This window comes from Equus caballus, chromosome 2 (genome assembly GCF_041296265.1).
Source record: "Equus caballus isolate H_3958 breed thoroughbred chromosome 2, TB-T2T, whole genome shotgun sequence".
NCBI classification, from domain to species: domain Eukaryota; kingdom Metazoa; phylum Chordata; class Mammalia; order Perissodactyla; family Equidae; genus Equus; species Equus caballus.
Window position 1 is genome coordinate 4,185,830 of NC_091685.1, and position 72,089 is coordinate 4,257,918.

The window sequence follows — 72,089 nt, forward strand, 5'->3', positions numbered from 1 at the left end:
TTCTCCTCTTTCATTTCTGATTTTATTTATTTGAGCCATATCTCTATTTTTTTTAGTGAATCTGGCTAAGGGTGTATCAATTTTGTTTGTCTTTTCAAAGAACTAGCTCTTAGTTTCATTGATCCTATTTCTTTTTAGTGTCTATTTCATTTATTTCTGCTCTGATTCTTATTATTTCAAGAATTTGGGCTTTGTTTGTTCTTCTTTTTCTGGTTCTTTTAAGTATATTGAAAGATTGTTTATTTGAGAAGTTTTCTTGCTGCTTGATATATGCCTGTATTACTATAAACTTTCCTCTTAGTACTGCTTTTGCGGCATCCCATAAGTTTTGGTATGTTGTGTTTTAATTTTCATTTATCTCCAGCTGTTTTTTAATTTCTCCTTTGATTTTCATTGATCCAATAGTTTTCAGTAGCATGTGGAATATATAGAATATTCCAACCAAAAATAGCAGAATACACACTCTTCTCAACTGCACATGGAACATTCTCAAAGAGAGACCATATGTTGGGAAACCAAGCAAGCCTCAATAAATTTAAGAATATTGAAATCATATCAAGCACATTTTCTGACCACAATGGTATGAAACTAGAAATCAACTATAAGAAAAAAGCTGGAAAAATCACAAATATGTGGAAACTATACCATATTTCTCTCTTAAGTTTGCTTTATTTAGACAAGGTAAGCAACAGATGCAGAGGTGCCAAAGATATAGCATGTTCCTACTCTCCTTTACTTGCCTACTTGCCCCAGTCTCGGAAATATTGGTTAGAGACAGTTCTCAATTCTCCAACTGCCCTGATCAGACCCTTATTACATCAGCTTTTCCCATAATTGTTTATAGTCTTATTTCTATAGTTACACCTTTATTCCATAATAGTCACAATGGTTCTGCTTCTGTGATTGAACCCTGCCTGATCCAGTGGGGAAATATTTGTCATTTTATGTAGGATCTCTGTAACAGGGTTACTTCTTGTCCCCAAATATCCATTCTATCCTGATTCCTATTAATTATAAGGTCCCAACCCTATAAGTTTCAGCTGGTCTCATGGCTGTGCAGCTAGAGACTCCAGTTCCAAGGCTTTCTTGCAGCTAGGACTGATTATACAACAAAGTTCTGGCCAATAAGACATGAGAAGAAGTGATGTGTGAAACTTCTGGTCATGCTCTGAAAAGGAAGCGGCTTGCTTCCTTTTTCCCCCTTCTTTCCCCCTTCCAGCTTACTGACATGTAGACGTGCTAGATAAGAGCTAACTACAGCTGGAGAGACCCAACCAACTCCCTAGGGGATAGTGAAGCCCCAGAGGACTCATGGAGCAGAGCTGCCTTTCCTCCCTGGACCATCTGCCAGTCTAAACTTTTATATGACAGAAATAACCTCCCATCTCATTTAAGTCACTGTCACTTTGGGCTAATTTAAAGAAGCTAACCAAATATCCTATTATTCCTCCCGTGTGGCCATCTTCATCTGATTCGTTCAGGACAAAGCAGGGTATGATCCTTGTGGAGTTCATGACGTGCCAGAACAAGGAGCTAGATGTTGGCCAGAGGCTCCTCAGACTCTCTTCTTTGGGAGTCATCAAACCCATCTGGGAATTCCTTCGTCCTCTGCCTCTTATCTCCAAGGGAACAGGGTGAAATTGCACCAGAGACTCCCTCTATTGCCCTCCTCACCAATTTTTCCCTTTTTCTACCAAAACAGAAAGGTTTAAGCTCTTCTTATGCAAGACGACAAGCATCATCCCTGGATGCTTAGTCGTCTAAGGCACAAACTTCATGCTCTCAGCTGGTCAGGTCTTTGTCTTCTGTACAGACTGCTACGAGGAGCTTCAAGTGCCTACTTAGAAATCCTAAAGCTGACTTTTTAAAATCAGTGTTTCTGCCCTAACAACCATGCCCCATGAGCAGGGAGTCTAGAACATGCCTGCTGCTACCTGAAAGGAATAGGGGACGGCAATTGCTACTTGACAGCGTCATCTCCAAAATCTGCGAGATGCAGACTGTCATGGTAGGCACCGTTCCTGTCCTCTACAACCCAACCCTGAGGACTGATTTCCTCATTTATGAAATTGACATAATGAGACCCAGACCAGCAGAGTGGCTTGCCCAGACTCACACAGGGAGGAAGTTATGGAACAGAACTGGACCTCAGATTCATGCTTTCTCAGCTACACATCTTTGCGTAGACTGGGGGCTGGTGGCAGATGTGGAAGGAACTTTGGGCAAAGGCCAGGTGACAAGTAACCTCAGAGTCAGGCTAAGCAAAATGGACTTTGGTTTCTCTTTCTATTTTTTTTTTTTACATTTTATTTGCTGGGTGTTGTAGAATTTTGATGATTGATCTTCTTTCGTTTTGTTCTCAAAGGGGCTTAAATTCATGTTTAAAACAATCTTTTAATGTTTAATCTTTTATTTATTAGGTGGGAATCTGTTAAAAAACACAAACATTAAAATCGTGATCCCTTTCAGAATAATTAAAGATTAAAACAGAAGCATAGAGAGCTTTTTAAAAGAGTTTTTTAATATTCTTTGGGTTTCTAAACCAGTATTTACTGTATCACATTGATAATTTTGATGATTTAACTATAAACATTGGAATATTTTCCCCTATATACTAAATAAACCTCAAAAAAAGAATCTTGCCTTTGAAAACCTGTGATTTCTACAATTATATGTAAATTTTTGGAATATTTTTCTGTCGAACTCGAGTTCTAGTCATCTTCCCCAATACCTCCAGCATGACTTATTTTCCTTCTGCAGATTTAAGGTGAGAGTAGGAGGCAGTCCTTGGAGCAGGCTGCATTCGTTTCCTGTTGCTGCTGTAACCAACTGCCACAAAGTTAGTGCCGTAAAACACATATTTATTCTTTTGCGATTCTGGATCCAAACTCAGTCTCATCGGGCTAAAGTGAAGGTGTCGGCAGGGCTGGATCTCTCTGGAGGCTCCGAGAGGACAAGTCGTCTTACATTTTTCAGCTTCTAGAAGCCACATGTGTTTCTCGAGTAGCGGCCCCTTTCTCCGTCCCGAAAGTGCATCACCCCCATCTCTGTTCTGTCATCACACTGCCGTCCCCTTTGACTCTAACTCCTCTTGGATCCCTCTTAGAAGGACTGCTGTGATTACATCCGGTCCACATGATCATCCAGCATAATCTCCCCATGTCAGGATTCTTAATTTAATCCCATCTGCAAAATCCCTTTTATAATGTCAGGTAACATACTTGCAGGTTCTGGGGATAGGACGTGAACAGCTTTGGGGACCATTACTCAGCCTGCCATAGTGGCGAGGCTGGTTCGGAGGCTGAAGTTGTGGGGATGGATGGAGACCGAGCATGTGTGTGGGTTGTGATGTGCAGGTGATAAGGAAAGAGCAGAGGTCTGGGGACCAGAGGGAGCGGCTCAAGACTGGCTGCATAATTTGCAGGGCCCAGTGCAAAGTGCAAATGCAAGACCACTTGTTCAAAAGGTTCAGAATTTCAAGAAGGCAACAGCAGAGCATTAAAACAAGCACAGTGCCCTTCTGAGTACGCAAGTTGCATCCCCTGAAGCCACCCTAGAATGGGGTTAGAATCCAATCTGGGGCACTTGCTAATTCTGTGACCTTGGGCAAAGTCATAAGGCCTTCTCGAGCTCAGTTTTCTCATCTGTAAAATAAAAACTTCTGTATTACAAGTGTAACAAATTATCGAAAATTTGCTGGCTTAAAACAGCAGAAGTTTATCCTCTCACAATTCTGGAGGCCAAAACTCCGAAATCAACATATTGGCAGAGTTGGTTCCCTCTGGAGACTCTGAGGGAAAATCCTTTCCATGCCGGTATGCCAGCTTCTGGTGACTCTTGGCAAGCCTTGGCATTCCTTGGCCTGTGGACGCCTTGTTCCATCTCCGTCTCCGTCCTCACATGGTCTTCTCTTCGTCTCTTTGTTAAATCTCCCTGTCCTTTCTCTCGTAAGGACTCCAGTCAATGGACTGAGAGCCCACTCTAGATCCAGGATAATCTCCTCCCCTAATGTGTAACTTAATCACATCTGCAAAGACCTTATTTCCAAGTAAGGGGACAGTCACAGTTATCGAGAGTTGGAATTTGGACACTGCTTTCGGGGGACACTATTCAATCCTCTACAATAGGGTCCTTGTGAGTATTCAAGACGTTGCACGTGAAGTACTCAACAGAGCACCTGGCACATAGGAAGCCCTAAAACTTACATCTAGTATTGTTATCATTATTACTCTCTAATGTATTAAAAGTGAAACTGGAGTGTGTATTTGATAACGACTTAACGTCTTAGAATGGAGATCCAGAGAGGAAAAACGACTTGCCCCATGAGTACCAGAAGGGGAACTGAGCAGCTTGTTTATTCCTAAGACAGGCCAAACATGGGGGAAGCTCTGGAATCCAGACCTGCCACAAAGCCAATGAGTTCTCCGAGGAGCAGGCTAGACAGAGGGGGAGGAAGCCTGAAGTGCAGGCAAAATTGGGCACGGGGAGGCCCCGTGGGAAGAAAGGGGTGCCTGGCAGGCAGGCAGATGGTGCCCTCATGTGTCCATTCAGTTGTCAATCATTTATTGCACACCTGCTGGAATCGGGTACTAGGGATACCTAAAGCAGAGTAAGAATGCTGCATTTTAGAAAGATCTCTATTTTTCTTCGCAACACGCTTTTAAAGTGTGTTTCCTTTTATCATGAAATTAATTGAGGGTTATTGGAAAACATTAGAAGGAAACAGAAGACCTGAGGAGACAGTTGTGGTGCGGAGAAGACAATAGGCTTTAAAACCAGACAGACTAGGTTTGAACCCACACACTGGCTGCAGGACCTTGTCATGTAAACTCTCTGAACCTCAGTTTCCTTATCTGTAAAGTGGGGATAATAACGCTCCTCACATCCCCACGTGAAGCACGTGGAACAAGGACAGAAACAGGACGGTTTGCAACAGATACTCCCTCTCCCCTTCGGATCCGTGTTTTAGAAGGAAGCTTCCAAATATCCTTGTACCCGTTCGCCATATAATATGACGCTTATATTCCCTAAGTCAACTTTCACCAGAGGCTAACGGGCTATTTTCTTGCAGTTCAAGCAAGGTATTTTCCTGGCTGTGTTATCGCTGGAAAGAAAAGCAAGAAATATAGAATATAGTGAACTTGGGAAATCTTTCCTGTAAAAACCCCAGCAGATTTATCACAGATGTCTGGCCCACTTGTGGCCTTCTCCTGAATTCTATTAAGAATAATAACAAACAATCAAGAAACTGAACCCCGAAGCCCAGAAAACAGTGTTCTGGGTCTCTGGCAAAGTGGGGTCATGTACACACACCAGAGACTGAAGCCCTGCAGGCACGGCTGGGATGCTGGGACAAGGAAGTCAACAATTACTGAGCCCCCTGCACATGGCCCTGCGCCGGACCCTTTCACATGCATAAGCTCTTTTCGATCCTTGCAAAGAGCCCTGGGTCCCAGTGGCCCCCACTTTTCAGATAAGAAACCCTGGAGCTGAGAGAAGGGGAGCTGTTTGTACGGAGGTTCTCAAGCATGGAAACACATCAGGATCACTTAGGGAGCTTGTTGAGAACACAAAGGCTCTGATTCAGCAGGTCTGAGGTGGGGCTCTGGCACGGGTGTTTTTTTAAAGTATCAGAGGCAATTCCAATGTATGCATTCTGCTGACTGAGAACCACTGTGGCACAAGCTCCGAGTCTGCCAGATTTGGACAGGAGGCCCTCTCTGCCAAAACCTGACAAGGCTGCGCTGGGCAAGGTGCTTAACCTCTCTGAGCCTCAGTTTCTACTTCTATCAAATGGGGATGATTAAATTCAACCCATAAGGCTGTTTTAACCGGGATCAAAGATGATAATGTAGACAAAGCATTTCCATTGGTGGCTAACACACAGTCAGTGCTCAATAAATCACAGCTAGAAGTACAATTATTGATTAGTCGTGTGGCCTCGAGCATGTTACTTAAGTCAGACTTCATGTCCTCTTCTGTAAAATGAGGAACACTTAGCATAAAACCTTCGGGAAACATTTTGCCCAACTTAGTCTTGAATGGGCCCCTATCAATATATCCCTCCTCCAATGAGGAGGGACCTCATTTTCTGCATAAAAGATGAACCAATTCTGGGCAAAGAGAATGAGGAGTTGAACAAGAAAGCAATGATCATTCCAGGCCAGTGTGTTTTTGTTCTGTCTTCTGGAGGGCTGGGCCATCCCCTGCAGGCTGCACAGGCAGCAGCGCTTGCTGACAGCTCCACAAATGACTCCCACCTTGCTCTTCCAGAAGCTTCTCCTTGCGCTGCCCAGAGTTACAGCACAGACCATGTGCAGCTGTGGGGGCAGGCCTGAGGGTGAGATCACAGTGGGGGGGGTGGCCCAGGGCTGGGTTTGGGCCTCCAGGTTGCAGTCATGGGAGAATAAATGTAGGACCCAGCCATCCATTCCTCCCTCAATATTTATTGGGCACCCATTATGTGCCAGACACTGTGCTGGGTGCTGAATCAAGACCCAAGGCTGGCCTTCATGCTCACGGTCCAAGGAGGGGAGACCAGTTGTGAAATGGGGTCAGTGTTATGACCTGAGGAAGAACAGATGCCTAAGGTACAGCAAGGGGGACCTCACCGCCAGGGCCCAGGTCTGTTTTACTCACGGATTCCTTCCTTCATAAGCACCTGTTGTGCGCCAGGCTCCGGGCTAGGCACTGGCTTTCTGCGTCATCGTCAGATCCGGCCTCAGGGTTTGAGCTGCTCACGCTCAGGTCACTGGGCTCTCATCTACCCACGTGCAGGCCACAGCACTCTCCCAGAAGTAGAGCCCTGGACCTCTATAGCTCCATGCCGCTGTAGGTCTGGCCCTTCCCAGGGAGAGAGCTCTAACCAAAAGCTGAGGGCGCACAGAGGAGGGGTGACTGCTCCACAGATGTGGCGCCCGTCATCCTGAGCCTGAGAGAGGCATAGAAGAGGGTGGCGAGATGTGGGAGGGCCTACCAGCCATCGACGAGGACAGCAGGGAGCTAGGCGACTCCAGGCACCCTAAGAGAAGGACAGAAGGTCAGTTTCCTTCTGTCAGACAGACCCTCGAGTACTGTTGTGAAGGGCACTCTAAGGAACTGAGACACGGCCCCACCCAAGGAGTTCACTCTAGGCCTGGCCAGGGGCAGTGGCAGGGCTGGAACCTACAACCTCTCTCAGAGGGGTCAGGAGGGTCCTTGGCCTCGGCCCACAGGTCCAGAGGGCACATTAGATGGTCCACCTGGGTTCCACAGGAGGGGATATATCCAGCCCCAGACACACACACCAGCAGGATTAGAAGGGGTTGATGGTGGTCGAACTTTAAACACACCCTCTTTCATAATGCTGTTTGGCTTTTTTTTCATTTTTTATTATAGAAGCATCTCCAACAATGGCAATGGCCAAAGCCTCTTCCAGTCTCTGCCAAATTCCACCTGCAAGAAGCTCTCCATGTCGTCTGAGTCCCCCAGGAGCTGCCCACCCAGCCACGACACTGAGGAGAAGGAGCAGGCAGAGGCAAACGAGGCTCGCGGTGGGTCGTGACTTGCGCACGGCCACACAGCTGCCGAGAACAAGACAGGGCGAACCAGGAAGTCAGACAGCAGGCTGTCTACGCAGAACCTCTTCATCAGTATGGCATGCTGCCCTCTAACATGCTGCCGACAACGTCTAGCTTCGTCTTAGCACACAGGAGGCCCATGAAGCAACCTTCTCATTAATCTCTCCACTCTCTCGTCCAACAGGGAAAAGTGAGGCCCATTTCAGGGAGTAGAGAGGTTTCAGATGATGACTGACAGAATTTTAGAGTCAGCCTGGCCCGGGAGAAATTGCAAAGTCTCTAGAGTCCGGCAGTCATCCACACCTCAGCCCACCTACTTTCTGTGGGGGAGTCAGTTGTGAGGTCTTAATAAGAGACCAATGTATGCAAAGCACCTGACACATAGTAGGTATTAAATAATAGCAATAGCAATAACCACATTTATACAGGGCTGTTGATGTGCCAGGCAGCATTCTGAGCCCATCCTTAATGTTAACTCCTAATCCTCACATTGACTCTAAGAGGCAATAGCAATATTCTCCCATTCGACAGATGAGGAAACTGAGGCACAAAAATGATTAAGAAACTTGCATAGTGTCACACAGTAGGGGGTGGGGTGGCTAGGATTTGAACCCTAACCCAGAGACAGGGCCCTAAACCAGTGTATTATATTGCGCCCTTTTGCAAGCTGTTCCCCAGCCCTCACCCCCCCGTAAAACAGAACTATAGTCACGCGCCGCAGAAGGATACTTCAGTCAATGGCAGACCACACGGACAACGGTGGTCCTCTAATATCAGTACCATGCAAGCTGGTGTGCAGTGGGCTACACCATCTAGGTTTGTGTAAGTACACTCTTGTGTTCACACAACGATGAAATCGCCTAACGACGCATTTCTCAGACTGTGTCCCCATGGTTGAGCGGCGCGTGACTGTGACTGCCTTTTATTTCCCCTAAAACCAACTTTAGTGAATTTCAGAAAGGACCCTGGGCCTAGCATCACCTAAGAAATGTATTCCTACCTTCCCCTCCCAGCCTCACCTCCCCTGGCTGAGGACCTCCTGGTGGCCCGTCCCTGCCCCACCTCCCCAGCCACACAGACAATTCTCGGGTCCGTGGCCTGCGTTCCATTTAGACGCTCTTCTCAGCCGCAGCTGGTGCAGATGCTTCACTGAGTGAGAAGCAGGGACAAGTTTACCTCGAACGTCAAAGGACAAGACGGATGGGTGCCCCTCAAGGTTCTCTCGTGCCCCCCAGCAACTGGCCACCCACCAGCCGCCGGCCGCCCCAACCCCTGTGGGCTCCGCCAGGCTGCTGACTCTCTCACTCCCCTGGTCATCACTTTCTCATTTCTCACCCTGGGAGGGGAGAAAGTTCGCGTTGGGTGGGGGATAAACTTCCACACTGATGTCTCCGTCAGTCAAGGCCTGTGCCCACCCCGAGGACCGGGGAAGTTCAAATTTGTTGAGTGTCTTCTGAGAGAAGATGCTGGGTGTGGTCTGCTGCACTCCGAGTTCCCATCCACAGCATGGGGATGCCTAGCGAACAGTGATGTTGGGAATGAGACCAAATAGAGAGGTTTTATGAAGAAGGGACAGCCTTTGTCCCGCCTCTCCTCAGATAATAAGCTTCTCATTGTGCCTTTTTTAGGACTGACCCTACATCAGAGCTCCAAACATCAAAACCAAGTGTAAAGAAAGCCTGGGGGACCCTCTCCAGGGCAGCACGATGCGTTGGAAAGAGGCCTGGCCTGGACCTGTCCCAGCTCAGCCTGCCACTTGCCGTGTAACTGGGCAAGGCCCCGCTCTACCTGTAAATATGACAGCACTAATAATAACAGTAGCGAAGGCTTCTGCAGCTCTTGCTATGTGCTAGGCACTGTTCCAAGGGCTTTCATATTTTAACTCATTAAATAAAATAAATAAAAGAGGGTGAAGCCCGGATCTTCGCATTTCCTCCCAGCTCTGCCTGTTGGGGACTAGCAGCCCTGCTTCGGGGTTCTGTAATTAAGAAAGGTGGTAATGGCTCTTATCTGGCCCCAGATCATCGGTACAATGGAGTCCAGCTCTCTGTTGTCAGCGCCAGGCACTGGGGTCTCGGCAGCTGCGTGGTGGGCCTCTCTCCGTGAGCCTTGGGTGATTGATGAGGTGTGGGGGCAGCGACTGGATGAGGAACAGAGGAGAGCGCATGGGGCGGGCTGACTCAACAGAGGCAAGGAGAGCACCCGCCAGCCTCTGATGCTCCTCCCAAGACCCTCGCGGGAGGCCTTCCAGACCTGACACACGCTCGTCCCCGAGCCACCAGCCAGCTCGGTCCTTTCAATGCCAACCTGGTTCAAATGGGAAACACTTTCCAGTGTTTCTTCTCATTTACAGATTAGAAGGAGACGATGGTCTTTCTAAGGGGAAAGATAGAGGTGGCTTCATGTTTTAAATCAGGCCCAGTTGCCAGCTGCCCGCTACCTCCGTCCCGTTCTCTCTGCTGCCACTCGAGACCACTTACCCCCTAGAGGAGCTGCAGGCCTCGTGCCTGCAAACCTTCGTCAAGGCTGGTGCTTCTCCCCGAGCACTCTTCTCCTCTCCACCTGGCCACCAGCTCCTTGTTCTTCAGGACTCCAGACAAAGGTCAGCTTGTCATCCTCCTAGAAGGTTCCAGCCCCTCCTCCGCAGGCTCGCTGAGCCATGGACTTAGGCTAAATCGTAATTCTCTTCATACTGTGTCCTAATCACCTGGGCACATGTTAGAAGGCAAAAAGCTCTGTCAGCCATCAGAGACCAGGGTTCAGGTTCTGGTTCCGTGCTCACTGCCTGCATGACCTTGGGCAGACTGGGTAACCTTCTTAGCCTCAGTTCCTCGCCCGTAAAATGGGGATCACAACGCACGCCTTGGCCAGCTGGAACGAGGAGTAACTGAGACCATGCAGGTGGTGATGGGCTGCAGCATGCAGCTCAGCTCAGTGTCACCTAATTAAATGACCTTTGACCTTCCCCAGGCTGCGAAAGGAGAGCGGTTTGACGATCTTAATTTAGGAGATCTGGCTTTGGGAGGGACACCCGCCCATTTCTTTAGAATAATTTTTTTTGCTCTCTTAGTAGTGAATTTTGGCTGCCAAATTCTGTTTTCTCTCAGACTCGGCCTTTGCAGAAGACTGTGCTGAACAGGTAAGAGCGGCCTGCCTGGACTTAGGGACCCTCAAGTACCAGTGGGTGAGGTGGGGCACATGCCCGTAATGTGTCAGTCACGGAGCCAGGCGCTTCCCATGCCTTTTGTCTCACCTAGAAGTCAGCATCCTCATTTGATAGATGACAAAGCAGAGGAGAGGGTGGCCTGGTTGCTGTTTCCTGCTCGGTGGCCACAAGGCCCGGGAAAAGCTCCTTAACTCTCAGAGCTTCTGTCTCTCGCCTGGAAAGTGGGGATGACAACGGTGCTGGCTCACGAGAGGATCGGATGAGAGAACGCAGGTGGTGGGCGAGGGAAGACGCATGGTGGGGGGCCGCCCGAGGTGCATGCAAGCTGCAGCTGTCGCTGCTAAGGCCTAAAGCTGCCCTTACAGACGTCAGTCTCTCTCCTCCCACCCTAACCCCAAGCCAGCTGGAACGAATCCAGGTTCCTTAAATTCGGAGAACAGATTGGTGGTTACCAGAGGGGAAGCAGGTCGGGAGGACACAAGGAGTAAAGGAGTGCATGTACCGTTACGGTGGCAACTAGACTTTGAGGGGTGAACACGATGCAGTCCATACAGAAGTCGAAATATAAGGATGCACACCTGAAATTTATATAACCTTACAAACCAATGTGACTTCAATAAAATAGAAAAATAAAAACTACCTCTCTCTAACAACAATGACAAAAAGGTCCCCGCCCTCTCTTGCCTTAAGCTCTTCACAGGTGCTGTTCCCTTTGCCTGAAGAACTCCTCCACTCCCCACTGGTCGCCAACTCCAACTAATGTTAGGCCTCAGACTAAATGTCACCTCCTCCAGGGGCCTTCCCTGTTAGCTCAGACTGGGTTATGTGCTCTTCCTGTGGGCAGCCTACACTTTCCCTATCAATTGACTTCAGAGGCAATCAGATCGTTTTTCTACATGGTTCAAAAATCAAAACGACATAAACTGGTGTACTGTGAAAAGCTGGCTTCTAACCCTACCCCATCCAACCCACCTTCCCTCTCCCCTACAGCTCACCACGTTTCTTAGTTTCTTGTGCGTCCTTCTGGAGATCCTTCAGGCAAATAAAAATATGTATTCTTACTATCCCCCTTTCTAAGATATGAGTAAAACACTGCATCCTCAGTCCTCACCTCGCTCCGGCCACGTCACACCCTACCCGGGAGACCGTTCCTCATGAGTGTAGACAGCACTTCCTTGTTCTTTCCTCAGTAGCCCAGCATTCTGTGGCATGGGATTCATTTAACTGCTGCCCACTGGTGAAAGCACAGATTGTGAATCTGCTGTGTCAGAGGTGTGCAGGTCCGTCTATAGGACAAATTCCCAGAAGTGAGGAAAAGGCAGTGTAATACCTTCCCCGACTCAAATGTAAGCCCCATGAGGGCTAAGACCTTGGTCTTCATCAAGCACAGCGCAAAGGGCTGAGCCCTCGGCTGGCACCCTGCACCCTCCAACCACACAGCCCCACTGCGAGAGGAGCGCCAATGCCAAAGCTCTCCTCTTGTTAACCCCTCCCCGTGAGCAGTACTCAGTGAACCTTCTTACTGCACTCCCCTAAAAACGAGGCCTGCAATACCCAGAGGCAACTCAAAACTCCAGGAAATGACTTATTTGAATGCTCGTGTCAGGTTGCCAAATACTAACCCGTCAAGATACAGGAAATTGAATTTCCAACGAGCCAGTGAGGATGAGTGACCTTGGAGGCTGGCCTGGTTCCCTGCCATTTGCCCACCCCTCCCAGATCCACTCGCAACCGTTCAACTTTCCAAGGCTTAGGGAAAATTCTGTGGTGGTGCTTCTAGCTCTGGGAAGAGCGGTGTCGTTTATTAGTCACCATGTTGACACAAATAATCAATAATCAATTCATAATCAAAATTGGGGTAAGTTTATTATATGAGCCAGTCTGAGGACTATATAACCCAGGAGAATGACCTTCCCCAAGGAAGGAAGCACTCTGAAGACGCGAGGTGCACAGTGTGGGTACAGACCATTTTAGAACAAGGAACATACGTCAAATATGATGGAATCTCTCTTTTTACTGCAGTCACAAGCTGTTTTGCTAGCATAGCAGGTCAGCGGTCGCCAGATGTACACGGCAGGTCAGTTTGACCCTTAGTTTCTGGGAAGGAATGCTTATCTTTGAAGAAATGCTGATGTGGGAAGGGGTCATCGATCCCTATCTTTAAAGGCAGCACGCCTTGCTTTGGGATCCTGTAAATGTTTAAAGCAGATGCACAATGCATGCCGGACAGGCCACGTGAGGCCATTCTGGAAAAACAAGGTCAGGCCAAATTAGTTTTAAACCAAATGGCTTCCTCATATACCTCGATATATTAACTTTTCTTATTGCTTTTCATTTATTCATCAACCATTTCTAGCCAGACTTCAGGACAATTCATCCTCTCTCCTCTTTTCCACTCCTCCGTATCATCAGTCATCAGATCCTATCAATTATACCTCAGAAAAATCTCTAGTGTGTCTTAGCTGCTCCATCTCCACGGTCTTTCTCTCTCTTCTGGACTGCTCCAACAGCCTTATCCTGAATCCCTTCCCTGGTAAAGTACAGTGTAATATTCAGAAAGTTAAAATAAAGATGACTGTCATACTAATATGATGTTAACATGTGTTAAAGATTTATTTGACTCATTAACAAGAGAACCAGCCAGATAGTAAGGCTGCTTTGGCGGGTGTTTGAGGAGCTGAGTATTGATATTGTATAAGTGATGCAGAGAGAATATTGGAATAAGATTTCTTGTTAGATACAAAACTAGTTAAATGTCCTTCAGAACAATCAAAGCAGAACCTTTGGAATTACTTTTTTCTATCAGATAGAAATTTTTTCATCTCTGTCAGATGAAAATTTATAAATCAATGTGGAATTTCACAGAGCCTGGGCTCTAATCAACAGAAAGCAGTATGTCCAACAAGAGTACAATCTCATTGAGCAAGAATGGCAGCCACCTCTTGTTTCTGTAAATAAAGTTTTATTTATACCATCCATGCTCATTCATTTGCATCTTATCTTTGGTTGCTTCCATGGTACAATGGCATTGTTGAGAAACTGCAATGGAGACCATATGGACCAAAAGACTGAAATATTTACTATCTCCCCTTTACAGAATATGTTGTCAACCCTGCCACAGAGAATGAAATAATCCTCGGGCGGACCTGCTAGACACTGCTCTAGCCTAACAATGAGAGAACATGGAGACCTCTTCGCCTTATCTCCATCTAGGGGATGATTTTTCTTACATCTCTTCTACTGCCCATTCTCCAGACTGTTACCAGAGCAATCCTTCAAATCACTTCTTGGGGCAGCCCAGTGGCGGAGCTAAGTTCTCACGTTCCACTTCGGCGGCCTGGGATTCAGATTCAGATCCTGGGTGCGGACCTAAGCACCACTTGTCAAGCCATGCTGTGGCTGGTGTCCCACATATAAAGTGGTGGAAGATGGGCACAGATGTTATCTCAGGGCCAGTCTTCCTCAGCCAAAGACGAGGAGGATAGGCGGCAGATGTTAGCTCAGGGCTGATCTTCCTCAGAAAACAAAATCACGCTTCTTACATTGTCGCTTCTCTGCCTAACATCTTTCCGAGTCCCCAACACTCACTGTGTACTAATCCCCCCAACCCCTCGGACCCCAGTCACTTTTACCTGTGTGAGGCCACTAGGACGGTCATGTGGAAGTCCTGTGGCCAGCAAGGCGGTCACAAAGGTCTGTAACTGCATCTGTGATCAGCAGGAGTAGTTTGCCCCACATCTTGGGGCACCAGGCCGACTTGGAGCATTCTTGGTTGGAGGGAACTGGCGCTGAAAAAGGATTAATACCAACTGCCCCTGAAGCTTCTGGGGAGAATTAAAGGAGAAACTTGTTTATAGGGCTTGGCACCTGGTAAAGAGCTCAATAAATGTGAGCTTATTTTCTTACCATCCACTTCCCTCGTGTTGATCTGAAATGAGGATTATGCTTCTGGAGGGAGAAGAGGTGGAGAGGAGGAGAGGGGAGCTGGGGTAGAAGGGAAAATAAGGGCGGGACGACATCTGCTTCCTATTCCCCAGACTCAGGGGCCCAGGCCGCCTTCCTGGTGTAACGTTTCTTCGTTCCGTATAAACAGAAAAGATGATTCTCGTAATCTCGGCAACAAAATACGCAGGCATAAAAATGGGTCATATTTTACTTTAATGAGAGAAATGAGGGCCTGTTTCCTTCACACAGAGAAGCCTGGGTTGCTGTAATTAACACCAAATGGGCCTGAGGCTGATCGCTGGAATGATGAAGAGGTTGTTGGGATTGGAAGAAACCTGGGGCCTCAGGAGCTGCTAAAACCTTGCCAGCCCTCCATTACTCCTCCCCAACTCCTCCTCACCACTCCGTCCAGCCAGCCGCCAGCTCCTGAAAAACAGGGAGGAGGATGAACTTTCCTTACGTGCTTACTAGGTGCTTTATGCACATACACAGGCATACGAGTGCATGAACACATACACAGGCAATCAGGAAGGGCCTTTCAGCTCCGTTTTCCGGATCAAAAGACGAAGGTTCAGAGAGGTGGAGTAACTTGCCTAGGATCTCACAGCTTAGAAGTCGTGGATCTTCTAGCATCTGGCATTGACCTGTCTTTCAAATCTCATCTCTCCCTATAACAACCTCCTGTGTAGTTTCTGATTCAATCACGTGAGACCACTTCCTGTTTCCATTTACACCTGACTCCCTACCTGCTCAGGTGCTGATGTCCCAAACTGACTACCTTCCCTTTCCTTCTTTGCTATTGAAATGTTGGCTCACCTTTCAAAGGTCAACTCCAAGTTGAACACGGTGTAGATTAGAGGCACAGAGCATGCATATGGACTCTGGAATCATGCAGACCATATTCACATCCCAATCCTGCCATCGAACCCCCTCTTCTCTCTGAGCCCCAAGTGCCCATTTGTAAAATGAGGATAACAACACAGAGGTGTGGCAAGGAGTGAACAAGTGAACCTATAGAAAACGCCCTGCACAGAGCTTGGCACACAGTACCTGCCATTTATACCTCTTGGTTCAAAACATTGCCAGTCGTCAAAAAAGAAACGTCAACAACAAAGGCATTTCAAAGGTACCCTCTGATGATGAGACCACGACTACCACAAACAGCTGTTACACGTCCCAACCTGCTCCCCCAGAGAAACGTCCTCCCGCTGTGCCTGTGCCTACCTGTCCATTTCTGTTTGTTTGAGGGACTTGCTGCCAGAGCTAGTCCTCGACTGCTGACGCTAGACTTACGACAGATGATTGTCAATGCCAGAAAGGGTATCCAACCTACAGGAAAGCAAAAGCACAATGACAGCGACAAATTCAAATTATTGTTCCTCCTTTTGTAAAACTTCTTTGGTGGGAACAAGCTGACATGCCAATATGAATAAAGAAGGGAATAAGGGGGGGCTCAGGAAGATAAGAAGATGGGAGAGGCACTTTAATTGCCAGGATTTGAGGGGAAATCCTTGAGAGATTCTACAAAATACTGACCTGAATATGTGCTCAGGGTCCTCGCACTGTCCCAACTCCCTAGGACAAATCAATCACCAAAATAACCTTACTTGGTTGTAGTAGCCTAGAGGAGAAGCAGATATGGCTGACACCTCGAATACTAGGAAAGAAGACATAGGATGAGGGATTCACGTATTGTAATACCAAGGGAAGGACCCAAACTGCCACCTGAAAAGACAACTGCCTTCCTAGAAGAATCTGCAGTGAAGACCTCATTTATGAGGTCATGAGAAGAAAGCCTGATGAACCCTCTAGGATCAGGGAGGGGAGCCACCCCTCCAACTAGCTCTGTGCAGCAAGAGGGGAGCCCAGCTATTCTCAAAGGTGGCTGTGTCAGGGGGAGTGGCAACGTGGGGCTGAGGACTCCTCATTTCCACTGGGATGTCAGAACAGACGCCTCCCTTTCTCATCCCATCTTAACAAATCTGTTGTCAGCAACCTACTGGAGAAGAAACTTCTCCCTCCTCCACTGCCTGTCAATCTCCCTGGCCCCAAAGACCCCAATGCCTCGTGTCATACCCTCCAAAACAAGCAATTACAGAGCAGATATTATTAAAAGATCAGAAGCCATTGAAGGAGGGGGACCAGTCCCAGTAACCGGAGCATGTAGGTTTTAAGGAGGCGAGATGTAGGTAGAACTCTTTATAAGATATTGTGAAAGCACACACACAACAAACAGCTTTTGGTACTTTACACATGATTTCTGAGTTTTAAAATTCGAGATAAAAATTTTTAAACTAAATGTTAATTTCCAAAAGCTATAGCATTTCAGATATTAAATACAATGAGAAACAACACCCAATACAGAGCAAAAACTACATAAATTGAAAATCGTAAGTGAAAAGGTAAGGGACGTCGAAGACACAGGCAGAGGATGTATTACATAAGTAAGAGTCCCAAAAGGGGAACAAGAAACAGATGGAGGAGAATTGACAATGGGAGAGAGAACTAAAGAAAATTTCCCTGAAGGAAAGGCATGAAACTTCATACGGAATTTGTCTTGAATAGGAATAATTTTTAAGTGACACGCACGTAGGCATCCCCTGATGAAATTACCAAACTCAAAGAAAGAAGAAAGAAAAAATATTTATAAGCTTCTTGTGGCAGCCATGAAGATGTGCCCCTCGGATCTCCTGCTGCAGGAAACCTAAGCAACTGGCGGCCCCATCTGCAGCTCCCTGAACCTACCACCAGGTTCACCCTGAGGCCGTGCTTCCTGCACACTGCTCCCAGCCAAGGACTAAGCATGCAGGGGTCCGAGGGCAGGCCAATTCCTGAGAGATGTGGGACTCCTCCCAGGGACAACTTTGGCTCAACGACTCCCCATAGGCCCGGCCAAACCTTTCTTGGAGCTGTGCTGCAGTCAGAGACAACTCCTACCTCGATCTTCCTTCTTTTCCATTCTCCTTTTGCAGGTTTCAGACCTCCATCATGGTCTGAAGGTTGTCCCAGCCTTCTCCTGCTTCTGTCCCAATAAATCTCTTAAATATCTAACCCTATCTTGTGTCATCTTGGCAGACCTCATCTAACACAGATCTACAGATAGGTGGTAGGCAGGCAGGTAGGTAGACAGACAGATAGATAGACAGACAGACAAAACTAAAAATCTGACTTTCGCTATACAATATTAGTAATAGAACACACTGAATCATAATTTTTAGGTCGTTGAGAGAAAAAAAATGCAACTCAAGCATCCTATATTCTGCCGAGACATCAATTGTAAGTGAAGCCTGAGTTAGATACTGGTGGCGATCACAAATATCTTCAGTCCTCTGCCTTCCAGGCATACAGGGGGCTTGGCATTACTCTACCCCATTTGCAGTGTGGCGTGGTGACATTCTTTGACCAATTAAATGAGTGTGTCACTTCTGGGAAGAAGCGTTTGATGGTGGTGGGAGGCTTTCCAGCGCTCTCCCCTTGCTGCTGTGATCTGAGATGCTTGTGTTGATACAGAGGTGAACACTGAGCTTTCACGTGGCAGACAACCTCCCTAGTAAGTCCCCTGAGACCGCAGCAAACTTTGTGCGAGCAAAAAAGAGACTTGTGGTTTTTTTTAAGCCTTTGAGATTTTGAGGGATTGGGGGTTTTGCTTCCTGCAGCATAAGCTAGTCTATTCCACTTGTGCAGAGGCCAGAGAAAAAAATGTCAGTTCCATGAGCACAAGGCCCTTGACTATCCTCTGTCATACCCCCTTTACCCAGGAGCAGCATGAACTATTACCAAATATATTTTTGTTGCTGTTGTTGTTATGGTCACTATTACTGAAAAAAAATTTTCAAACACTGAAGAAGTCAAAGATTCTGTGCCCATGGCCCTGGCTGAGGAAATCACTGAAGCAGGAATTCTAACCAAATGAAAATTAAATTAAAACAAAAGTCTCAAGATAGGGAAGATGACAAGTCTAAGAAAGAGTGGTAAGCAATAAATCTTGTAGGATTTTATAACTAAATCTACAAGAATGATGAATGCTTGACTGGGAATTGTAATGTGAGTTAAGTAAGGATTATTAAAACAGAAGAGGCGTATTGTAAGAAAATATGGGATAATGAATGAAAGTTCTGAGTTTACTCAGCAAAACCCAGGAGGTGGGGGTGGAAGGGTGGGAGGAAAGGCTCCACGAGGGAGTAGAAAAATGAAGAAGTTAAAACATTTAAAGGTTTCATCACTGTGGAGAGCACATAGCCAAGTAAAACATGGAGGGGGGAAGAATTAGGAAGAGTTATTGAGTTTTTATATAGCAATTTAGGAGTATTTGACTGTAAACATGGTTAACAACTACTCTGATTAACATGCCTATTGTTTGATCATTTATTCAACAAATGGTTATTGAACATCTAGTATACGTCAGGTATTTTCGTAGGTGTTGGGAATATATCAGTAAATACATCAGTAAATCAAACAGACAAGGTTCCTACTTTTGTTCTCAAGCGGTAAGACAGGCAGCGGTGATAACCGCCATTTCTTTTCCTCTGCTGAAACCTTAGGAAAGAAGAGAAATTATCCATGTCAAGAGGGGGAGAGCATGGTGTTCTGGGCTGAGAACTGAAGACAGTCATAGGCTTGGTATATTCTACAGATGAAAAGAAGGCCAGAGTGGCTGGAGCTGTGTGTGTGTCCAGGGTGGGGGTGGGAAGGTCAGAATACCAGTTCACAAAGGTGACAGATCATGCAGACACTCATGAGGCTGTGCGAGAAGGTAAGATTATTCCAACTGTGTTGGAAAGCCATGGGCGGGGTTTAGGAAGAGGAAGGTCATGATCTGATCTGTTTTAAGAAGATCTCTGGCTGACATGTGGAGAAAGGATTGTGGAGGGCAGGACAAAAGTGAACGCGGGGGCCTCGAGTGGGACATGATAGTGGCTTGGACCAGGTGGCAGAAGTGAGCATGGAAACTAGAGGCCAGATTGCCATTCTCTTGGAGATGTAGGTAATGGAACTTGCCGATAGGTTAGATGCCCCACGTAAGAAGGAGGGAAGACTCAAAGTTGATTCACAATTTTTGACTTGAGCACTTGAGTAGAAAACGCAGGCACTACAGATTGAGGGCTGGGAGGAGGTATGTTATAAACAAGGCTAGGTTTAAGTGAGTTCAGCTTGAGATGCTTATTGGACTCCAAGGGAGAGAACTATCCAAGCTCACATCTGGATACGTGAGCTAGTGAGAACTCAGGGATGGAGGTGACCATTCACAGGAGAGAAGGCCTCTAAAGCCAAAGGAGTACTCGGGCCACCGCACCTACATAGCTACCTATACAAAGCACTTGGTCCGAGATTCAGCATGTGGTGGGCGCTCAACAAATGGCTCCCTCTCCTTTTCTTCTGGAGATGATTGAAGATGGTCTCCTAAAATAAAGACGGGGAGGAATGTCCGGGGACTGGACATTAGCCCCGACACAGGCAGGACATGTCACCTTCTGGTCCTCAGTTTTCTCAGGGATTATAAAAAAGGGAACAGATCAGAGTGCTCCTCTGGGGATGGGGTGGGGGTGGGGATGAAGCACGAGGAAAGTTTAGGGGATGAGGGCTATGTTCTGTGACATTGTTGATGTTTTCACAGGTGTGTACGTGTCTCAAAATTCATCAAATTGTACACTTAGTAAGTGTAGATTATTATATGTCAATTATACCTTAATAACACTGCTAAAATTAAAAGGAAGAGAACAATTTCTGCTTTATTTATCTCCCTGGGTTGTTGTGTCCCTAGGATTACGTAATAATCATAAAGGCACTTGGAATAATAAAAAATAGATAAACAGGACGTATCCTATTGCCGATGACTTTCTGCCCTCTATAAATAGCCGCTGCCTTACGTGGGAGTGGAGAGTAAGAGCTGAAAGATGCATGAAAGAAAATAGGAAGATCTCCCTGAAAAAGTGACAAGGCAGATGAGAAGGGGCCTGTATTAGTCAGGGTTCTCCAGAGAAACAACCAATAGTGCGCACATGTGAGAGTGTGTGTGATTATCATAAGGAGTTGGCTCGCACAGTCATGGAGGCTGAGAAGTCCCAGGATCTGCAGTCGGCAAGCTGGAGACCCGGGAGAGCCGATGGTGCAGCTCCGTCTGAGTCCAAAGGCCTGAGCAGCAGGAGAGCCGGCGGCGCAGACGAGCCCAAACGCCCAGGCTGGAGACCCGCAAGAGCCGAGGTTTCACTTTAAGTCCCAGGCACAGTGAAGACAATGTCCCAGCTCGAAGGCAGACAGGCAGGAGGAGTTCCCTCTTCCTCAGCCTATTTGTTCTACTCCAGGCCTTCGACTGATTGCTGAGACCCTCTCATTAGGGAGGACAGTCAGCTTTGCTAAATCCACCAATTTAAATGTTAATCTCACCCAAAACGCTCTCACGGACAGAATACTGTTGTCTAAATATCTGGGCATCCTGTGGTCCAATCCATGTGACATGTAAAATTAACCATCACAGGGACTATTACTTACTGAGCTCCTGTTTACAGCAAACCTCTCTTATCCTAACCTGTATTGGTTACAGATAAACCCCAAAGGGACAAAGAGGTGGTATCACTTGCCCAAGAACACAGGGCTGCCGAAATGACAGAGCTGGATTTAAATTTCATCTCACCTGAGTCTACTGCAGCAAGCTCCACTTCCTAGGATCCCAAAATTCAGAGCTGAATGAGCCCTTACAGATTATCTAGTCCCCATCCGCCCTTTTACGGAAATCTAGAGATGAAGTGACAAGCTGAGGTTGCACAGCAAGTCACTGAGAGAGTGGGGCTCCTGCTTCCGTGTCATCTGGGGCTCCTTCTGCCACACCGCCCGTCCCGACTGCATCTTTGGCCACTTCTCCCAGTCTAGCCTGGGAGGGGAGAAAAGCCTGCTCTGAGATGACGTTCTGCCCTCAGGGCTCAACAGCTGGAGAGAATGTTCCCACAGGTGAGCCCCACTCGGCCCCCTCACCCCCTGCAGCCCCTCCTTCCCAGGCTGCCCTGGTCGCAGAAGCCCAGATATTTCACAAACAGCCAATTAACACCTCTTTTCCTCCTCTGGTGGAAAAAATGATGCTCAGACTTCGTGAACTCAGGAGTGTGGGGCTGCCTGAATGAGGCTCAGACTTCCTGAATTCGAGAAAGTGGGGCTGCCTGAATGATGCTCAGACTCCTGAATTCGGGAGAGTGGGGCTGCCTAAATGATGCTCAGACTCCTGAATTCGGGAGGGTGGGGCTGGCTGAATGATGCTCAGACTCCTGAATTTGAGAGTGTGGGGCTGCCTCGTGGGGTAATCACCTTTGCAGGAGGCCAGCTGCCCTTTGGGGAAACTCATTTCTTTAAGGCCTGAATGCCTGGATCCCAGGATCCTAGTGGGCTCCAGAGAAGGGAAAAGGGGAAGAAAGCCGAGTTGGGGAAAGGGAAGGGGAGGAAAATTTTCTCCAGGGAAAATTCCTTACATGGTAACACCAACTGGCATTTACTGACAATTTACTGAGTGTCAGCCACTATCCTAAGTGCCTCCAATTATCTCAATCATCACAGTCACCTGACAAGGTAGGTACTTTTTTTTACCCCATTTTATAGGTACAAAAACTGAAGCACAGAGGTGTTAAGTAACTTTCCCCAGGTCACACAGTTGATAGCTGGTGGAGCTTATTTTTTAACTCTGTCGGTTCAACTTCACAACCCATGTACTAACTCTTACTCAGAGTTCACAATTTACATGTGTGTTTCCACCAATTATCTCATTTGATTTGTATAACATGTGAATTAGAGTTTGCTATTTGTCTTATTTATGGTTGGAAAATGAAGTTCCCGCAGTAGACTTAGTGAAGGCCACCCAAAAAATCAGTGGTAGACCAGGGAAACACTCATTACTTCACTCAACAAACGTTTACTGGACACCCGCCGCGAGCCAGGCAGTCTGTCCTCAGGGAGCTACAGGCTGTCAGGGGACATAGGCAATTATAACACAGTCCAATGTTTTTATTACATTATTTTTCATTTTATTATTTTTATTGAGGTATAGCTTAATACAGTAAAGTACACAAATCAAAGTGTACAGCTCAATAAATGTTAAATATAAACAAACACACGTATGTATAAATGTGTGTGCGTGTGTGTGTAACTACCCTCTGAGTCAACATATAGACTATTTCCAGCACCTCCCAAAGCTCCCTAATGCCAGGGGTAACTGTTATTCTGACCTCTTTCACCACGAATTGGTTTTGCCTGTTTTTCACCTTCGCTAAAGTGGGATCTATAGCGTGTACTTTTCATACCTGGCTTTCCTCACTCGATATTCATCCATGTTGCCTGTGTCATCGTTTGTTCTTTTTATGGCTGCGCCATATTCTCTTGTATGAATACACACACACTGCAGCTTTGTTCTCTGGGAAGCCGACTCTTGAGACAGAGATTAGCATGCAGCACAGTTACTAGCAAGTGTCCTTGGGAAGACAGCTGCGGAAGGTAGGGACAGGCAGCAGGATTGGGGACAGGGAGAAGTCCAGAGCTCAGTGCAGACCCAAGGACCACCTCAGGCAATCCCACAGAGAGCTCAGAAGCTAAAATAGCCTGTCTTAGGTGTGCTGTGTAGCTGTGGGCTACCCTAGGAAGAGCAGCCTTGGGCAAGGCTTGCAGCCCAGGCAATTCTGGAAGAGTTCTCTGCCACAGCATTCCCAACAGCTGGGGCAACGAGTCCCATCTTGAAGCAGGATCTGAGCAGCACATGACACACGTCCACCACACTTCAATGTATTTCTCCATTCTCCTGTGGGTGGACGCTTGAGTGCATGCCAGTTTGCACTATTACGAATTAGGCTGCTATGAACACTCTTATAGATGTCTTTTGATGGACATAACCAGTTATTTCTGTTAGACATATAACCAGGAACAGAATGGCTAGATCAGTCGCCAGGTACATATCAATTTACACTCCCACCAGCAATGTATGAAAGTTTCAGTGTTTCCAATTCCTAAAATTAAGGTCTCTTTCATTTTAGCCATTTTCGTGGGTGGGTATTTAGTGGTATCTCATTATGGTCTTGATTTGCATTCTCTGGACTGACTGAACACTACCATCAAATATGGGCCTAAGCGCTCACGTTTGGTCAGGGTGGAGCCAAATCTGAACCCAAGGCAGATGGTTCTACAGACACTGTGTTTCTCCCTGGGCATCTTGTTGCCTCCCTCCACACCAGCCAGTGTGCATTCAAAGACTGAACTACTCGGAAGTAGTCATTGACCTTGAATCAACCCTACCACTTGCTGGGTGTCCGGTTGTGGGGAATGTATTAGTTCCCCCCCGGGAGCCAGTCCGCCTCTTTCCTTGCTCTCATATGCTTTCTGCTCAGGTAGCGGGTGTTTGTGTGCTTAGGAGAGAAGGTAAGAAACACGAGAGTTCGCTACTGGGGCTGTTGGGACTCACTCCGGGGCCTTCGATAGTGTCATTGAGCAACTGAACTTACCAACCTAAGGACCCCCATAGTTCCGACATCCCAAAATATGAAATGACAAATTTTCTTATCATTTAAGCCATTTGAGTTAGGTCTTCTGTTACTTACAGCCAAAAACACCCTAACTCCCCCTTTCCCGCACCTCGACTTAAACAGATTGCATCTTTTCTTCCCGGCTCCTCCTTACAATGTGGTCTGATGGAAAATGCAGAAGCCTCATCCTTTCAGCATTTATAACAACATAGATATTTTAATTCCTATGCAGAGCGACTCTGAGAGGGAGGTATTAGCGCTAACTCCATCTTGTAGAGTCAAGTCTCTGCTTCCTGAGGACTCGAACATCTCAAAGAGCTCTTCCAAGCAACGGCCTCACTTTTTCAGATACTACAGCCAAGACCCAGAGAGAGGAAGTACTTTGCTTGTGGTCATACAACCAGTAAGTGGAACGGCTGAAATCTGATGGACTGAAGTTCCTGCTCTTTTCTTTAGGTCTCTGCATGAAACAGCTCTTCCCTTAAGAGAAATCAGCACACGAGCATTAAAATAGGCCCTTTGGAAGTCAGAGGACACAGTCGCTCCAGGTTTTAACTGCTCTATAAATGCTCCCCTGCTTCTGAGGGTGCAGATCTGAGCGTCTCCCGCGTATCTTACAGAGGACACGTATTCTGACACTGAGGAGAAGATGAAAGCAACTCCGCGTCCAAGACTCATAAAGTTAGCCCCTTTGCATAGATGTACAGCTTTCCCTGCAGCTGGAAACTCACTGAAAGCCAGACCTGCTGTGCAGAGGAGAGAAGAAGCGGGCTGAGCTCAGCTTCCTTCTCCGCTGCCCCCACGGCGGGGACCCGACCAGCTCCTGATGCTGCAGCTTCCACAGCTCGGATTCACCGCAGGGAACTACATAGCCTTTCTCCGCTCTCAGGATCCCGACTGTCCACAGAGTCCGTCCTTTCTTGCTGGGCTCCTGCTTCTCTCTCTTCTCTGGAGCTGCCAGCTTCCTCTCTTCCCTCGGTAGGGCTCCCATCTCCTCATCCCCAACCCTGGAAGCTGAGGAGCCACCATCAAACAGCTCCACAAACACTCTCTTACTTGCTGCCCCTAAAGTCAAGCCCGTGGCCCTTCTGTTACATGAGTCTCACTGTGGAATCTAATCCAAGGGGATAACTGAAAGTAGGTTGGCATTACTGGGAGAAGAATGGATGGGGGCCACTGCAGATGAAGGTGGACAGGAGGGCAGGGACCACCCCATGCAGGAACTCGCAGGCCTTGTTAAGGACTTTGGACTTATCTCAAAAGCAAACGGAAGCCACTGAGTGATTTTAAGCAGGAGCACAAGATCAGATGTGAGTTTTAGGAAAATGGCTCTTGTGGCCAAGGGGAAGATTGGCGAGGAGAAAAAAGGGACAAGACTAGAGACCAAGGGCAATAATCTGGCCTGCTTTGTCAGGTAAGGAGCTCCCTGTCACTGGAGGATGCAAACAGAGATAGAGAAGATGGATTCCTGTGATGGATACACAGTTGGACTAGCTCATGCCCGAGGTTCCTTTCAGCTCAGAGACACCAAGATTCTTTGGGAGAAAACTTACCTGCCCTGGTCCAACCTCCACTCCCCAAGTTCACAGGCTGCAAAACTGAGACACACCATGGACTGGAGGCGGGTCTGCGACTGTGGTGTCTCAGTCTGAGTCTGAGTAGGTTTCTGTCTCCACAGCATACGTGAGGTCTCTCAGCCAGTGCCCCCAATTGGGGACAAGGGGTGGTTCCATTTTGTTGTGCAACAGCTCATAAATCCAGGAATTAAAAACAAAGGGGATTCTGTTGCAGGTAAATACCATTTGAAATACAATCTCTGTGAGGGCTTTATGTTTGTCACGAATTTTATAAATTGTTGCAGTAATTAACAGGGCATAAAACAGGCCTCTACCCCATCCGGAAAGGCCTTCCTGAATGCCCCATTGTCGGACATGCCGCATGGGCTCCCAGAGTGGCGGTGCCCTCGGTGAGGCTGGTGTGGGATGAGGGTGGGGGCATGCCACCCTGGGAAAAACGCCTCCATTCACGGGAGGCAGTTTAATGGGCTCATTTCAGGTGGCTTAGAGAATGACACCGAGATTTACCTCCTGGGTCCTTCCCTCAATAAATTAGAATGAGGCCTGGGGCCTGGGGGACAGTGGGACCTTCCTCTGCATTTCAGTCAGAAGCTGGGCAACCAGAACAGTTTTCTCCCTTGCTGTGACTGCATGCATTTGGGGAATTTTCCCACATTTTCTCTTGTTTTCTTTCTCTCTGGGAAAACTGTCAAACACTGTATGGAAAATAAAGACCTCAATTCATGAACACAGGTTTGATTTCTTTTTAAAAATAGTACCTTCTGGAAGTCTCAAGTGACCCAGAGAATTGACTCCGAGCCCTCCTGTTCCTGACACCCTGGAGGATGCTGTCCCCCTCCACAGAGATTGCAGGGTGTCAAGAGACAGTCAATGAGCACAATGTCCTTGGTACTCCCCCACCCCACCCCGAATGGCCTTTTAATTAAGAAACATTTTAGGCAGACAAAAAGTATAACTGGTATAAATAATATTTATGAACCCACTACCTAGCTGAAAATATAAAACACTACAGATCAAATGGAAGCCCCTTGGCCCCTCCCCCATTTTCTAATTATGTGTCCTCTGGGATCGTAGCAGGGAAATGACTCGGTCAATGAGATTTGGGGAGCTCACTCTGACTACTGTGTGCATTGGAGGAACCAAGGCTGGATGCAGAGAGACCAGGTCAGAAAGGTGTTCGACGATCCAGACCAAGGACAACAGCACGCCCCTCTCTGCAGCCCGAATGCTGAGAATGGAAAATCATTAGGCAAACGAAATTTGTGAGTAATGATGGCAACTAATAGTGGTATCTCACCTTCGATTTACCCAGCATTTTTCAAACTCACTAAATCACCAAATCCTCTCCATAATTCTTTATTTAATCTCAATTTTACATATATGGAAAGTGAGACTTGTAGGGGAGCAGAATTTGCCACACCAAAATGTCTCTTCGGCTTGATTATTTTTAAGAACAAAAGACTCAGGAAGAAATTTTGACCTTCTCCTAACTGCCTAAAAGATTCTAAGGTAGAAGGCCTGTTCCAGGAAGGAGCTGTCACCATAGAGAACTGAGTATAAGATGAACTAGGTGTGGTAGACAGGGAGGAACCGAGCAAGGCCCAGTGAATCAAAGTCCTCTCCAGTCTCTTAGTCTTTGCAAGCCATGGCAAACATTCCTTTACCAAACATTTGCTTTTCCATCTCCATGTGAATTGCCTTCCTCCCCTTTGAAATCCCAAACCACTACCCTAACATCCTCTTTTGTCTTTAGCTGAAGATGATATTTGAGGTGGTAGCTTTGGCCATTTTGGCAAATTACTCAGTTTTCCTAGGTTTCCCACATATATACATGTTATTAAACTGTGCTTGACTTTCTCCTCTTAATCTGTCTCACATCAGTTTAATTCTTAGACTAGCCAGAAGAACCTAGAAGGATAGAGAAAAATTTCTTGACTCAGGGGATTAAATCATTTTCCCAAGATCCTTTGATGGTTTTGAGTTCTGGCTGTTGCCCCTATAGCTTATTGTCTTGACCTTGTGTCAACATAACCCCTAGAACAGAACCTAGCTCATAGATCGTCTGTGCTCTGTAAATGCTCAGCGTATAAACGAATCACTCCGACTACACATCCTGTCTCTCCTTTGGAGATTTAATCACATATAGCCCAGTGTCGTTTTTTGGCATTTATGTACATGAATAATTAACAATAATATATTTCCCAACTTGGTAGTAAAATCCTTGAAGGAGGAGAAATCATGTTTCTTATCTCCTGGCACTTTGTAGGAATTGATAATTATAATTATGTTACAGACACATAGACTTCTACAACTAGAAGAGATATTTGAGGACATCTCGTTAAATTCCTTATTTTACCAATGAGATGTGGAGAGACAAAATGCCTGGCCAAGGTCGCAGAGCAAGTCAGAACTGTGTGCATGTGTAGTATGACCATGTTCTCCCAGAGTCTTCAGCCAGCCCTACTTAGAAGTCCTTTGATGTGCCAGCTCCAGGATGAGCACTGGATTCCACAGGTAAGAGAACACAGTCCTTGCCCTGTGGGTCACAGGGGCTTCGTGGACAGCCCCGCTGTATGGAGGAGCCCTATGACAGAAGAAAATAAGGAGAGGTGGAGCCCGTGGAGAATGGGAGAGCCCGAGCCCAATGTGAAGACATTCAGATGCCATTTTTACACTCTGTGTCAATAGAACACAACATATTTGGAAGCAAAATTGGACCATTTGGGCCATTGAGGCACCAGCCGTGAGCCCTTGACCTGCCTAAAGAGACGGACAGGTAAAGAGAACATGTCCATCATGGCACATTGCTCAAGGTAATTCAGGGTCAAGGGGCATGGCGACTAAGGATGCTGCAGATGCATCTTAGAGGCATTGGTCCTACTGAGCATTGAAACATTCATGGCATTGCTCTGCCCTGATACTGGTCACAGAGCCTGCACTCCACCTGGGATCGATTATTGAATGGTCACCTTCCAAACATGACCCTGGAGTCACAAATGTTACAAAAGTCCCTGCTGCTGATCCAATCATGGCATTTCTGGAGTCTGTTCTAAAGAAACACTCCTCAATCTTGGAAAAGCACACAGGAAGTGCATTGAAGCCTGGTTTATGGTGGAGGAGAACTGGATGCATAATGCATAATGAGAACAAGAGCATTTGTTGCACACTATTTAGGCCACACGTCAGGAACCGTGCTAGAGCACTTATAAATGTCATCTCCACCTCACTAGTCTTCACGATCAACCCTATAAAAAGGCTGTGACTGTCCCCATTTTACTTGTGGAGACTAAGGCTCAGAGAGGATAATCAGATAGATAGCCTGAGGTTGTAAAGCTTGTAAGTGGTGGAGATGTATGACTCACCCCGGGCCAGTGATCTTACACTTTAAGCTTTAGATCAAATACCAGAACAGCTAAATAATTTTCTGCATTCAGCGTAATGTTATCCAATTTTTGACAGTGATGTTTATGAAAACTGCCTACAGTATCCACAGCAATGAAAAATAAAAAGGAGTTTGACATTTGTATATTTACAATGACAACTATGGTTATATGTATGTAAACACACACACACACACACACACACACACAGACATACACACATTGTTAAGAATATAAACCAAAATGTTACTGGTGGTTGCCATGAGGTAATAAGATTAGGGTGACTTGATTTTTCAAACATTTTAGAATCATCATGGTAAATAATATTGATAGTAGGAAAAGTATATTTCACGTATTTATGAATAATAATTCTAATAAGTGTCTACCTCCTCATATTAATTATCTATGGAATCTTCTGACAGAAAACATCCACACATGAGCAATGCACAGTATTAATTTTCCAACGATTTGCCAAAAATGCTCAATCTTAAAGTGATAAAAATGGGGCCAGCCCAGTGACGTAGTGGTTAAGTTCATGTGCTCTGCTTCGGCAGCCTGGGGTTCACAGGTTCAGACCCCAAGAACAAATCTACACACCCCTCATCAAGCCATGCTGTGGTGGCGTCCCACATACAAAATGGAGGAAGCATGGCACAGACGTTACCTCAGCAACAATCTTCCCCAAGCAAAAGAGGAAGATTGGCAACGGATGTTAGCTCAGGGCCAATCTTCCTCACCAAAAAAATTTAAAAAGAGAGCGAGAGAGAAGCAACAAATGAAAAAAGAGCAGTTGTGCACTTACCTGTCATTCACGTCATCATTTTCTCTGTCTTGACTTCAGGCTCTCCCAAAACCAAGGAAGAGAACCAGAATCTTGTGGAATCTCTGATTTGGTAGGAAGCCTAGAACTTGCCTGTCCACTCCACGCTGAGTACAGAAGTCCGAGCCGAGGCGCTCACTGAGCACCCCCGGGGCTGTGGCACTCGCTGCTGTGGGAGCCGGTCCTCATGTTTCTGCATATCTTGCAAGCAGAGGCACCAACTATCTTTTCAAAGATGTTTGTAGAGCCAACAGCCTCTGAAGACAGAGATAGTGTCTCCCTCAGAAGCAGAGGACAGATTCCTTTGCTGTCCCGCATAATACAGACAACGTCTCCCCCAGGGCAAAGCACAAGTGGGTTTGCAGGCAGCCCATTATAGAAGATGTGTTTCGCTAAGCTCCAGGTTCCTCGGCCGTGAAGCAAGCTCACCATGTGTGCCGCACACCTGGGCCCCTTTGCCTCACCCCCATGGGACTTGAGGGACAAAGGGGAATCGACACAAACATGCTTATGCTGCTTGCTGTGCCATGAGAACAAAGCTCTTTGTCTCCAGCCCAGAAGTCACCGGTCTTCTACCAGCAGCCACGACACTGTGGCAGGCTCCCTTGTTAGCCGGCAAGGAGGGTCAAGTCTCAGACTCTCCCAGTTCCTCACAACCGTTTTCTAAGACAGCCCATCCCGTGGTTTCACATGTGTTTGTGTTATTCCCAGATGACACAGAAAATTCCTTCTTTTAATTTTTTAATTGTTGTTAGGACAGATTTAAGCTAGAGTAGAGTTCAAGCCTTTAGGGACTGATTTCAGCTGTATGGTGGCCACATGCCCTGGTGTCTCACACTGTCATTCCACTTATGCCTATTGTCCTAGCATAACTATTAATAACACTCCTTTTCATTCCCAAAGTGTCCCAGTTTGGATGATAAATTACGTGGGCACTCTAACTGAAGAGAGCTTGGATGGCCAGACGCCATGTGGCCACAGCGTCCTCCTGCCAAACCAACAGGACACGAAGTGAGGCTTATACTCCAGCACAGAAACCTTACGGCTTTGGCAATCTGTTTAACCTCTTTGTGCCTTGATTTCTTTATCTGTAAATTGGGAATGATACCAGTATCTACCTCATAAGGTTATTGTAAAGATAGAATCAGTTAACATGCATAAATGTACAATACTTAGAACAATTCCCAGCTCATAGTGAACACCACACGTTGGCTATTATTATCAATTTGGTTATCACTCTCATCTTCATTTAACCACAAGAGCCAGTGACTTCTTTGGCTGCTGGCAGCACCCGCTGATCTGCTTCAAGCACTCACAGAACCAGACAGAGCCCTAAGTGGCTCTTCATGCCATACCCTGGACTCCAAGCAAGACTGGACTCCATCAAATTCAGGCTGGTGGCTCACCCAGCTTTCCATGAGAGCCCCCGGAGGGCTCCGCACAGCAGTATCACAGAACCGTGCAGTAAGTAATCAGGAATTAACAAAAGCAGTCTCACCCCTATAGGTTTGTAGCTGGTTCACAACTCCAAACCTTCACCGTTTTGTATGTAGATGGTAGGGGGTGGGTGTATACGCACACCTATGTTTTGTTCTATCTAAGAGGGAAAGGGGGTGCTATTAATATTTACACTGGGTAATAGGCATAAGGACTGCACAAAGCAAATCAGCTCGTGGGGTCAACTGGGAATCACACACACAGAGGAAAAGAATGGGATGTCTTAGGAGCTGGGAGATTCCCCGGGGTGAGTGTCTCTCAGTGAACTTCACTGGGTCGTGGGCAGGAAGCAAGGGTCCCTCTGGGTGTAACAGGCTGGTGCCCTGGCCAAACGACTTAACAGCAGGGGAGCATTTCAGTTACAAATCAAGAACTCCAAGCCTCGCTAAGGCCCCTTCCAACTCTGTTGGGTTGCCCTGGGGGGGGCCCGGGGAGTCTCTGAATCTGTGCACTCTATAAAAGGCAGGACATCTCTATGGCCCTGGGGGACAATAAATGTTGAAAGCCAAAGGTGATGATACAACAAGTATGCAAAATATCCCAAAGGGTCTTAAATCTCAGAGCGACCCGGCTTGTGTCTGACTGTCTCGAGTCCTGACACGTATAAAGAATTGTCCCATACGCTCTCTACCGGACATCAGGGAGGAAGTGCTGAGCACGACAAGTATGAAATGTTCCTCCTTTTAAAATTCATTTGTTTCCTCGGGAAACCTGAGCTGCCTTGCACACTCCTTTGTGAGGAGAACAACGGCAACTGAGGTGAGCATTTGTAAACAAACACCTTCACGATTTAGCCCCCAGGGTCTGCAGCACACGGCCAACTGTGCAGAGTGTTTGCTCCTTCTGATCGCTGCTGGGCAGACTGGGAACTGACACCCTGTGTACTTGCCACTTCGGGTTTCCCTGACCGGAGGGGCTAGAGGTTTTTCTTAATCAGGAGAAACAGTAACAACAATAATAACCGTTATGATTGCTGTTACAATTATGTCCACTGTTTATTGGTCCTCACTATGTAGGGATGTGTTAGGTTCTCCGGGAAGCACATGCCGAGGGGAGTTAGAGATACAAGTGGAAAGTTGGAGGTAATGTCTGTACAAGTTAGAAAGGGGGAGAAGGCAGAACTGGGCAGGGAAAGCCTTCGGGCTGGGATAGGGCTCTGACACCTGGAAAGGACAGCAGAGAGGGAGCAGGATTGGCAGGGGGTGACCCCAACAGCAATGCAGAACTGACAACGGACTCGGCCCGCCCAATGAGGTTCTCTGCAGCAAAGAGCCAGTTAGAGGACTCCCACCTCAGGCAGAAAGAGCCAGGCCCTAAAGCCCCAGGAACTCAGCCATCACCTGGGGCTGCCCAGGCGGGGTGTGGCCTCAGGTCAAAGGCTGAGGCAGATCCTGGAGGGGCTGCAGCCAGGGGCCTTCACACCTCCATGGCTGCCACTGCATCATTCTACCTGTTTTATCGCTGGCTGGAAAATGGAGGCCCAGAGAGAAAATTGCCCAAGTACACACAACCAGTCGGCTGTGGGGCAGAAATCGAGTTCATGCAGACAGACCTACATTCAAAGGCCCATCCTCTTGTAACCATCAAGGAAGATCGTGAGGAGGAGGCAGAACCACATAGGATCCCACAAGGATGGGCAAGACTTGGGTCTCTGGGGATAAAGGATGAAGACGTTCCAAGAGGGCGCTGTCCCATCACCATGCGACCATCTGCTTCATGGGAGAGGCAGGAGAGGCGGCCCTGAGACAGCACACCTGTGTCCAGTGTTGGAATCTAACTTGTCTCCATGACCTGAAACTGCAGCACTCTGGTAGATTGCTACGGAGGGCTCCTGGCATACACATGGCATGACTTCAACAGAGTCGCGCCATGGAGAGTGAGCAGGCTGCACCCAGGCAGTCCTGAGAGCGAGTCTAGGTCTGCCATTCTCCAGACACAATTCCACGGCCTCTCTCAGCCTCCCTGTCTCATTGTATTCACTGTCTGTCCACAAAACTTCACGGAGGGCCCTCCATGTTCTTTTCCAGCAACTACACTGAGGACTGCAGACACCCAAGGAGGAGACACAGCCTCCATCCTCTGAGAGACTGTGTCAGGCCAGTGTGACAACTGCTCTGAGGATGTGGTGTGCGCAGACCAAATGGAGGCCGGGTCCACTGCCTGCTGCACTCTTGCTGGTGCCTCTGTCTGCCAGCCACAGTAGGCACCCAACAGAAAGCTGTGGAGAGACCCTGACATTCAGGCTGCACACAAACCTGGCACCTTTCCCGGTGTTCTGGCCCCCAACTCTCCATGGCTCTATAAATTTCATGAGGTCAAGAATCTCATTTCCTACTGCATTTGGAACCTCTGAGAACTAGGTGGTTAAGGGACAGGCCTCTGTCATACCCAAGTGCCAGAACCAGAGAAGGAACCGGTTTCTGCCAGCGGGCCAGTCTTCTCGACCATGAGTCAGGGGAGCCTGGCAGCATCTCGGACGGCCGGGTTGAATCTCACATGCGTCCTGAGAGGCACCCTCAGGAATGAACCCGTTTCACGGATAAGGACAACAGGTGCCGAGAAGGAAAGGGAATGCACGGTGGTGACGGGGAGTCAGGAGCCCAGGCGAAGTCCCAGCTCGGCTCTGACTGACACGCCGCGAGGCCGTGAGGGAGTCACCGCTCGCCTCTCTGCAAGCCTCAGCTTCCTGCTTCAGGACTTTCCTACGATTTACTCAGAAACCAACCACAACACACACAGAGCAGGGCCTCTTACAGAGCTCTGGGCTTTGTGGCTCTCACATTCCAGGGTTTCTAGAGACTTTCCTAGGACATGAAGACTCAGAATCCAGGACAGTGTTCAGGTCCCCTACCCAGGGCCTTCCTGCCATTCAAACGTCCAGGTCAGGGGAAAGCAGCTGGCCTTCGTTCCCCGTGCAGCTCAGGGCGGAAGCCTAATTATGGTTAATACCCAGAGTTTGACAGTGAAGCTGTAAGTGGCATCCAGGCCACAGGGGCTGGCGGCAGGGATGAGAGGCCACCAGACCAGTTACGGTGGCCCCTGCATGACAAGGAGGCTGACATTCTTGCCTTTCAACAGGCTCACGTCCTACGGGACTTGGGTGACTTCCTTGGGGGCTGCTAGGGAAAGCTGAAGTGCGGGCGTGCGGTGGGTAAGCCCCTCTGTCTGAGCCTGGTCTCCACACACCCTCAGTCCCCACCTGCCCCAGCCTGGGGCTCTCGGCAGCACCCACAGGGGCTGTCCTGAACGGCAGCTGGCCGTGAGATCTTGAGAGAAGCAGGCTTCCTTTCGACCCTTCTTCCCTGAGTGTTACCTCACTCCACAGGTCTGGGCGGCTCGGGGACGCCTGATAACGGAGAGCGAGCCTCAGGATTTCTCCATAATTTACTCAGAAACGGCCTTCTCAAGCACAGACCTGTGTAAGGTACAAAGCTCGGGTTATTAGTATTCCCATTTGTAAAAGGGCGGGCTGGGGCTTGCTGGCTCCAGAACTCACGCGCTTCCTCATTACACTGTCCTGCCATTGCATCAGCCAGCGTCCAGTAAGGAGACAGAGCTCATCTGAACAGGGACAGATCCCTATAAATAACTACTAAGCAGTGACAGTGAGGCCAGGAAAGGAGAGTGGTTCCCTGTTCTGAGTTCTGTCTGCACATGTGCTGCAGAGACAAGTGTCAGCCAGGCACCCAGGCTGTGCAGCGTCAGCGTCAGACGCAAGCCGGAAGCTCCTCTGTGCCAGGCCTGTGCTGGGGTGTCAGATCGGTACACAGCACGGGTGCAGCTCCCACGTTCACAGAGTCCAGAGGCCAGAAAAATGCCTTGTATCTCATGGGGAAGGATTGAGAAACACCAGCTTAGACAATTAAACTAAGTGGGACCCATTGGAATCGCCTGAAACGCCTGCCTGCAAAACAGGGGCTGGCCCATCGGAACCCACTCCAGACCTGGCGAATTGGAGTTCTGACGGCTGCTTGGAGAACACGTAGCACAAACACTGTATGACTGAGTTGCTGGGGAAGGGGGCATCAGGACAGCCTTCTACAAGACTAGGAATGAGAGGCCTCACCACTATTCCCTGCCAACTCGATGCAAGACCCATGCTGGACATCCTGTATGAATTCTCTTACTTTATCCTCCAGTGACCCGTTACCATTACATTTGCTAATCACATCAACCTTTTGAGTTGTTATTATCATCAACTCTATTTTTCAAATGATTAAAATGAGGCAGAAAGTTAAGTAGTTACTAGTCAGTAACAAACTTTTAGCCATTACACTCTATAGCCATCCAACCTGGGAATTTTCCCAAAACAATAGTCTCCTCTCTGCCTTTCTGCCCACTCTGCAGCCTCCCCTTCTGACCATCTGAGGGAACAGCATATGCAAAGGCCCAGAGGTAAAAAAGAACACAGACCATTTAAGGTGGCTGGAGAACAGAGAGTGCCAGTTGATGAGGCTAGATTACAAATGCTTAAGGTAAAAAAGCAAGTCGCAAGATCTGGATGCAACAGTTCAACCCTTTTGACCTGCCTAAAAATATGCTCGTCATGTCCTCTCCTGACTGCTCCTATCTCTGCCTACACCACAGCCATGGCATAAAGACACCTGAGACTCCAAGGTCAGGAAACTGGCAGAGCCCACCTTCAACACACTGCAAACCCCTCAACCCCAGGGAACACCCAGCCCAGAACCACTGCCCATCACCCGTCTGCATGGGTTTCCCCTTCTCCATGACAGCCTGGGGTCCAAGCCCAGCTTTGTGCCTTTCCCTCCTGTCATCAACATCAACTTGTCCCATGTCCTTCTTTGCTCACTGACCTATTACTGTGATTAATGAATAATATAATTAATTCACCTTACCAGTGACAAACACCATGAAGAAACAGAAAGAGCTTGTGTTTTGGGTAAAATGGATTCAAGTCTTGGCTCAACTGTTGAGTAGCTCTCTGAGCCTTAGTTGCCCCATCTGAAAAATGGGTTAATACCCACCCCACAGAGTTGCTGAGAGGTGAAAGTAAGATAATGTCACTGAAAAGCCATTTGAAAACTCTTTACAAAAATGATTTCAATAAACTTGAAGTTGGCCACCTAACACCTGTCTGGCCCATTAAACCTCCTCCTGAGGCTAAACGAGCGCAGGTCAGGTTTGAGATCTTTTCTAAGTTGATCGTAGTCACTGGTCATCTGTCGGCTCTGGAATCAGAGCCTCCTGTGTCTGATTCAGGCTCTGCCACTTTAACTACCTGTGCGACCTCAGACTGCTTGCTTAACTCCACGGCATCTCAGTCTTCCCACCTGTAAAATGGAGATAACGACAGCACCGAGCTCACGGGGCTGTTGTGAGAATGAAATGCAACAGTACGATAAGGTCCTTTGTAAAGTGCTTTATATGTAATGATGGCTCAAGAAATGTCTGTTACTTTTTTAAAAGTCCTCACAGCATACATTTAGGGGCCGTATCATTATCCCCATCTTACAGATGAATAAGTTCAGGCGCAGAGAGATTGTCTCAAACACGGATGTTCAGTGAGGGGATGGCATTGCTGAGCTTGGAACCCAAGTCTGTGAAATGCCCAAATCTGCTCGCATCCTGTCTGCCCCACTGCCTCTCGTTGGGGAGCTTGGCCAACAGCCTCTCAGATGGGACGCGGGTTCTCTGTGAGCTCGTTGGTAGCGCGATCTCTTAGTTAGGTCCAAGCCTAAAGGCGCTCCTCTGGAAAAAGGGTAGGATGGGGACAGGATGCTTCTGAGTAGCAGGGAAGGGGGTGAGGGCAGCCAGAAGACCGGGAGGACTGTGGAAACCTTAGGAAGGGTGGCAGGGCAAGGGCAGTGGACGTGGAAGGGACATGAAAGGCAGAGGAGCAGTGTGGCCCTGGCAAAGGCAGGGAGGCCTGAGCCCCACCCCCTCTCCTCTCCCTCCATGTTCCCAGGGGACCTTCATCTTTGTAAGGCCCCACCCTGGGGGGAGAAGAACTGAAAGGACAGAACACGCCGCCCATACACAGCCCTGCCTTCTCCAAACCCCGAGCCAGCAAACAACAGCCGCCTCGCATCAGTGCCACAGCCCCGTCCCTCAGGATGGGAAATCCGCCCCTCTCCCAGGGGCCGCAGGGCCACATTAGGAAGGGTCCTCAGAGATCAGCAGCTGGAACGCTTGGCTTTTAGGCAGGGAAACTGAGGCCAAGGGTGGAAAACTGTGTGAAGATGTGTGAAGAGGAAAACACAGCCACCCCTGCAGGCCTGGGAGGCACATCACATTCTCTCCCACCTCATTCATTCATTCATTCATTGAATACCCGTTTATGAAGATACAGACACTGTGCTCAGAATTAGAAGCTTGACGCCACCAGCTAACAGTCCAGAGGCATGATTTTTCGATCCACTAGAATATTTTTTAATTTTTAAATTAATTGACGACATTTAAAAATCAGCATTTTTTCATAAATAGGTTTTTACAATATGCCTAGGACACATTCCACTCCTCCTGTTTGCCTGTCTAACTTCAACTTCTCTGTCAAGACTCAGTTCTAGTATCCTCTCCTCCAGGAAGCCTTCCCTGACTGCCCAGGGCAGGTTAAACATAGTCCTCATCTCGCACACCCTTTTGTGCTTCCTTCTGTCTCAAGTAATCAAGTGAATATGATCCAGTGTGAGGTCTTCTCCTCCCAAGTCTCAGGGACAAGGACTCTGCTCCTGTTGCTTCCTTCTCCCTCCAGTGCCAGGTACATGGCAAGTACTTCAACACACGTGTCTAAATAAGGCTCTTTGAAGTCTGGCTCCCTTCTCATTAATATAGCCTGGTGGAGGGGCAAGGCCGGAGACCTTGGTGCAGCTGAGCACGTGGAGAGAAGGAGAACTGATCACATCCTTCCTCACCAGCTGGGAAATAGACCTCACATGTTCTGTCTCAGCTCCCTGAACCCGATTTCTTTCCTCTGTCAGGCAATGATAGAAATACATGCTTCTCAAGTTCCCTCTAAATATGAAATTAAATCACACAGCTAGCCCAGCGCTGGCACACAGTAGGTGATGGATAACTGCTCATTTCGATTCACTTCCTCGCCAGGCCCCAGGCACTGCAAGGCCCTGAGAAAAAGCGCACGCCGATTAAAGCAGGCCTTTGATCAGACAGACAGGGGTGATTCAGACTGACACGGCCTTCCTGGGGATGCCCACAGCCCGGCCTGTCGTGGTCCTGCAGGTGAGGCTGCCCCTCTGACTACAGACAGGACCGGACAGCGGAGGAGGAGCTGCAGCCCTGGGGCAGTGGGGGCCACAGACTAGCGTGGCCCTGGGCTCCTCGTTTCCAACTGTCAATTCGAGTTGTGGTTTCAGCCTCTCCCAGCTGGTTATCGAGGGCCTTCCTTCTCTCCTCCTCTCTTTCCTGCATCCCTCACTGCTACCACCCATGTGCAAAGCTCATCCTGGCTCAGGTAACAGGATGGGCTAGAAAGCATACTGGTCAGGGAGCCAGAAATTCAGGAATCTAATTCTGTCTCTGCATTTACAATTCCCATACCTTTAACTTTTCCAAGCCTTGTGTATTAGTTATCATGGCTGAGTAACAAATTACCCCAAAATTTAGCAGCTTAAAGCAACATTGATTATCTCACCTAGATTCTGAGCATCAGGAGTCCAGGAGCAGCCAAGCTGGGCGGTTCTGGCTCAGGGTCTCAGGGGTTTGTAGTTATCTGAGGGTTTAACTGCAGCTGAAGGCCCTGTTGTCACAACCGCTAGCTCTCGGGGCTGTTGGTAGGGGGCCTCAGTTCCCGGCCACATCAGGCTCATGACATGGCAGCCAGCTTCCCCCAGAGCAAATGATCCAAGAGAGAGCAAGAGTAACCAGCACAGAAATGGGGTCTTTTATACCCTCCCATGGGAAGTGATACACCATCACTTCCGCCATGTACTATTGGTCACATGGGCCAACCCCAGGATAGGGTAGGAAGTGACGTCACAAGGGTGTGAGTAGAAGGAGGCAGGATCATTGGGGGCCACCTTGGAGGCTGGCCACCTGTTATGGGCTAAATTGTGTGCCCCCAAAATTCGGACGTGGAAGTCCTGAGCGTCAGCACCTCAAACCTTGACTGTATTTGGAGACAGGGCCTTTAAAGAGGTGATGAAGTTAAAGTGAGGTCATCAGGGTGGACCCTAGTCCAACATGGCTGACGTCCTTCTAGGAAGAGGAGATTAGGACACAGGCGGATACAGAGGGAAGACCACGTGAAGACACGGAGAAGCCAGCCGTCTACAGGCCAGGGAGAGAGGCCTCAGAAGGAACCAACCCTGCTGACACCGGACCTTGGACGTCCAGCCTCCAGGCGTGGGGAAAACGTCTGCTGTGCCAGCCGCCCAGCGCGGTACCGCCGGGGGAGCAGACTCCGACACCGGCCCCTCTCCGAGCCAGGCGCCCCACGACAGGAGGCCCTCGGGGGTGTGGCTCCTCCTCCCTCCCGGTGCCCGCCTGTGCCGCAGAGCACAGGGGGATGCCACGATCTCGGGGCCACCACTGCTGGTCTCAGTTCATCCCCGCGGGGACTGTGATCCCCTTTGAGAGCCCGCGGGATGAATCTGGAACTGGCTCTGGAGAAGAGAAACAGGCGGCGGCTGGCAGAGGAAGGCTTTCCTTTCAGGGGCTGCTGGGGCCTTAGGGAGGGTTATGGGGGAGAGGTGTGCAGCCCCCTCTCCCCCGGGGCGCCCACCTCGAGCTCCTTCCCTCGGCCCAGCGCTCGGCGAACACGCGCATCCCCTCCCCAGCACGCCTGCGCCCTGGGGGTCTGCAGCCCCCTCTCAGAGACCACGCCCCGCACGGCCGCCCAGCCGGCGAACCAGCCAGGGCGAGGTCGACCGCGAGTTCGGTTCCAGGCGCGCTTGCTCCAAAGCCCCTGCCCCTTCCTCCCGCCCGCTGCCTCCCAGCCAGCCTCCGGGGCTTCCAGCCTGTTCTCCTCTGTAGCCCCGGCACAGCGTCTGGCGCAGAAGAGCGGCTCGATTCATAGTTGCTGTGAAATGGAAGAATGAGTGAAAGAAAATTCAGTGAAAAAAATGAAACAGGGTATAGAAAACAGCAAGCTGGTGACCATATTGAAAGGGACATTTCGCCCAAGTTCCACCTCCTCCAGGAAGCCCCCCTGACCACGCACTCACAGAGGTCTGGCCTGGGCGCCGTCCGCTGGTACTTAGACGGGTCAGCAAGAGTCGCCAGAACGCGGGGACCAGAGCAGCAGGTCAGGCAGGCACGCTGGGGCCCTGGAGACCATCAGATGGCCCTGAGGGGCCTCCCCACAGGGCAGGCGCGGAGCTGCCGCACCCCACGCAGTTCCTTTAGCCTTCCTGGCTCAGCGCGAAGGAAAGAATTTTCTACCTTGCTAAGCTCCGTTTCCACGTGCACGAGGGAGCTCAGTTACTTGCCCAAAGTCACAATAGAGCATGTGCCGAGCCAGAACTCAGGCCCAGAACTGCCTGGTGCCTGAGCTTGTCGCTAAGGAGCCTGCCCCTCGAGAAGGCTGCCCAGGCTGCAGGCGAGCACTGCAACTGGAGGTGAAGGCAACAGGGAAGACGGGTGGTCTTGAGTGCCCTGCTAAGGAGGTGGGCTTTTTGTTGAGGACACTAGAGAGCCACGGAAAGGTTTCAAGCAGTGGAAGCAACATGGACTGATTAGTGTCCTGGAAAGATCATTCTGGCGGGAGCAGGGAAGTGAACAGAAAAGAAGAAACCAGATCAGCGGTGCTGAGCACGTGGTCCCCAGACCAGCAGCATCAGCCTCACCCAGGGCTTGTTAGAAATGCCAAGTCTCAAGCCCCCACCCCCACCACAGACCCACTGAACCAGAAATTCTGGGGTTGGGCCCAGCATCTGTTTTAACAAGCCCTGCAGGGGATTCTGATGTTCCCTAAGGGTTGAGAATTGCTGGACCAGAGGTTACAGGATCAGCCAGAATTTTATTTAAATACTTTGGAGAAGGTGGGAGCATAAGCCAGAGCAATGTTAATATTAAAGTACTAGCCATTATACTGTGAATATTAATAATAGAAACTTTAACTAAAATTGGAATCAGGAAGGCTTCTAGTGGGAGCTCTCTCGCCCTACCACTCATCCTCAATTATCCCCAACAGGAAGAGATGCACCTTGCATCTCCAGCAGGAAGTTGCCTCCTGCTCTACTACTCCTGTGGAGGAAGGAAGATTTTCTTTTTGCCCAGCAACAAGCCCAGCCAATGAAAAATACCCCAGCTCAGCCAACAAGGACCTGTCATCACCCTGAACTCTTCCTCTCCTCCAATGAAATTTCATTTAGAACAGCCCCTCCCAACTCCCCCTTTTTCACTATAAAAGCAAGCTCCCCGCCTTTGTTCTCAGGACCTGCCTGTGGCTCAGCATAGTTCACGTGTCCCGAATTGCAATTCTTTCGGTATTCCCAAATAAACTCATTTTGCTGGTGAAATAACTGGCTATTTTATTTTAAAGTTGACAATAGCTTATTTAATCACCATTATTTCAATCATGTATAACTATCAACAATAATCCTGCAGTGTCTAAAAGATGATTCTCATTTTTCAGATGTGAAAATGGAGGTTCAAAGAAGTTAAAGCAAAAGTCGCGTACCCACAGGAAGACCTTGTAATTTCTCAGGCAAACAAGGACACCTTTGGAAGGGGAAGGGGGTGCTAGCAATCATTATCCACGGTCACTAGGCCTGATCTGGGACTGTCCTGGGCAAACCAGCTGTACGATCAGCCTGGAGTCCAAACCCAGGACCATAGACTCCAATGTCTCTGCCCTTCCACGGCCTGCCACTGAGAGTCCGCGTCCTTTTGGCGGCCTGGGGACCCGTAGTTCTGGATGCTTCTCCTGGAGGATTGGGAGAGATGGGAGGGAGCGATGTGCTTCTTGTCAATCTGTTCCTTGTTAAGGTCTGGGCAACCTGACCATTTTCTGCTTTCTGTCTAGTCCAAAGCATAAGCTGTGTGTCACAGTTTTATTGGGAAATACTGCAAAGGTCAGAAACAAAAGGAGAATGTGAGGCTGCCCTAGGCCCTCTGGAACCCTCCTCCAGCAGCAGCGCTGGGCTCTGATGTGCTACAGCGCACTGGAAGGCCTTGACAAGCTCTCCTGCACAGGGGCCCCAGGTTCCCGTGGAGGCACAGGCCGCGGCCGCCATCCTGAGTGCTTGTGAGTTCTCCACAGTGAACTGCTGTTTGCTTCTGCTGCTCAGCCACTACGTCCTCAGTCCCCACACGTGCCCCTACAGGGCGGGTTGCAATTTCCCACTTGGCAGATGAAGGATCTGAAATGCAGGGGAGCAACTTACACAAAAGTCGCCAGCCAGCGCCTGGCTGGCCCAGCCTGTCTTTCTTTTGTAATTGTTCACTCTACCATTTATTGATTTGGAAATAGACAAACTTGGCAATTTGCTTGGAAGATAGTAAATCTGAATTCACGTAATCTTTCCTTCCATTTTTAAGAGAAAAAAAAATTAGGAGTTGGCCTATAATGGTTAGTCTAAGTCTGTTACTATATTATCTCTAGTTTATTGAGATGCAAAAATGGAAAAGTTGTCCAGTCCCAATTCTTCTGACTCAGAGGTCATTGTGCAGTGCACTGGGCTGAGGCAATGATAGCGCCTGGGGAAACGGCAATGGCTTTGTCACAGCATCCACTACATGCCAGGCACTAGCTGGGCGCATATCATTGGTTACCTCGTTTAACCCCCTCTTTCCATATGAGAAGAAGCAAAGTGAAGAAGGGGCCATGATGTCCTTAAGGCCACACACCTAGAGAGGGGTACAGCCAAGATGCAAACCACATCAGATGCCAAAGCCAGTGCACAGGGCGGGTAATGGTATAGAAATACTGTTCAGTTCTGTGTCTTGAGTCTTATTAACATTTCTCCTGTGCCAACTCCTATTTAAGGGACAGAGAAAAAACTAGAGATTACTCCACACCTTTTCCTTTCTCAAACCTGCAGCACCTCCTCCCTCTTTCTCCTTCTCAGCTGACGACCTTGCTTACTCTTGTCGCTGAGAAAACAGATGCAACCCAAAGATAACTGCCACACACTCCCACCCCGTGTCCACCCACCGCCCTGCATCCTGCCTACATGCTCTGCGTCCTCCTGTCAGCGTAGATGGTCTGTCCTGCGCTGCTGAGGCCTTCCCACGAGTGGCCTACACCCACTCCCTTTCACTTCCCAAGGGCATTGATGGAGTAATCATCTCCTTTCTCTCCTACGCTATCAAATTTCCTTTCTGCTTTTGCCTTCAGCATGTGAACGTGCTGTATCCTTCCCACCTTTACAAAACCCTGGGTTGACTCTTCGGGCTCCTCCAGCCACTGCCCCATTTCTCTACTTCCCTTTACAGAAAAACTCCTCAAAAGAGCTTCTGTATTCTCTCTGTCTCAACATCCTCACTCCAATTTCACCTGGACCTTCTCCAGTCATGTTTCTACTCCACATTCTGTGAAAATAATTTCGTCAAGGTCACCAGTGACCTGCATGCTGCTAAATCCAATGGTCAGTTACCTTGACCTAACAGCAGCTTTTGACACAGTGGATTACTCCTTCTTCCTTGATGCTCTTTCTTAATTTGGCTTGCAACATTCTCTTGATTCCCCTCCTATCTCATAGATGGCTCCTTCTCAGTGTCTTCTGCTGGTTCCTTCTCTTCTCTCTTCCTCCTAAAGTTGGTGGGCTACAGGGCTCCATTCTTAGTCCTCTTCCCATCTCTTGTCACAATAGATAGATATTTGATTATCTCATCCAGTTTTATGGCTTTGTGGACCATATTCTGGTAACTCCTAAATATGCATCCTTAACCCAGGCTTCTCTCCTAATTCTTGTCTCATATATCTGTCTACTCAACGTCTCTCTTAGATATTTAGTAGATATTTCAAACTCAGCATCCCCAGATCTGAACTCCTGACCTTCTTCCCAAACCCTGCTTCATCTCCACTTTTCTTCTTCTGAGTTGAAGGCAACTCAGTCCTTCCAGTCAGACAGGCCAGTAGCTTAGAGTCGCCCTTGACCTCTCTCTTTCTCTCATATCCCACATCCAGTCTGTCAGGAAACCATGCTGGGTTGACCTTCAAAGTATATCCAGCATCTGACCACTTCTCACCGTTTCTATTTCCACCGTCGTCTGAGGCATCATCATCTCCAGCTTGGATTTATGCCACAGCCTCCTAATTCGTCCCCCTGTTGCCAGCCTTGACCCCTACTGTCCATTCACAACTGAGCTACTAGAACGACCCATTTAATAAATAAGATGGATAAAGTTATTTCTCTACTCAGAATCCTCCATTGGCTCCTCATTTGGCTCAGAGTAAAAGCCAAAGTTCTGTCGTGGACTACGGTCCCTATAGTCCATGTGCCCTGTTACCACTCTGACCTCACCACCTGCTGCTCTCCTCCTGGCTCACTCCACTCCAGCCACACTGGCCTCCTTGGCATATTTGTCTCTCTGCCTAGAACTGTTTTCCCAAGATTATACCCATGGCTTCCCCCTTCAAGTCTCTGGTCAAAAGTTAACTTCTCTTTAAAATCTGATGGTCCTACCCCCAGCATTCTCAGTCCCACTAACCTGCTTTATTTTTCTCACAGCACTTATCACTTTAGAACATCCTCAATAATGTCCTTTTTTGTCATGTTTATTGTCTATTGTCTATCTTCCCTCATTACAATGTAAGCACCAGAAGGGCAGTTTTTTCTGTTTTGTTTACTGACATAGCCCAAAACCGAGAACAGTGCTGGGTACCATGGGCTTAAGAAATACTTGTTGAACAAATGAATGAATGAATGAGTGAGGGAGAGAGAAATGTCCCTGCCCTGATGGATTCTGCTGGGAGGCTCGAGGTCAGTTGCCACCATGGTGACAGATGACCCTGAATCCCTTAGCTCACTGTCCCAGGTATTCTTCAAATTCCTGCTCAGCAGCGCCCCCACCTGTTCCTAGCAGGGCCGCATCCAGGAATCATCCTTTCTTGGACTTGCAAATCTTCATCAACAACCCTGACAGCTGCCAGTTCTTGAGCATCACGCCGGGTATCACCCCGGGGGTTTAAGTATCTTATCTCTCATCTTCACGGCACCGTGGAAAGGGAGTTTTAAGTTTCCAGTTCCTCATCTGCAAGTGGGGATAATGAAAGGTTGCAGAGCCCCCTCACAGTCACAAACAGCCAGGACCCGAAGCCAGAGTCATGGCCCCCAAAGCCTGCGTTCTCTTCACTCCTGCCCAGCTGAGACAGAGAGAGGGAGCTGCGGCTAAACAGCTTCGACTCGCTGACCTACTTTCTCCCTGTCTCCTTCCATATCCGTCCTCCTTCCCGCAAGCAGCGCCGTGGGATACCGGCTCTGGAGCCACACGACTGGAGCGCAAATCCTGCCTTCGCCACTCATCAGCTGTGCACACGGGGCAGCTCTCTTACCTCCCCTACTGATCACTGCCCTCATCTGTGAAATGTCAACAGTGCCGGCACCTACCTCCTGAGGTCGTTTATGGGTTAAATTAGCTAACACCTGCATAGCACTTAAAATAGGACCTGGAACGTGGTCAGTGATTACTAAATGTAGCTGTTGTTTTTTGTTATTGTTACCATTGTCCAAACTAGATCCTGAGATTGGTCACATGGAAATACAAGACCGGACTATAAAGTCCTGGGAGAAAATACTATAAATATTAAAACTAGTTGTCTGCTGGGGGAGTACAGGTGATTTTATCTTCTTTATCATTTTCTTCATTTTCATATAGAGAGAGAGAGAGAAAGAGATTGTAGGGAATTGGCCCACACAATTATAGAGGCTGGCAAGTCCAAAATCTCTAGGGCAGGCCAGCAGCCTGGGCACAGGGAAGAGATGATATTGTCAAATATAAAGACAGTCTGGAGGCAGAATTCCCTCTTCTTTGAGGGGGAGGGCGTCAGCCTGTTTCTTCTTCAGGCCTTCAACTGATTGGATCAGACCCACCCATATTATGGAGGGCAATCTGCTTTACTCAAAGTCTACCATTTAAATGTTAATCTCATCTAAAAACACCTTCACAGCAACATCCAGACTGGCATTTGACCAAACATCTGGGTATAGCCTCACCGAGTTGATACATAAAATTAACCATTACAGGGAGCAATACCAATACCTCCCACAGGGGCTTGTGGTAAGTAACAAAGGGCAGGCATAGGAAAGCCTTATGTAAGCTGCAAAGATCACCTAAATATGGGGATTGCTATTCCTGAAAAATGCCAGCAGTCACTTTTATTATGACAACACCAAAGGAGAAGGCCAAGAGCCCAACCCTGGGAGACCTCCTAGCAAGCACGCAGCCTGCAGGCCCTGCACACTTGCCTTCCCTTCCTCCCATCTTGGGTAGGCAGAGTCTTCTAGACTCCTGTTAAGTGTGCTCCGCCACCCCAAGCAGGATAGGAATAAAGGAGTCGTCTGTAGATCTGAGCTGAACCTAAAGTCTTAACATATTCCATGAGCCTGAATCTCTATAGAATAATATTGAAGACAGACATCCCATCATAAAATAGAGCGACAGAGACAGTCCTTGTAGTAGGTGCCTTTTCTGAGCTTCAATTTCCCTCTCCATACAAGAGGAGCTAACGCTCACCCCTGCTCCAGCTCGCTCAGCACTCAGTGAGACCATGGAGCCACTCTGTGTACTCTAAATTGTGACATTTCCAAATGCAGGGATTTTTTTAATCATTAGAGAATACGCACACCAATAACAACAGCAAACCACACACATTCCATTATCCCATAGGAGGCCTAACAGCCGGTGTCACAGAGAAAGGATTAAGAGGGAAAACCATATGAAGCATGGGCTTCATATTAAAAACAGAGGTTGCCTGACAAGCAGGCTGCCACTCTCCCTCTCACCCTCATGGCAGACAGAGCTAAATGACCACAGAGCTCTCTTGGGGTGACAGGGACCCATGTGGTTGTCGTGGCAGAGGAGACGAGTGGGCGGAACTGTTACTAGAACAGGGAATGAGCCTGTAGAGAGAACCGTGGTCAAGATTCATATGACACCAACTCACCAGCCTGCTGGCCTAGACACTTATATTTCCTGGTCCAGGCACAGAATTATCCACCAAATCTAGATCTATGCTAAGCCTAGGAGTGGAGCTAGGGAGCCCCAGATTATGCCTTTTGAAATCATTTCTGGACCAAAGACATACATCAATCATTCAATCAATCCCAAGACAGGAAATGTATAGTGACACAGGGGCAGGATTACGGGTCATGGTTACTCCACCACCACCACTGCTACCAATAGCAAACACTACTACTGTATTAGTTATCTATTGCTGTGTAACAAATTCCCCCAGAATTTAGCAGCTTAAAACAACAATACTTATCATCTAACACAGTTTCTGAAAGTCAGGAGTCCAGGGGCAATTTAGCTGGGTGGTCCTAGCAAGGTCTTTCATGGGTTGCAGTCAAGACGTCAGCTGGGGCTGCTGTCATCTGAAGGTTTGGCTGAGGCTGGAGGAGCTGCTTCCAGGGTAGCTTGCTCACATAGCGTTGACTGGGGCTTCAGGCCCTCACCATATACACCTCTCCATAGGGCTACCTGAGTGTCCTCACAACACAGCAGCTGGCTTCCCCCAGAGCAATCAATCCAACAACAAGAGCAAGGGAGAATCTGGGATGCCTTTATGACCTAATTCTGGAAGTCACACAGGGTGGGGGAATCAGGCTGCACCTAGTAGAGGGGGGAGTCTCAAGGAATTTGTGGATCTATTTTTAAGCTACCAGGAATCCGTGTGAAGCGAAGTAGGAGTCTTGGCAGGGAGAGGGGCGGACGGGGAGGGCATGTTATGTCAGGCAAATGGTCTACCTCAATTCAAGCTTCTGCGTTCTAGATTTAATGTGCTCAACATCGCAGAGTATACTTAGTCTCTGACTGCAAGTAGATGGATGCTACATTGTAAGTATTCAAGCCAGAAAGAACCTTCCAGATCATTGATCCAACTTCCTCATTTTACAGAAGGGAAAACAGGCCCACACAGGAGCAGTGACTTTCCCAGGATAGCCAGTGAGTCAGCGGCCTCTCCCTGCCCAGAAGCCTGATTTCCTAACTCTGGGGCAGAACTTTTCCCAGTATTCCATACAAGGCTATTTGTAATGGGGCTTTTTCCAAAATCAGGCTGAGATACCCTAAGAAGAGATGAGCTCTAGAGAAGGTGATTTCAGGGAAGATAGAAACAAGCTGAATTTGGGATTCTCAGGAACTGCCAAGACGCTGAGGCCCTTCTGGCCCTGAGACAAGCTGCCCTCCTTCCAGAGATGGCCAAGAGCGAGGCTGGCCAGAAAGAGAGGAAATGGAAATAAGCTCCCAGCTGCCTCACAGCCCCTCACAGCAGCCAGAGCAGTCACCACTGCTTGCCGATCGAGAACATGGAGCAGAAAACTCCTGCTATGTGGCCAGTCCTTCTCAGCAACTCAGGAACACCGGGAGCAGCTCAAGGCCAGAGCGTACAATGATAAAGAAATAGACCAAGGTAGCTGAGAGAATATTTTGTAGTAAGTTTTCCAATAAATATATTAAATTTACGATAAAATATTATATATGTCATGCATCTTTATGCTCTATGACAATTTGGCATTGTTTATACATTGTCTGCAACTTTACGCTCCATGGCAACGTGACATACCACACTGTGTAGCTTTTAATTGCACAGGTATGTAGAGGTTTTTATCTGCCAGATCTCATCGAACGTTCCTGAGAACTCTGGAATAGCAATGATGGTGGCAGCCTTCTTGGTGTCACTCCTTCCTCTGCCCGGTACTAACTATGACTTTGGCAGGTCATTCAACTTCTCTGCGCCTTAGTGTCCTTTTTGGTAAAATGGAAATGATCATAGTCGCTGCCTTGTGAGGTTGGAGAGAGGAAGGAGTTGACAATTGGAAAGCATGACAGGCCTGGGTGTTATGACAACTCAATGTGCCTGTTAGTGTTGCCAGATACGTTATGTCACAAGTTGTCTCTTAGGGCATCAGAGCACAGGTGTGACAGTTAAGTGCCTTGCCCAAGATCACACAGTAATCTGGCCAACTTTCCAAACCCACTGAGCTGGACTAGCAAATCTCTGAGGTCCCATTCAAATAATTATTCTTTGTGCCTCAGAAGGCGGGAATAAACCATAAGCAGATATACAAAGTCAGTCATGTTTTGAGTCCATCAAGTTCAAAAAGGCCTAGATAGGGAGACCACACGCAGTGCTGGGGACACGGGCAGTGAAGAGCCAGAACAGCAGCCGTGTGTATTTTTCATGCGCTTAATGCACGGCTGCCCGCTCTCCCCTGAACTTGCCACATACTCTCCGGATTTTGTGCCTCTGCCACACTCTTCCTTCTGCTGATAACACGCTCTGCTCGCATCTCCATTTGGAGAATGCCTGCTCCTCCTTTGAGGCCCTGCTCACATCGCCTCCTCTATGAAGCCTTCTCTGATTGCCCCAGGCAGAGTTGCTCTGTCCTTGACAAACCCTCAGATTTGACACTTTCCAAAGTTGCAGCGTTTATCAGTATGCACACGGCTCACCACCGTAACACAGGTCCTTTCTCTCCATGACCTTTCTACAATGTGTGGCCTGAGGGCAAGGCTGAGTTTTATTCGACTTCAAACCTGGACAGGATTCCATGCCCAGGACAGGACTGGCTCGTGGTGGAGGCTTGATGAGCATGAACTGACCAATTAAATGAATGAAAGACCCTTTTCTTCAAAGAGTTTCTGTGATTCGACGTGATATTTTTCTCCAGAACTTGTGGTTTTCAGGCCGGAGGGTGACTTTTTGTGACTTTCCCTCTATTTCCATTGCAAATAGCTCTGTGAGAGTTGGGCTTCCTGGAATTTCTCCTATATTTTCCTTGTAATTGCAGCCCAATTGTTTCCTATTTGTTTGACACCTCATGATGCCCTTCCTTCTCCCTTGTCTAACCTTTGCACCTCTTCCCACTTCATCCCTGCTTGTCGGACGGGTTGGGCCTGGACTGACTCCTCTCCTCAGACAGACCCCATGGGCAGCAGTGCTGATTTGGGGCAGTTTCCTGAAATTGCAGCATGGACCAAATCACAGGCTTTGGACTGCACCACTCATTGCCTGGAGGAACCTTCCTTCACTGGGCTAAACTTCAGCTTCCCAGCTATGAGACGGGATCGCCTCTCCCTTCCTCTGTGTGATGCTGTGCGGATTCAACAGGCTGTAAATGTGTGAAGCACCAGCACACATTAGACGCTCCATACATGCTCTAGAACTTTCTCTTACCCTGTGCAGGCAAGATCTGCTTTCTACCATAGTGCACTGCGCTATCCATACAACAAGGATAAGAATACGTATTGTACTCAGTTATGAGAAGTAAAATATCTAGAAATTACTCAATTATTGCTAGATGCATCCCGATCCAGCCCTCCCCCTTGACACCAAGTAGTTAGGCAGGAACCCACGACACAGATCTCATTTCCCCGTGGCTCAAACCACACTGCGCTACACCTACGTGTTACACCGGACCACGCGGGGTGAGTGAGCGCTGTGGGAGCAGGTGCCGAGGAGGAGCGGGGAGCTGTGCTTGGGGAGGTGGGCAGGGCAGGCTTCCGGGGCTGAGACTGACAGGGAGAGGGGGGCAATGTATGAAGCGTCCCCCCCTCCTCAGACCTCCAGACTGCGGGAGGAGGCAGGGACAAGAACACGGACTCAGGACTCAGCCTGCCTGGAGGAAGTACGTGAAAGACAACAAAAAGAGGGCTTTGAGTTGGAAAGCCAAGGTTATGTCTTGGCAGTGCCATCAACTAGCTGGTCAACCTTGGGCAGATTTCTGAACCCCTTTTCTCCTCTGTATTATAAGTTGGATAATGCCAGCTCGTACAGTACCAGAGTTTTGCATGAAAATTACACGAGGTAACCTTTGTGAGCACACAGTTTAAACTACAACAGGGTGTACCTTGGGAAGGGAGCTTTTAATAATCTTGTAGCCTGTTTTCAATCTCCAAGCCTCTGGGTCCCCTGCCAGCCCACTTTGCCAAGAATCCCTTCAGATACCGTCTCAAGTGCTGTGCCCGAATTCAACACTCTTGGAGGCTTTGGTAAGCAGATTGGCAAGGGGGGACCTCTCGCATGCTCAGCCAGGAGAGTCTGATCCTTAGCCACCTTTGCTGTTCCCACAAAAGGGTGAATATGTGAGGACATGGAGAGAGGACGAATTAGTGAATTACACAATTCTCGTTCTCTTTGCGCCTTTGCCATAAAGGCTAATCATTTGTATTGTTTTTAACTGGATGTGGACTCTTGACAGGTGGGGTCACAAGTAAATGAAATTGTATTTGAATATCCACATATGTTGCACACAGAACCTTGGACCCGCGCCCAGGCAATTCTTTCATGTGCTGCCATCCAAGAGGAGGTCTCATTTGAAAGCTAACAACTGATATTCCTTCCCATCCAAGTGTAAACAGAACTCCGACCCAGGAATGTACTGTTGTGCCTCTCCGGTGGGCACGAGCCAGTGTTGAGTAATTCATCATGACTGATGGTCACAGTAGTAGAAAGAAATTTTCTTCTGTCCCCAAAACCTCATAATAAGAGAAGGCACTCAACAAATAAAATCCATAATTCTGTGCTACGCACTTTACAAACTTTTCTCTGATTCTCATAGCAATAACACAAAGTAGGTGCCTTTATCCCCACTTTACATATGAAGATGGTGGTGAAATGACCATTGAAGTGACCTTGGGCATCAAGAGTGGCGGAACCCAGATTGGGACTGACGTCTGTCATCACAACATAGCACATATTTTGTGAGTGTCCACCACGTAAGACAGCACGTTACTGAGACTGAAGATATAATGATGAGCAAAACAGCTTCCTTCATTACCCTTGTGGAGCTCACAGCTTGAAAGTGAAAACGGGTTCATCAGACTTACAATTGCTTCTAAATTTTCCCAGAGGAAGTTATACATAAACTGAGTCTTAAAGGATGAGTAGGAATAAGCAAAGAGGAGGGGGACATATAGAGGAAAGCACCTTCCAGGCAGAGGAAGCAGCGATGGGCATGCTTAAGGCAAAGGAGACAGAAATGGGAGAAGAACCCCAGAGAGGCAGCCCTGGCGGGTGGGGAGGCGGGAGGACTGTTCAGGAGCCAGATTTTCTCCTGAGGGCGCTGAGGAGCCTCCGGAGGTCTTCCGTGGGGAAAAACATGCACCGGTTTGTGTCCCCTGCCTTGCTACTCTGCCCGCATCCACCTGGCTGCAGCCCAAACAGACATGGGGCAATTCATTGTGAGGTGGTCAGTGATCCAGGACAGGGATGCTGGTGACCAGGATGCAGGCTGTGGCAGTGGAGATGGAGAAGAGAGGATGAGCTGAGGGATCGTGAGGAGGCAGCCGGATCCTGAAGTCCCTTGAAAGCCCCAGCCCATTGCAGTAAGGGTGCCCGATCCGGGATGTTAGGAAGATGAAGAATGAAGATAAAGAGAAGGGAGCTGAGAGACTAATAAGCAGGGGTGTTGTTTGAATTATGTTGTTTGCCAATATGTTCTTTTTTCTTTTCTTGTTCCTTTTTTTTTCCTAATCATATGCACGAAGATATAAACTAAAGTATTCTCTTTTAAAAGTTTATATGGGATCATAACCCCGTTTTATATATGGGAAAAGGCTGACTCCCGGCGGGTTTTCTGTATTTTCATATTGCCATAATTCAAACAATGTGATGAATCAAATCACTATAATTTCTGAAGCTGGGCTCAGAGAAGCTGAATTTTATGAGACTTTATTGAGCTGTGCCCGGGGGTGAATGGCAGTCCTCAGGGGAAAGGGTATTTTCTGGTCGGATAGAGGAGGGAACTGACGTTTATGGAGTGTTCCCTGGGTGCCAGGTCATTTACCCCTCAGAAAAGCAACGTGAATGTTGTTTCACACGTGAGGAAAGCTGAGGGGTTAAGTGACTTGCCTGTGGACACCCAGCTGTTCAGGGGTGGAACCCAGCTCACTCCAAAGTCAGGATTCTTTCCGTGACAGCACATGCCTCCCAGGAACAAATAACACATCCCGGTGGGCCCGGCTGTAAGGAAGGAGGAGGATTTAGGGTGTCTTCCCTGTCTCTCCAGCTTCTCCAGACTCTGTGTAACCTGAGCAGGTCTTCTCACTGTGCCCTGACCATCCCTTCCCAGGTATAAAAGCGAGGAAGTGGGGCTCCTCTCTTCGGAATCAATGTTATCTTCTGGCCCCAGAACCTTCCCACGTTGGCTCACAGAGCGTCTGGCTTCTCATCCTAACTCCAGGTCCAGCGCTCATTCCCCACGCCCCACTTCAGGGAGACCGTTCAACGGATAAACAAAGGAATTGTGTTTCCTCTAAGAGCCTTCCAAACCTGAGCAGAGAAGACGGAATATTCAAACGCTAGACTCTCCAAGCAGCCAAGGGCTTTGGTCTTCCCGCCCTCAGATGGGTGAGCGTTACTCTCCCATTTTTCACATGAGGAAACTGAGGCATGGAAAATTTGAGTAAATTGCCCATGGTATTTAGTAACACAGTCACACTGTGAGCCCAGGTCTCAGATATAAGAGTACCCAGCATGGTCTTCAGCAAGAGCAGGTGTTCAAAATGTGCTTGCTTCCTTGCTTGTGTCCGGCTCTCCACTGGACCCCGGTCCCTCCCTCTGGAAAGCGGACGTCTACTGGCATTTTCCCAGAGTGAAGCGGCTGCTCCCCTGCATATCGTGCCTGCATCTCTGAGAGGGCTGCGAGTGGACCCTGTAAGGAATTAACAAGCCCACATATGGTGCAGGGTAGACTGGGAGCCCCGGCCAGAGAGTCATAAAAGATTTTTAAGAGAACTTTATGGGAGTGAGCCCTCCGGCAAGGCGAGCAGTGGGGCGGAGGGCAGGGATGGAGAGCTGAGCAGATCCCAGAGGCGGGAAGTGAGCTCTGATGGAGGACGAGTCACTCAGGAAAGACCGCATCCTCCTCGGGAGAGTGCTGAGCACAGAGCCGGGGCCTGGGGACAGGGGTTCTGACTCTAACTCATGGGGTGATGGAGGGCCAGGACCGGCCGTCATGAGGCTTATCTGTGCGCCGAAGAATCTGCAGGTAGGATAATGTTCTGAGGACTCTGGAACACACTGTGTTTCAGAGATGTGGGGCTTGCAACTGGTACATCACTTATTAGTCTTCCGTCTCTGTTACGTCTTTTAGCAGGCCAGCCTATGAACAGAAAGGAGAGACATGGTGCAAACTCCTCGATAACTGCAGCAACGTATAAGTTTTCATTCCGTTATTAAACTAGCATATAAGTTACTGCCAATGTTTACAGACCACTTAAGTCACAGACTTGCATAATTTTTTTTTCACCATAAGAAAAAATGATTAGCAGGTCTAACCTGTATTTTCAGTTTTATAGCTTGAGAGGGAAAACAATGTAGCTATTTCTTCAAAATCATTCAGCATGTCCTTTGACTGTATGAGCAATGGTTTCTAAATTACTCGGAATTAAAGCATGTTTACTTTACAAAAAGAAAGAAAATGTTCTAGAAGCAAAAATGAGACAGGGAGCAGGGAGGGGAAGAAGTAAGAAAGGACTGGTTCGGACAGCTCAGGTCCATGGTGCCATCCCCCTCCCCCGCCCTGTGCCCTGTGATCAGGGCACAAAGATGTGTCCTTGTGCCTCAACCTGACCACGCACGCTCAATGCCCAGGCTGCTCCTGCTAACAGGAGCGTCCTTTCTTCTCTTCTCTGCCTTGGAAGCTCAGAAGCCATTTCTCAGTTCTCAGGTCACATCACCTCCTCCACAAAGACCTCCCTGACTCCTCTCCCACCCCCACCCACCCTCAGACACAGGCACTTGCACCTCTGAGTTTTCACAGCACTGGGTATACCCCAGGACAGCATTTGTCACGTGTCATTATTGTAGTATGACAGCTAGTCGTGTACAGCTGCAATTTAAGGAACTCAGTTTTTTTGCCAGACGTAGTGATACAGTCTTTTTACAAGTTATATCACTTAAATTTCATCCCTATGCCATAAATTAGGTATGATTTTCCTAACTTTAAAAATGAGGAAACTAAGTCCCCACAAGGTCAGGGGTCTTTCTGCCATGTAACCTTCAGCATGGGCCAGTGCCCATATTTGGAACAGAGTCTGATTCCCTTATGCTTCCAGACTACTCACCTTGAATGAAGTAATGACAGGGGATGCAGGAAATAATGAATGCCTGTCACCACTGGGTGAAGGGGGACCGAGTGTGGAGTATGGCTTCAAACAAGCATTTCATTTTCCAGCAACCATCTCAGAACGCCCCGGCTCAGGGGCGAAGGCAGGCCTTAAGGACCACGCAACTTTACCACGGGGAAACAAAGCCAGGGCCAGGGGGCTGGCCCGGGTCACCGTGCTGCCTTTGGCACCTGCCCAGCAGTGTCTCCCAGCTTGTGGTGGGCAGCCCTTTCCAAACCATCCTTCCCAGAGCTCCACATGGGTGACAGGCCTATTTCTCTTCCTGCAACAGAAGCCTTTCTGTGCCTGTCCTTAGAGAAAGAAGGAGCGCCAAACCTCTCTATTTCTTGGTTGCGTTCTCCCAATTAAGCAAAGAAGCCAACCGAAGACTCCTTGAGTCAAACTAATTGCATCTTAGCAGGCTCTGTGCCTGCCGGCTTTTGTCCGGAGTCAGATTTTATGGGCCACTTAGCCCGGGACCCAGGGTTTATGATGGAAACGCTGACAGAGGTACACTGATAAGGCTGCAGAAGACACAGGAGACCAGAAAACCTAGGAATTTTCCAGAGTCTAAGCCCGGCCTCCACTCTGAGGCCCCTCGCCCGCCAGGACTCTGAAGTGTCGGCCAAGAGGGCCCTGGCAGAGGACTGTTTGTTCCAGCCAGCACACTCCGGAGATTCAGTGTGACACCTTGCTGGGAGTTTTGATGACAAGTTTCCCTTCAGCATCACCTGGCATGCAATTAGTTTCTCTTTCTTTGGACTGCCAAATCATTCATTCATTTGTTTATTTATTCATCAAACTCTGAACTCCTGTGCCAGGCTCGTGCTGGGCACGGAGGAGCAGTACCACTGGGGGACTGATTTTAAATGCTTTCTGTTGGGGTGCAGTTTGCATAGCTCACAACTCTAGGGGCACCATTCACAGGGACTATGAGCACATGGGGTATCCTCTAAGAGGGAATTGTGGAAGAGGGGAGAATAAGAATGAAACACAATATGAAAATGCCATATATCTGGTCTATTATAGAAGGAAGAACATTCAAAGTAAGCAAGGTGACTGGGTTATAGAGCAATTCCCCAGCTCTTAGAGCAATTTCCAATTTGTCTCTCTGAAACCGAAAAAAAAAATCAGACATATCACTCCTTTGTTTAAAACAGGGTTTCTCGACCTTGGCGCTATTGCCATTTTTGGCTGGATAACTCTTGGTTCTGGGAGGCTGTCCTGTACACTGCAGAATATTTAGCAGCATAACTGGCCTCTACCCACAAGATGCCAGTAGCAAGTCCCTCCTCACCATTGTGACAACCAAAAACATCCCAAGATACTGCCAGATGTTGGGGATGGGGAGAGGAAGGAAGGGGGCAAGTTATCCCCAGTTGAGAGCCACTGATTTAAAATAACCTCTTCTTCTCCCCACCTCCCCCCCCCCCACCTTCCATTGCCCTCTGAATGAAGCCCGAGACACTTAGATTGTCATTCAAGACCGTCACTATCTGACCCCTGCTCACCTGTCCAGCCCATCACTGGCCACTTCTCCACACGCTTGCCCATACGCTCCCCCTGCGTGCAGAAGTTGTCCCGCTTCCCGTCCTGCCTGGCTTCCTTTTCCTGTCCTCAGCTTGGGTCCCCTAACTTGTGAACCCCATCCTCTCCCTCTGAGCAGGTGGATTCACCCCTCCAGGGGATCCTCAGCACCCGGGCACTTCTCTATCACAACACTTAGATTTGTGGGAATATCAGTTCTAATGAGATTATTGGTTTGTATGTCCGTGAGCTACTTGGGGGCAGTAACTATGTCCCCCAGCACTTAGCAAAGTCCTGGCTCAGACAGATTTACTTAGCAATTGCTCTATCATATTTAAGTTCAATAAAGAATTAAAAAGTAAAATAAAGAAAAACCCACAGCCTCCACCAGCATGCTCTGCTGAATTATGTGGAACTTTTGGCCAAAGAGTCAATGCTCTCAACTCCATTGCTGACCAGCCATCTTATCTTGGACGAGTCAGTTCCACTCTGGCCTGCCTCAGTTTCTGTATGTATAAAATGGAAGTCTCTCACAATCATTTTGAGGCACAAGTGAGTTACTACATGATAGCACTTAGTAAACTGTCGTTAATTATATGAATTTGAAAGATTATTGTTACTATTTAACAATAAGTTCTTTGAAGACACAATGTTGAACTGAAATAAATATATTTGTAGAGAGATATTTGGTGCCTCTTTCCTTATATGGAGGTTTGGTCATATCCTAGATGTGAAGGACATTTTATTTGTTTGGGGTTTTTTCCCCCTCCTAAAAAACAAGACTTTCCATTTGATAATTTCCACCCTACCTAGAATCTTAGTATTTCAATTCAGAAATTTTTATTTCTTTCTAGATGAGAATTCCAAGAGTTCCTTTGATTTCTTTGAAGCGGGTCACACCTCCAAGGGGAGGATGTTTTTCTAATAGACATGCTGCTAGTAGAATCTCGAATTTAAAAAATTGTGTAGATTGGTAATAATTAGGATAGAAAATTTTAGAAGAGAAACTACTTCTAAAATGTACTCTTCATTTCATAGACAAAAAAATATTGCATTAAGTTTAAGGAAATGAAGTTGAAAGAATCTCTTAAGAATTTATGGGGCCGGCCCAGTGGCACAGCAGTTAAGTGCACACATTCTGCTTTGGCGGCCCGGGGTTCGCCAGTTCAGATCCCAGGTGCGGACATGGCACCGCTTGGCATGCCATGCTTTGGTAGGCGTCCCACATATAAAGTAGAGGAAGATGGGCACGGATGTTAGCTCAGGGCCAGACTTCCTCAGCAAAAAGAGGAGGATTGGCAGCAGATGTTAGCTCAGGGCTAATCTTCCTCAAAAAAAGAAAGAAAGAAAAAGAATTTAGCACTACTATGGGTTGAATTATGTCCCACAAAAAGGTCCTAACCCCCAGTATCTGTGACCGTGACCTTATTCAGAAATAGGGTCTTTGCAGATCTAATTAATTCAGATGAGGTCATACTGGATTGGGGTGGGCCCTAATCTAGCATGATTTACAAGAAGAGGAGAAGAGACACTGACACAAAGGAGAAAGTCACATGGAGACGGAGCAAGGTTGGAATGATGCAGCCTCAAGCCAGCGAACGGCAAGCATGACAGGCAACAGCCAGAAGCTAGGAGAGAGGCACGGAACAGATTCACCCTCAGAATCTCTAGAAGGAACCAACTCTGCCAAAAGCTGGATTTCGGACTTTTAGCTTCCAAAACTATGAAAGAATAAATGTCTGTTGTTTTAGGCCCCCAGCTTGTGGTACATTGTTAGGGCAGTTCTGGGAAATGAACACAAGCACCCCAGCCTGTGTTCAAGAAACCGTGTCCTGGGGCCGGCTCCGTGGCTGAGTGGTTAAGTTCACACGCTCCACTGCGGCGGTCCAGGGTTCGGATGCTGGGCGCGGACATGGCATTGCTCGTCAGGCCACGTTGAGGCTGCATCCCACATCCCACAACTAGAAGGACCTGCAACTAAGATATACAACTATGTACAGGGGGGATTTGGGGAGATAAAGCAGAAAAAAGAAAAAAAAGGATTGGCAACAGTTGTTAGCCCAGGTGCCAATCTTTAAAAAAAAAAGAAACTGTGTCCTTATGCGAAGTCTGCCTTTACCCCAGTCTGATGCTACTCTATCATAACATCGAGACACACAGATAGAGAATGACAATGGAGAAAGGGTAGGGAACACTTGGATCCATGCTGCGTCTTAGCACTGGCGAGCAGAACGCAGAGCAAATGCTCAGCAAGTGTTGGATGTTCTGAACTAAACTGAAGGCCCGATAAGGCGCACAGAGCCCTCGGCCGAGGCAGGGCAGGGAGGATAATGGTTTTTCTGCAGTTACAGGGAGACAAATGTCAAAATGTACGCCCTGAAGGAGAGTTCTGAGACCTAGTCTAGAGCATATAGCCAGGCCACGGGGCTGATGATTAGCAGGCCAGGAGCTAAAGAAGCAGGAATGGTGAGGACAGTGGGCGGAACCTGCAAACCAGAAGTTGCTGTAGTTATGACACAGATGAGGTGCCCCCACCTGGAGGGTATAGACATATGCACATCTGGGAATAGAGTGGCAATTATTTAGATTTTTGGCTATTGAATATCCAATCCCCCGTCCTATGTGGGAGGCCTCTCCCATTGTACATGCTGTTGGTGGACGCAGTGTCCTGCTTTCACTACCACAGCTAAGACTAGAGCGGCTCCCCCAGTGCCTGCCCTGAAAGGCAAGGCACAGACACGTCCTCAGGCCACCTGTGAGGCTCGAGAGCTGGTGAGGCAGAGCAGAGAGACAGTGAGACTCACCCACAGTCGGCACAGTAACATCCAGCGGGGAGTCACAGCGGTAGGAAGGGAGATGGGGACAACTGCCATCTCCCCAGACTTATGTCTTCATCTGGAAGCACTGCTGGCCCTTCTTCCATCCCTCACCACATTTTCTCCATGGGAGGCGAAAAAGTCACCCGCTGGTATGACATATGTAACTGGTAAGTCTAGGAAAAGGAACTAAACATGCTCAGCAAGGCTCCTTCCTCCTTCTGTTTTTCTAAACCTGTCTGCCTAGAGGACCACTCAGTGAGGGTTCCATTATCTGCATCCCCTAGAATCTCATCTGACCTACACATCCCTTTCTCTTGGGAGAAGACCCTCTCCAAGCAGCAGTTTTTATGAGAACCAAAGGATACTGCACAGTATTGAGGTTCAACCAGGTTGTCCCTACCAATGGAGGATGAGAGTTCCTTCAGCCAATGGGTCTAAACTCACTGTACTCCTGGACATCTGTCTTGATATATTGTCTCCCATTATTTGCCCCAAGAAATATGAGCTGCCGTCTCCACCTGGATTCTCTGCCCGCAAAGCCACAGCATTCCATACCACCACCCTCTCTCCCCAGCAAGACAAATGGGGTGACCTGTTTGCAGCATTCTCAGGAGCCCCTGGGGGCAGGAGAATCTGAGGGAGATAAGAAGACAGGCCATGTGTCCAGCTCCAGTGAGTGACCAAGGCAGAGACGTGTGGAAGCCGTTAGGCCTGGCATGAGGGTGGCAGCTGTCTGACCCGTTTTTAAGGAAGCCTACCCAGGGTTTTACAGCCCAGAGTTCTCCGTGATCCTCAAGGCTTCATTTACTCTTGGACCTGAAAAAACTCTAAGGGAAGAACTTCAAAGATGCTTTCTCATTGTCACCCTCACGGCCTGGGGAAGTTCTGCCCACCTGTGTGCAACCAGCAGATCTGGGACCTCTCTGGAGGTTTCCAAGGCTTCCCTGCCTTGTCGGGGGCTCCTCATCCCCCAGCACCTCTCAGGGTTCTTGCTAAGCCAGATAACTCGGCCAGGTAGTAGGCTTTATCCAAATCCCACTTATCCTTTGGGTCGTCCCCTGAGATGGCACCTCAGGAAGCCTTGCTCAGGCTGGTTGGGCCCTGCAGCACTCTGCCCTGACCTCTAGCAGAGCACAGGTACGTCTGAGAACCTGCCTTGAGCACCCACGGTCTTCTAAGCCATTGGTTCCTAACCAGCGGTGGTTGTGCCACCTAGGAGACATTTGGCAAAGTCTGGAAACATTTTTGTTTGTCCCAACTGGGGATGAATGCTACTGGCATCTAGTAAGTAGAGGCCAAGGATGCTGCTAAACATCCTACAGTGTACCAGACAACTCCCTGCAACAAAGAATTATCAGGCCCAAATGTCAATAGCAGGTCTGGCTCAATGGGCAAACAACCTGTGTGGTCAACAGGGCCCAGATCTCAGAAGCTTGGTTTATTTCTCTGGGGTTGCCGTGTTGAAATTCTTAGCAACTTTTGACCAAAGGGGCTCTACATTTTCATTTTGTACCACGCCATACAAATTATGCAGCTGGTTGTGGCCAATTGCGTGGATGTTGAGAAAGCCTGTTCTAGGCTCTGCAGTAGGGATGTAGAAATGAAGATGCCATTCCTGCCTACAAGGAGCCATCACCCAGTGGGGGAGGGGATTGTGTGCATCCTTGTCTGTGTGCTGTGATGGGGAAGCCCAGAGGAGGCGGCGCCTGAGTCCCCCGGCTTAAAGGGTCCGAGAAGGCCAAGCCTCACTTCTGCTAACTTCTGAGGGATAAGTAGGAGATAACCACATGGAGAGGAGAGAAAGAAAGGGTCCAAATAAGGAAACTACATGTTCAAAGGTTCAAAGCCTCTGAGAAGGCAGAGGCTGTGGCCGGGATTCTAGGCAGTTCTGTGTGGCCAGAGAACAGGTGTGATGAGGTGGAGGGTGAGAGATGAGGCTGGAAGCCCAGGAGGAGCCAGGTCTCAACACATTAGGGAGCTCTTGAAGGATTCTACAGAAGGTAGCGACATGATTAGATTTAATTTTAGAGAGACAGAGGTGATGTGGCAACTAGATTGGAGGGGGAAACATTGAGCAGGGAGACCAGTCAAGGGGCAGCAACAGTACAAGAACTGAGAAAGGATGTGAGCCGAATGAAGTAGGGCAGTAGTGATCCAGGAGGAAGGGAGAGAGACTCAAGAGATGATGAGGTGGAATAGCTCTGACCATCACTGAATGGACACCACACGTAAGATGCTTACACTTATTATCTTTCTACTATCTCTTTTCATCCTGACAACAGACTTACGAGGGACATCACATTTTCCTCATTTTACAGGTGAAGAAATTAAGGTGAAGTGGTTAAAATCAGTGGACCAAGGTCACACAACTGGTAAGGGGCAGAGCCAACATTCGAAGGCAGGCATGTCTGATGCCAAAGTCATTGTCTTCCCACAAGGGCAAGTGCTGCCCTCTGAAGGGTACTGAGGATCCACCAGCATGACTAAGAACACATCCAACCTGCCACAGGCCAGGAGCTCTTCCTCTCTCAGGCTGCCAGCTCTGTTCCCCAAGCCATGTGGTCCACTCTCAGCATTATACACCAAATTCCTCACTTCCTGATGTCAAGCTGATTTCTTGGCACATAGTAGATAATTAATAATGGTTAAAGAAAGGGAGACATTACAGCATAAATGTGAAAGACTAAAAAAATTTTAGTCAACATCACCAAGAATCAGAGAAATGCAAATTAGAATAATGAGTTATCATTTCTGCATATCAAATTGCCTCATGAGGGGTAACTGGGTGCAATCTTTCTGAAAAGTAATTTGACGTTGGGCATCAATTGTCTTTTTAAAAAATCATACCCTTTACCAAGTACTTGATTATTTCCTTAAGAGAAGAACCTGGATAAAGATTTATGGACAAAGATATTCATCTGAGCCTTTTTTTACAATTTAAGCAAAAAAAGGAAGGAGGCAATTTTCCAAAAACAGGCAAACGAGTAACAATATAAATTCAAATGATGGAATAATAATTCTGCAGAATTTTTAATGGCATGAGAAGATTACCACAATATAACGCTAAGTGAAAAAAGAATTTAATCAATAAATACTGTTGTACCTCCAGCAAACTCCTCATTTTGTGTACACAGAGTTCCCAGCTGGAACGTAAGCCATCTACACCCTTGAGACTGAGACATGTCTGGGGACGGCGGGTGGAACGATGGGAGGAATCCGGTGAATTATCCTGGGAGAGAAGTCAGCATGGGGTGGGGGAGGGGGCCAGGCAGACAAGCTGAACCAAGATACAAAGCCTCAGAGGTGGCAGGGCGAGGACTCCTCTGAGGAAGGCAGGGGGTCTGTCGCTCAGTTCATGGGGAGCTCAGAACCTATCTGAGCCAAGAGAGGAGGTTCTGCTGTTCAGATTGTCTGTTACTGTGAAGCAAACTTCCACGCAATTTAGTGACTTGAGACAGCAATTTTATTACGTTCATTCATGGTTCTGTGAGCTCACGGGGCTCAGCAGGGCAGTTCTCACTCAGGGTCTCTCATGTGGTTGCAGTTAAATGGCGCTGTGGGCTGGAGTCATCTGAAGGCTTGACTGTCTGGATATTCAAGATGGCACACTCACAGGGGTGTATTTGGTGCTGACTTTCCCCCTAGATGGGGCTGTCAACTGGAGCACCTACACGGGGACGACCCTCTATAGCACTTCTCATTGTCTGGTGGCTGGGTTCTGAGAAGAAGTAGCCCAAGAATGAGTTTTCCAAGAGACCCAGGTAGAAGCAGCAACATTAGGCGTAAGAAGTCCCAGAAGACCCTTTTGGATGCATCCTGTTGGTAAAGTAAGTCACTAAGCCCAGTCCGTATTCACAGGGTAGGGGATTAGATTTCACTTCTTGATGTGAGAGGCAGCAGGCACATGCAGAGAGGGAAGGAATTGACGGCAGCCATCTTTCAAGCCTATCTACCACAGCTGTTTTTAATAAAGAGCTGTGCAAAACATCGCTGCACAGAACCTAAAGCAGGCTGTTTGTAAGGCTCCAGAGAGCACAGCTCTGCTTCTGTATCTGGAGGCAGGCTCCAGTGCACAAGGGGCAGAAGCGCATGGCAGCTGTAAGGCTCATGGCAGTGACCAGTCTGTAGAAGTCGGCCCTGGCCACAGCAGCAAGGCACAGTCAGAGGCGGGGGGCTTCCAGAGTGAACAGCATTGCAAGGGCCAGCGTTCCAAAAGTAAGGAAAACGCAGGAGTAGTTCCTGAGTTTGTCTGAGAAATGCCTTAGAACTTCCCAGAAATAATTCGGGAGGCCTTTGCAAGGCAGGGGGAAGGGGGTCGTCTGGAAAAGCCAGTAAAAGACAAGTTATGACTACAAATATCACCCCACTTTTTCATCCCAGCTTGATGTGGAACAGCTTGATTTGAATATGTGAATATGCACATTTCTCTGCACACATAGATAAATGTGCACACATACAGGAAAAAACGTGCTTGGAGAAAAGCCTAGAAGAAGGTACACCAAAACGTTAACAGTGTCTCTTCAGTCTCTTATACCGGATATCTTTGATCCAGGACAATGCTCTTAACTCCCCTCCTTGTATATTTTTCTGTATGTTTCCAATTTTCTATGATGAACATATTTCTCGTATAATTAGAAATCAGTGCATATTTTTTAACGAAAAGCGAACATGTATCTTTACCAATGGCACTTGCTCAAACGAGGTCATGAGGGAGGGAGCTCTCCCCCTGCCCAGGCCCTGGCTCTGGACACAACAAATGTGACGGTCAAGAACATGCACAACAGATGTGGCCTTCAGCACAGCCCAGGAGAGCAATGAGTGAAGCAGGCTGGGAGCCACTGGGTTCAGAGTGATCCCAGGTGGACCCCCGCCAGCTTGTCCTCCCCACAGGTTGCCCTACCCAGGCTCCCTGTGGTTGTCTTTTGTTTACGTACACACCCGTAGGCATTTCACTTCCACATACATCAGGGGCATTTCATCACAGTCCCCTCCTTCAACCGAGTCCCCATGAGTCTTTACTTAGCCCCAAGACACCTTTCCTAACCTCCTGGAAGTCTGGGAGCATCACTTTTGCCTTCCAAATTGAGGACAAGTCTCTCACTTTCCCACAGTTTTTTCTGCTGGAATGGCCTATGCGCCACTCTTTCTGGTAAATTCCCCACATCTTTGGAGAGTAGGGGGAAAAAAAGGGAGGCCGCAGAGAAAATGAAGAGAAAGCAGGCCTGTGTGAGGTCTGGCGGTCAGTGACGAGCCGGGCACCCAGCGCCCAAGCACCCCGCAGCACCAGGCCTGCGCTCCTGGAGCATGTCAAGGTTTCCAATACCACGGTCATGGCGCTGCCCCCATTCATGGGGATGGAGTGGGAGCGCAAGCAGCAGGAGGAAGCAGAGGCAGACAAGACGATGGAGCAGAAGATGAAGGGAGAGCAGGAGAGAAGGAAGAAAAAGGAGATGGAAGAGAGAATGTCACCAGAGAAGACCAAGGAACGAATCCTGAAGTTGCCAGAGAAGCTTTTGGCCCCACAGGAAGAAAAGCACCAGCCATTTCCTGCAGCTTAAGAAAGTTTTACATAAGGGAAGAAAAACAGAGCTAAAGGAGCAGAACGACCTGACCACTCTGACAGCAGCTGCGTACCAGCAAGCCTGTCCATGGGAACTGCCCTCCTCAGCACGCGGGAGCCCTGGAGGATGCCATAGCCCAGTGCCCTCACGGCAGCCGACAGAGCCAAACAGATGTTTGGACCCAAGTGCTTCCAACCCAGCACTATATGGGCTCAGCAGCTGCTTTCGAGAGACCGCAGAACACGGGCAATACCAAGACAGCCCAGGCACGCCCATGGACTGCTCAGCCCCAGCTCACCACACACCCGCCCAGCCAGCCCATAGTCCTGGTCAGCAGCTCAGAGCACACGTAAGTGCTTCCTGCAGCACGGTGCCCATCTCAGCCTCAGTCGCAGCCACCGCCCCGTGCTGTGCATGGCCACTTTCAGCCCACCAGACAGGGCTCCTGCAGCCTGCCGGGGCCCCATCCTTGCAGAAGCAGATGGATGTGCCAACCAGTGGACTGGCTTCTCTGACTTATCCTCCCTGTGCCCCACACACCCCAGCTCTGCATCCAGCCCCTGGGTTCCTTCCGACCCCTAGCCCCCTGTGCAGATGCATCAGCAGGAAAGTCGGGCTTTGCAGCCACCAACCAACAGGCCCTTGGCCTCCCTTCATCCAGCACAGCCAGAACCAGCGACTCTACCACAGGGAACCATCAGATTATATCTTCAACCTCACCCCCACCCCTCGCCATGGGGGGGTCCCCTGTGTATCTCGGTCCCAGGCCAATCAAATCTACTGCTACTGGGGGAAAAGGGCATCATCTCCCGTAGAAAGCCTCCCAGGCATTCTAGCCCTCTCTCCTCAACATGGTCCAAGCCTAGCTGGCTCCCATGTACGCGCCCCTTCCGCACAGCTCTGTCCCACCACACTGTCACATCTCTTATCCATTCTCCAACACCAAGCCGGAGTTCTGTGAGGGCAAGAACCTTGCCTGATTCATTCCCCAGTCTCCAGAACCAGATCTGCACGCCCACTCGCCTCCACACCCCTGTTGCCTCGACCCTCGAAGAAGCCAAGGTGTCCAGGTTCAGACAGCTGGCTCTAAGGCACATCTACTGGTGGGAGGGGTGTGTGGGCTGTCAGGGAAAACAGCAAATTATCAGGAAGGTTACAACAAAATACAGCCTGTCTGAAAAATGGCAGTTGGAAGAGATTCTCCTGATGGCTTCTTCCTAGAATGTCCTTAGAGGGACAGAAGTTTGCTCAGGGCTTTCATATACCTTCTCTCTCTTAATCACTCAATGACCCAATCAAGTGAGGAAATAGGCACTCAGAGAAGGGAAGCCCTTGACCAGATTGCACATCCGGTAAATGCAGAGTGAGGACGGCCTGGCTTGGAAGCCCATGCCTTACCCTCTGGACCACAGGCAGATGGAGAGTTTGCCCTGGGGCAGGTCTGTGGGCTTTAATGAAATTAGAGTTATCTGTCTGCACAAAAACAGGGAGAAGGAAGGCATTTCTCTTCCTAAAATGTCTGAGCTGGTGCGTCTGCTTCCTCGCGCCTTCCATCCCTGCCTGTCAGAGACCCAAGTGTGTCCTCCGAAAGTGCGTGTGTTGAAGCCCTAACCCCCAATATGACTGTATCTGTAGATAGGTCACTTAGAGAGGAATTAAGGTTAAACGAGGCCATAAGTGTGGGGCCCCAATCTAAGAGGACTGGTGTCCCTATAAGAACAGGGAGAGACACCAGAGATGCATGCAACAGGGAAAAGGCCATGTGAGGATACAGCGAGAGGGCAGCACTCTGGAAGCCAAGGAGAGAGGGCTCAAGAGAATCCAGACCTGCCGACTTGGTCTTGACTTCCAGCTTCCAGAAGTGTGAGAAATCATTCCTGTTGTTTAAGCCGCCCAATCTGTGGCGTTTTCTTATGGCAGCCCAAGCAGACTAAGAGGGAAAACAACACGTGTTTGCATCTCTCTCTGGCCTTGGTCACCCCTAAGGGCCAAGGAGCAGGAAGATCAGAGTTGGAGTTGCAGATGTGGTTGAAAACTCCTGGGGAAAGCAGCCAGACCTCCCAGCGGGGTGGACCTGGGTTAGTCCTCTGCTGCAGAGGCTGGGCAGCCAGGGCCGTCAGCGTGTCTAAGACCCCTGCACTGCCCACCCATCAGGCTGGAGAAACCACTCACAGTGCAGGGCGGATGAGGGTTTCTCCTAAGCCCACCACAGGCTCTCAGCCGGTCTGACTGCAGTAGGAGGAAGGGAACAAAATTCAAGTGATGCTATGAGCCACGCCCAACAGCCCTGTTAGAGAACCAAATCCATCCAGGAAATGGAGTGCACCACAGACGGTTCAAAAAAGAACGAAAAGACTTTAGTACAAGGAATATTCGGGAGATAAGGGAACAAATGAGGAATCATGAGGCACCCAGACACCAGCAACAACTAAATGCTGTCACCCCACCTCGAGCTGAAGGGACAGGGTGGGGAGAAAATGGTGTTAGTGAAGCTGTGAAAAGCAGCATGCAGGCAGCATGGCCCCCATGGACATCAGCGGACAAAATACTGCCGGAAATTGGTGCTGGGCAGGGAAGAAATACCCCAGGCCTCTCTCCTCCCACTGCTTGGCCTCCCGCCACAGCCTTCCACGAGCCAGGCCTGTCACCGAGGGAGCCCAGGTAAGGCAGTCCACAGGGCCGGCCTTCCAGAGCCCAGAGCAGGGCAAAAAGAAGGTGGAGATGGATGTGGAGCAAAAACAAAATAACCCACCCACCTAGATACCATTGTTCTCCCGGTTTTTCAGGTGAGGACAGTGAGGCAGGGAAGTTAGTATGTGCTCAACATCTTCCAAATGCCATGTTATACTTTCCAGAACCTGCCAAACTGGAGCAAGTCTGTTTGTTGTAACAAGCACATGAATGGCATGGCGGGCTCCAGGAGGCAAGCATTACACACTATGATGCTCTGAGAGCGCACGGCTGGGGAACCGATCAAGGGCAGGGGAGGAGGAGTTGACAGACAGGCTTCCCAGAAAAGGTGACTCCTGAGCAGGGTCCTGAACCAATGTGAAATAGCAGGGGCTTCCACCTGGTTCAGCCCTGCACCTTTGCACGTGGCTGGCACGCAAGCTAGAATGGAGGAAACACATTCCTGGAAAATCTTGCCTGAGTTCCTCTTTCTTCCCGCACCAGGCTATGAATGCTTGAGCATCCCAGGTACTCCATCTCATCCATCTTTGCATCCCAGAGCCAACCCGAGACAAACAAATGCCCTTAGGACTCTATAGGAGGCAGCGTTGGGTAATGCTAAAGATTTCAGACTCTGCATCACACCAATCTGGGCTTGCATCCCCAGGCTGCTGCTGGCCCAGCGAGGTGGGGCAAGCTGTGGAATCTCTCCAAACCTCCTCCTCTAAACCTGTGGAAGGCGTGTCCTGGGGTAGAACCTCCTTCGTTGTGGTGTCGTGAGCATTAAATGAGGTAACGCATGTAAAGACCTTAACAAGAGTGCCTGATAAATTATTATGATTGCCACGATTGCACAATTATGGTTATCATTATATTATTTTACTTATTAGCGATTATTATGATTACAATCTATAGAAATTCTAATAGAAGGAAGCAGTGAATAGTGCAGCCTGAGGAGCTCACGGAGGGCTCCCCAGAAGAGGGGGTGTTTGAACTGAATCTTGATGTTCTCCAGGCAGAGGAAGGGAGGGGGTTCAGGCAACAGGACAGCATGGGCAAGGCATGGAGGCGTGAAACAGCCGGGCCACTGGGGAACCATCTGTTTTTCAGTGTGACCGGGGAACATGGTGCGTGGGGACAGAGAGAAGAAGAAATAGCACAAGATGGAGCTAGAGAAATAGACCAGGGCCTTTCACAAATCCAGCCCATTTTTAGAAATCCAATGCAAGCTTCCCCTCCTTCAAAAAGCCTTTCACAAACATCTTACCCCACAGCAAGCTCCATCTTCTCTGAATCTCAATAATTCCCTGATTTTGAACCATACAACTCAGAATCTAATTTTTTTTTTAAAGATAGTATTATTCTCAAGATTCTTCTGTGCAATCATTTTTTTTCTCTCTAGCCTTCTAATTCTCTTCTATCACCGCTGACAAACAGCACCCAGGATATCTTTAGGAGACCTTTGTCGGTTGGTAACTCTTGGCTGTTTAGTGTCTTTTCTCTGTGCTAAATAAAAACAACTCCCCTCTCAGCCCATAGTGAATGAGAGAGTCTTCCCAGAGCATTTCAAAGTGTCCCCTGCAGCTCAGGGCCCTGGTGGCCAAACTTGGGACATAAGCCTGGCTGGTTCCCTCTCTGTCCCCCATTCAGCACTGTCCCCTGTCTTTTCTTCACTTCTTTGGACAGAGACGCAGATGGCCTGTCACCTCACCAGACTGCCACATAACAGACACCATGAACAGTAGCCAGGATCACTCTTATTTTTATTAGCAACAGCTTTACTTTTAGATCCTCAGACATCAATCAGTCTCATTTCTATAACAGATAATTTTCTGACTTCTATCATTTCTAATCACCATAATGAAAGTTTATTAAAGCTGTAGATTCTTTTTCCTTAGAGATTTACACAAGTAGAAGAGGGTTCTTTGCTGGAAATTAGTTTCTGGACGGTCTGGCCAAAAGACAGGGCAGGGTGGCTAGAACTGTGGATGTCTCACAGTCATTTCCACAATTTCCGAGCAAAGCCATCCCAGGCTGACAATCGTTGTAATCAGGCTCATGCAAGCCTCCAGGGCAGTTAAGCGGTCTTCTGCACGAGGAGAAGCCAGCTTCTTCAACTGAAAAGAGGTTCCCCCATCCAAAGTTCCAGTGCCATGTCATAAATAGTTATCACAGACACATGAGAAACCATACACAGTTTTTCCCCAGAAAAGTAATGATACGGGAAAAGAACAGGCTGGAATTAGAACATTTCACTATTTACAAAATCCCCTGACACTGGGCAGCTGGTTACCGAAGGCTGACACTTTCCGGGAAGCAAGAGTTCAAAGAGAGATGACTATAAATATTGTTAACAGGATGGGAGAAATCATCTCTTCATTCATTTATTCAGTCATACTTTCATAAACGTAGCAGATTCTGATAGAAATTCATTCATAAAACAACAGTCCAGGCTGTAATAGTGAACTTGGATTAACCTGGAGAGCTCAGGTTTCTGATGATTCACTTGCTTCAGGAAGCTGTCTCCAGCTTATACATATAGTATAGAGTGCTATGCCCCTCCCCCAGGATCTAATCATCACCTTTAGCATTTTACACTTCAGTGTTCTGTTTTCCCATCTGTGCCCTGACCAGGCAGCAAGCTCTCTGAGCTCCATCAGTCCATCATGTGGCCCGAGTGCTCGCACAGTGTAGCCTTGCATGCAGAGTTGCTTAAACAATACTTGTCAAACAATTGAGTGAAAGAGATCTGGAGTGAGTATCCATTCCTGTATTTGTCTGTTTGTTCATTTATTCAATCTCTAACAATACCTGAGAAAGGTCTTTATCTGGGGACTTTATAAACACAGCAAAAACACTAAACTGAGAGTGATCGCACAACGTAGGGGAGCTGGCTCTGCTAAGTCGGATGGGTCATGGACCAGTGGATGAGTAGATTCCAGGGCGTGGGCGTTTGGACTCTAGATGAATGGACAAATGAGAAGACAGAACAAACTGCAAAGACTTGCCACAGAATTCCAAGACTAATTTTCAGCCTCAGACAGGTGTGGCTGAGGGCATCATCTCCTCCTGTTCTGGCTCAGAATCTGTCTTTTCTTCTTTTTCTTGGCATGAAACTGCCTCCATCAGGTGAATGTTACCTCCATCCCCTGTAATCTACCCCATAAATTTATCCATATGTGCTCTCCATCTTGTATCTTCAGCCTCTTCCTCTTTATTCACTTTGTTTTCATAAATGTGGCCAAGATTCTCTATTCTTAAGTTTAAAACCCCCACTCGATTCTACATTCCCAGAGAATTCCTTCCTGACCTCTCCCCTTTCCTTCACACCCAAGGTTCCTGTAATAGCATCTTCGCTCACTGCCTTCACTGCTTCACCTCATAATCACTGCTCAAGCCACTAAATCCCACTTTCTACACCTACCAATTCATAGAAACTGCTCTTACCTATGTTAGCTGCTAAAACCAATAGCTACATCTGGGTCCTTATTTTTCCTCACCTCTGCAGCTTTTGCCACTGTTGACCAAAGCTTCTTAAAGTTTTTCCCTTCTGGGATTCAATGATGTTATTCTCTTAGAGGTTTTCTCCCAACCTTTTAGACTTCACTTGTCAGGTCCTGACCCTGGACCACTGCGAGTCCTTAAGGCTCTCCCACCAGCTCTCAGCTCGTTTTTCCTCAAACACTAATCCTAGTTAAACTCATTCAAATCCATGCCTTTAAAGGCCATCCTATGCTGGTGCCTCCAAAAACCTGTCTCTCCAACCCAGAGCCTTCTCCTAAGCACCAAACCTCTGCATGGAGCTGCCTGCTGGGCATCTTCACCTGCATGCGCCAAAGGCAGTTCAAACCTGGCATGTTTAAAATTGAACTTGTCATC

The 72,089-nt window shown here is 48.3% G+C and overlaps 1 long non-coding RNA gene and 1 pseudogene across 1 annotated transcript; one reads left to right on the forward strand and one right to left on the reverse strand.

Annotated features, from left to right (window-relative positions):
* Positions 1 to 12,500: 12,500 nt before the first annotated feature.
* Positions 12,501 to 39,820, reverse strand: LOC111770618 (uncharacterized). Its single transcript, XR_002803970.2, has 7 exons — positions 39,048 to 39,820; positions 34,749 to 34,850; positions 29,921 to 30,195; positions 25,715 to 28,322; positions 16,207 to 16,245; positions 15,895 to 15,999; positions 12,501 to 15,096 (listed from the first exon to the last, which is right to left on the reverse strand). It is a non-coding gene; the product is annotated as an uncharacterized lncRNA (long non-coding RNA).
* A 25,489-nt stretch (positions 39,821 to 65,309) lies between these two features.
* LOC100060059 (G protein pathway suppressor 2 pseudogene) lies at positions 65,310 to 66,520 on the forward strand (annotated as a pseudogene).
* The last annotated feature ends 5,569 nt before the right edge of the window (positions 66,521 to 72,089 follow it).